General features: G+C 37.4%; 1 protein-coding gene across 3 annotated transcripts; it reads right to left on the bottom strand.

The window, feature by feature from the left end:
* Positions 1-23,000: 23,000 nt before the first annotated feature.
* On the bottom strand, positions 23,001-52,722 carry LOC148871617 (uncharacterized). 3 transcript variants are annotated; one of them, XM_088968043.1, is made up of 5 exons: positions 52,590-52,722; positions 49,611-50,084; positions 47,438-49,472; positions 47,086-47,292; positions 23,001-23,579 (listed from the first exon to the last, which is right to left on the bottom strand). In XM_088968043.1, the coding sequence occupies exons 2-5, from the start codon at positions 49,973-49,975 to the stop codon at positions 23,262-23,264; spliced, it is 2,925 nt and encodes a 974-aa protein (XP_088824169.1). In that variant the 5' UTR covers positions 49,976-50,084; positions 52,590-52,722; the 3' UTR covers positions 23,001-23,261. The 3 variants fall into 3 exon arrangements, with proteins under 3 accessions (XP_088824169.1, XP_088824171.1, XP_088824170.1); XM_088968045.1 differs by having other exon boundaries at positions 47,438-49,466; positions 52,590-52,696; XM_088968044.1 differs by lacking the exon at positions 52,590-52,722 and adding an exon at positions 51,868-52,021.
* Between the last annotated feature and the right edge of the window lie 19,367 nt (positions 52,723-72,089).

The following is a 72,089-nucleotide window of genomic DNA, read 5'->3' as shown; positions in this document are numbered from 1 at the left end:
AGTGTATGATCATTATGGGCTGAGAGGTTAAGTGTAAGACCATTGAGGGTAATATCTAATGGGCTAATCTTGCATCTGCCCACAGTCCCTGGGTGTTACAAGGTGGCTTGGCCCAGGGACCACTTAGTGTAAGTGTTGGGCCCATAGAGTCCATGTGATAGGCTCAGGGGGTTCACTAGGCTTACTAGTGAATTCGGCTAGGCCTTGTAACAAAGGCTGGGCTGACCTGTTGTGGCTGATGTGTAGATCAATGCTTGGGTCCCACACCATACAAGGAAGCCCAACCGGGCAGCAATTTGAAAGGCTGAGTGAGCACATACTCTTATTGGGCCTTAAGCCCATTTCGAACTGGGCTGATTTGATCAGTTAAAGAGGGGGAGATTCTGAGATTAGATTAGTAGATAGGATAGGGTCTTACCCTATCCACTCAGAGAGTCCAAATCTGAATATAGATTTAGATCTAGAAACCTCCTAATCAGATTAGGAGATGGCTGATCTAATCTGCAGATAAGATAAGGGTCTATCTTTATCACTTAAAAGGAATTTAAATCCAAATATGATTTGGATCAGCCACTCCTAATGGGATTAGGAGCTGATCCCTTTAAGGTTATAAAAGGAGAAGGGGGCGTCAGCTTTAGAAGATCATCACATTCAAATCAGAGAGAGATCAAAGCACCCAGTGAGACTAAGCTATTTTCTCCTTGTCGTATCCTTCCTGCCGCTGCCATTATTGCCCGTTTGATCTCCTCTTTCAAGCAGGAACAATCAAGATTGGATCTTGATATCAACCTTTGGGGAATGGCTGATCTGAAGTTGTGCTCATAGTCTTCAGCGAATTCTTGTGAAGGATTTGGTTCGTTGGACGAACATTGCTGACTCTGCTCCATCCTACACTGTGCCATTTTCAGTGGGAGCAGATTTTGTTTCCTTCCATTGGGAGATATTGTTTCTCCGTATCAGGTATATCCCTCTCCTACTTCTTGTTTCAGATTTGGTTTGGTTTATGGTTCAAGGTTGATCCTTGAAAATGTAGATTTTCTAAAACAGGGAATGTGATTCCTAGATGAGGGGAGGGGAATTTTGAAAATTTTCCCAACCTACCTGCAGGGTTCAGCCATCCATATGATGGCTCTCTAATCCCTTCAACTACATGGTGTACAGGGTAAAGGTAGGATAGGATCAGTTTGACACTTTTTGAAGTGAAAAACAAATTGAGGTGATTCACATTCCATACCCCCTCTAGCTCAATAAGGTCAATGACTTTCAGCTTTAAGGATCGTGTAGCGAAGGGACCCATGGATCATCTACGGCCTTTATCCCTTCACTAGTGCCTACTTTCCAGCAAACATGGTTTTGGAGCTTTCCCTTCAATTTTATCGTGTTCCTCCACATTAAAGCTTAGAGACAAGAAAAAGATAGAATTCTGAAAAGAATGGGTCAAAAATTCTCTCATTGATTCAAGTGTACAAAGGTGTTATATACAACACAATGACAAATATATTTGGAAGATAAGTACAAAGATAGAAACATGTAAACAAGGCAATAGCCCAGCTGAGTAATTTCTGAAGGAGGAAGTTTCCTCTTTAATCTACCTGGTCTCTCTATAGTAACTACTTTATCCATAGTAGGAGTTCTCTCTATAGTAACCATTCTAACTTTAGTAGGAGAGTTGGAGTTGGTCAATTCCTCAATACGCCTCCTCAATTGAAAATGGGCTAAAAGCACATGAAGCTTGGACCGAAGCCACTCATACCGTTGAGAAGAGAGAGGTTTTATGAAAACATCAAAAAATTGATCTTGAGTGGGAAGAAACCGAACCACCAAAGATTTTTTTTTTTAAGATGAGATCCCACAGAAAATGAAAATCAACTTCAATGTGTTTGGTACGGGCATAAAAGATGGGATGAGCTACAAGATATGTAGCTCCAATATTATCGCAATAGATCAAAGGAGGAGACGGGGGAACAATACCTAGATCGAAGAGAAGTGGCTGAAGCCACATTAGCTCTATAGTAGAATTAGCCAAGGCCCAAAACTCAGCCTCCATACTAGAACATGCAATAATAGGATGCTTCTTAACACTCCATGAGACCAAGTGAGAACCAAGAAAAATGCCATAACCCCCAATAGAATAGTGATCATCTGGATAGACGGCCCAATTAACATCAAAGAAGGCAACCAATGACCCCAAGGATTGTATAGAGATGTACAGTCCATAATTAACAATTCCTATGAGACACCTCAAAATTATTTTAACAATCGCCTAATGTTCCTCAGTTGGAGCATGTGAAAATTTGCAGGCTTTGTTGATATCAAAAGCCACATCTGGACGTGTGAGAGTGACATATTGAAGTGCCCCCACAAAACTGCGATACTGAGTGGGGTCAGATAGAGGCACACCTTGAAATTTAGAAGGCCGAGAGGTGGTGGCCATGGGACAAGAAAAAAATGGTGCATCTCCTTAAAGAGTCTAGATCCAAATAAACATTTGGATCAATGAACTCCTAATTTGATTAGGAATAAGCTGATCTTGAACTGCATATAAGATAAGGGATTATCCTTATCACTTAAGGAGCTTAGATCCCAATAAAGATTTGGATTAAGAGACTCCTAATTAGATTAGGAGGTTGTCACTTTAAGGTTATAAATAGAGAGATGAAAAAGACATAGACATTACAGAAGACAACTCAATTTGAATGACTTTTGCCTTTAGTTCTTTTTCTCCCTGCTCTTGCCGCCCTACCCTATTTGATCTCCAATTCTTGGATCTGGTCAAGATTTGATCTTGATATTCTTTCTTGCTAAAAGAAACAATTTTGAAGTTGTGCTCACAACCCATTTGATTCTTGCTGAAAAATCACAAATTCTTGGTGAAGAACTACCTGTTGATCCTACCTTATCCTAAGTTGTGTCATCTTCAGTGGAGGGAGGATTTAGTACACTCTTTGGGCATGAACACCTGCATTGGGACGATCTTTTGTGTGGATTCTGTATCAGGTATATCCCTCCTTAATCTTGGTTTCAGATTTGGTCCGATTTGATTACAATAACGAACCTTGAAAATGCAATTTTCTAAATTGGGAATACGATTCCCGGATGGGAGTAAAGAAATTTTTGAAATTTCACCCACCCTTCCTGCAGGGTTCATCCATCCATATGATGGATCTCCCATCACTTCAGTGGTATCAGAGCTAGTTCAACTTGAACCAAATTAGATCAGATCTGGATCTGTGCAAATGGGCAAAAGGCGTTCTACCCGATTTGCGTAGTTAGCATTTTTTTTCTAGTAATTGGTTCCTAGATCATGGGCAGATGATCTAGAAAATAAATCTTTATTATTCTGCTATATTTATAGAATTGTTCTGTGAATGTTTCTTGAATATTTGGGCTGCACATATGATGGAGATCGAATCTTTTTGGTGCCAAGATTGGCCAACCCTACTATTTCTTTTCTGTTCAATCTGGTCCGTAAATAATTTTTTTATTTTTAGACAAATTGTATAGGAATTCGATGTGATGTAATAATAGAAAAATTAGGTTTTTCTATTTTAGTTCCATCTGGAGATTGTTGGAGTGTGCAACAAAGGAGAAGAAGATTCCATAGAAAGAATTTTTGCGATATGCGATTTGCATATATCGATTCTGCAATCTGTGATTAATTGTTCTTTGTAGGTTTGCAGGATGTCCAAAAAAATCATAGTGCAACCCTCTGATTTCATTTTCTTGATAATTTTATTATCTAGATTTAATTTATTTTTCAAATCATTATTCTTGAATTAAATCTTAAACTAGACACTAAAACTTGGACCGATTTGTACCAAATTTGGTCTAAACTGGTTGGACTGAATTCTTGATTCGATAGAATTGGTTTTTCTGACCCAAATTCAATTTAGGCCAAAGGGTTGATGACCCACTTCATGTTTTAATTTGGCCCACCTCTGTAAAAACCCGATTTTAATATGATAAAACTGAATCAGCCCTAATTTAGCTGCATGGCTGAACTGCTTTTGTAGTACAGCCCATGTACCTAGATAATGTTATATGATAACATTATAGGCTCTGTTGGGCTGATACTGATTTAATCTAATTAATTAAGGGTTTTACAAATATTTTAATTGATTGGATCAATTTGTTTCATGCATGTGATGTATGGATGTGTGATGTGCTATGTACATGGGCCATAAGTACTTGGCCCATGTTAATTCGATAGTGGCTCTTTCGCACACCATGGCTAAATGCACATCATCGCCATGGTGTCCATAAGATCACTGGATGATCTCCCCATTTGATGGGACCCACATCAGCTTCCTCCCCAAGAGGAACCGTGTGGAACCCTAACCGTTTAGGGCCCACTTAAATCTGGCTTTGAGAAAGCCAGTGGGAGCCACTTTGGTTTAACCTAAATAAATCTAGGGCATAATATTTCATTCCCTCCATTAAAATATGAGAGTGCATGTGATAGTGAGATTCATATGATGAACTCTCTAAAGGCCTTCCATCATTAGCATGAAGATGGGTCCTTCAATAATAAGGAGATGCACCATAAAATTGGGCTATCTATTTGCTACTGGATCTATTGGATTGTTTCATAAGATGATAGGGCATCGTAAACCGATGTAGGAGGGGCCTATCCTAAAATGGAAGACTCTCTTACGGTACCTTAGCATTCACGAATATGATGGGTAAGCACTTACTGGACAGAAATGTTTAACCTAAAATGGCAATGAACCTTGTCTGACAAAGGCTAAAGGGAAAGCTCTTAAGATGAGTGGATATGATCCTTCATAGAAGGTGGTGGGATTATGCAATTGAAACAATTGGCTCCATGCATTGTATGTAGTTTCCCACAATTCTAGAGACATATTTCATAGTCTCCATCACTGAGATAGGAGGAAAATCTCAGAGATGAACAAATGGAAATGGAACATAGATTAAAAGTCATATCTATGTAAATAACATGAATCAAATCATGTTGTGGACTAATATTTTCTTTGCATTTTATCAAAAATGGAAAAGAAATAATTCACCAAACTGTTAGACGATAATAAGCTTAAGGTCCCAAATTATGCTGACTGGTTTCGTAACCTTGTATTGGTTCAGATGTCAGAGAAATTAGAATGGGAAGCGAAAAACTCCGGATTGTTCAGGTGATAAGGCTTTTGAGGCCCACAGGAAGGAATATCAAGAATGGGAAGCGAAAAACTCTCTTGCCTGGTGCTACATCATAGCCACCTTAGAGAATCAAATACAACGATAGTTCGATCGGATCGAAGTGTCCAAGGATATCTTGGATAGTCGAAGGACAATATATAAAGAGCATAATCGCTCTACTCATCAGAAGGTCCTAAAGCAGTTTATGACCACACAAATGTCCAAGAACCTGCTAGTTCATGGCCATTGTCTTAAAATGATGGGATATATCAATGAACTGGTGGCTCTTGGATCAGGGCTAGATGATATCACCAAAACATATGTCATCCTGAACTCTTTGACTCCTTCGTCCAATCAGTTCATAATGAATTACAATATGAACAAGCTAAATGTTAGCCTTCGAGAACTCAGCAATATGTTGCAGGGGGCTGAAGATCTGATAAAGAAGCATGAGCCCATAGCCATGCTTGTTGAAGGTGGCAAATCGGGCAAGAAGAGGAAGACAAAGAAGAAGCCTTAGAAGAAAACTAGCAATCCTAAAAGGTAGAAGAAGGACAAGGCATCAGATGCCTATCAGTTCAGCAAATAGACCAGCCATTGGATGAGGAACTGTCCTCAGTACCTGGAGACCAAGAAAAAAGGTAATTTCGAATCATTTGTCATAGAGACCAATATGTTGGTCACTTCTGCTTCCTGGTGTATTGACTCCAGGGCTTCTACTCATGCATACAATACATTACAGAGGTTCAGGACAAGCAGAAAACTGAGTGATGGAAAAGTGATTCTTTACTTGGGGACTTCTGTAAGTGTTGCAGCTACAGCCATAGGAACTGTAGAATTGTATTTCATAAATGGAATAATTACATTAAAAGATTGTCTTTATGTACCCAATTTGAGAAAAAAATTGATTTCTATTTCAGAACTGTGTGTGGATGGTTATTCTGTTCTTTTTAGTAATGTGATTACTATCAAAAGGAATAACAAATTCCTCGCATATGGAGAACTTGAGAATGGTCTCTATGTTCTCCATCCTTTTCTAGAAACGAATATAACCAAAACTACATCAGAAAATAACCCCAAGAAAAGAACCTGTGATACAGTTAATCCCACGTGCCTGTGGCATTACCGACTTGGCCACATTAACATAGATCATATCACAAGGTTGGTAAAGGATGGTCCTTTGGATTTTCAAACTGTAGAAGATCTTCCAACCTATGAACCTTGCCTTTAGGGTAAGATAACGAAACCGCCATTTAACGGTAAGCATGAAAGATTAACAAACATGCTTGACCTTATACATACTGATGTATGTGATCCCATGAAGGTTAGGACACGTAACTAGCATATTTATTTCATAACATTTACCAATGGTCATTCTCAATATGGTTATGTGTATCTAATGAGACACAAGTCTGAATCATTTAAAAAGTTCAAAGAGTTCAAGCAAGAGGTTGAGAAATAGTTGGGGAGACACATTAAGGCCTTTCGATCAGATCGAGGAGGCGAATATCTCTCTGAAGAATTCAAGGACTACTTAAAGGAAAATGGGAAAGTATCACAACTAGCTCCTCCTTCTACACCACTATTAAACGGTGTACCAAAGAGGAGGAAATGGACTTTATTGGATATGGTCTGATCACTTCTCGTACACTCGGAATTACCTACATCCTTTAGGGGTTATGCATTAGAGACTGTGATATACATGTTAAACTGGGTTCCAACCAAATCGGTTCCAAAGACTCCCTATGAGCTTTTGACCGGTAAGAAACCAAGTGTAAGACACTTGATAATTTGGGGTTGTCTAGCACATGTTAAAAGAACAAGTGCTAACAAATTGGAATCCTAGACCAATCATTGTCTATTTGTAGGTTACCCAAAAGGCTTTATAGGGTATTTATTCTATGACCTAGGAGAGCAGAAGGTGTTTTGTAGTCGAAATGCCCATTTCTTGGAGGAAGATTACATCCTGAACGATCATCATCAGGAAGTTATTCTTGATGAGGAGAACTCAGGGGTAGTGGGAGATGTCCCACAAACTCTAGATAATAACCAACCTAGGCGATCTGCCCGGGTATCCAGGTCTCTAATTCATCACAACTATGACCAAGAAAGTTACTTGGTGGAAGTCACAACAAGTGAGGAGGATCCCATGACTTATATGGAAGCTATGTAGGACATAGATTCCTTGAAGTGGGTAGATTCCATGAGATCTGAGATGGACTCAATGGAGGCCAATGGAGTCTGGAGTCTAGTAGATCCGCCTCCTGGAGTAAAAGCAATTGGTTGCAAATGGTTGCAAATGGATCTATAAGAGGAAGAAGGGCCTCAATGGTAAGGTTAAGTACAAGACTCATCTTGTGGCGAAAGGGTACACTCGGAAAGAGGGAATGGACTATGAGAAAACATTTTCATCTGTGGTCATACTTAAATCCATTAAGATCCCGCTTGCTGTAACAGTGTACCATGACTACGAGATTTGACAAATGGAAGTCAAAACTGCGTTCCTGAATGAAGATCTTACTAAAAATATCTATATGCAACAAACGCAAGGTTTCATAGCTACAGGTCAGGAACACATGGTATGTAAACTGGACCGATCCATATATAGACTTAAGCAAGCTTCTAGGAGCAGGAACATCCGATTTGACTCTACTATCAAATAGTTCGACTTTGAAAAGAATCCATATAAGCCCTATGTTTATAGGAATACCAATAGGGATAAGGTTACATTCTTGGTTCTGTATGTAGACAGCATTCTATACATTGGGAATGATGTAGGAATGTTAACTACGCTGAAAGTATGGCTTTCACAGCAATTTTCCATTAAAGATCTTAGAGAAGTCTCTTATATCTTGGGACTTCGACTCTATAGAGATAGATCGAAGAGGATAATTGGATTATCCCAATCTACTTACATTGACAAAATAGTCAAGAGATATAGTATAGAGAACTTGAAGAAAGGAAATGTTCCTTTCAGGCATGGAGTCACTCTCTCCAAGGGTATGTCTCCCAAGACACCTGGGGAGATTTAGGGCATGAAAGAAGTTCCCTATGCTTCTACTGTAGGGAGCATCATGAATGTTATGTTGTGCACTCGACTAGACATTCCTCGGGTATACCGATGCTGATTTCTAGACAGACCCAGATGATAGAAAGTCTATATCTAGATACATAATTACGATGGAGTCTTACGTAGTTAGCTGAAAAAGCAGCAAACAAGGGTCTACTACAGATTCCACACAACCGAAGCCAAGTACATTGCCGCAAGTGAAGCTGCCAAGGAAGTCATATGGATGAAGAAGTACATTCAAAAATTATGAGTAGTTTCGTCCAGCACATCACCCATTCCACTACTGTGTGACAACACTAGAGCCATTGCTCAGGCTAAGGAGCCACGAATCCATTCAAAGTCAGAGCACATCAAGAGGAAGTACCATATACTACGGGAGATAGTTGGAAGAAGGGATGTCCTAATTCAGAAGGTAGCATCAGCGGAAAATGTAGCAGACCCATTGACTAAGCCACTAACACAGAAAGTGTTTGAGAAACAAGTGGAAAGTATGGGACTCCAGCTTGTAACCAATTGGACCTAAGTGCAAGTGGGAGTTGTTAAACAATGTATGCCCTTAGCTCCAATCAACATGATGTACATTATGACATTTATTGTAAATGAATAAAGTACATATTTGATTCATTTTATTGTGGTGTGTTTCTGTGTAATACCCTTAAACTAGACACATATGAGACTCATGTTAGTTTAGAGTCTTCACAGTCATTGGATAGATTTTGGGAGATTTATCCTACCAAGGCTGACACTGATGTACCGCTAAGTTGGTTGGGGTGGCTTGTCTTAACTGCTAGGGTGAGACATGAGGTACATGCAATGTGGGTATTCTTGAAGCCCTAAATCGGACCAAAATTCCAATACTGCCCTGGGCCTTGGAGATAGATGGGCAAAACTGAAATGTTACACCTAACCCTTAAACTCGATTATGATACTGCACTAGGTGTCGGATTTGGTTGTCTTTGATGTGTCAATCAGTGAGATCCTTAGAGGGGGTCAAAACCTGGGTATGTTGGGACAGTCCAAGAATTTATCTGAGTGGGTGACCATAATGACAGGATCAGCCCCTTTATCGGACAAAGTGAATGATCGAGAAAATGCACTCTCTCTGATGGAAACCTAAACTGCCGATAGTGGATTTTAAATGTCTTTGAAATTCGGTTTTGCAATATATATTTATATAGAGATATATTATATATTATGGTTTTATAAATTGTTTGTAAAAGGTTTTAATTCCCGGAATCCATGTGAGTAGAGTGTGTAGCATTGTACCTTGCAATCCAGGGAAAAGTCATCTCTTGTCGGGCAATGTTTGATCATTAAGGGCTGAGAGTTTAAGTGTGAAACCATTGAGGGTTATACCTGATGGGCTAATCTTGCATCTACCCATAGTCTTGGTCCTTCATAAGATGGCTAGACCCAAGGACCATTTGGTGTAAATGTTGGGCCCATTAAGATGTTAGACAGTTTTGTATGCCCTTAGCTTCAATCAAGATGATGTACTTTATGAGTTTATAAAAGTGCATATTAGATTCATGTTCCCATGGTAAGTTTCTGTGTAATACCCTTAAACTGGACACTTAATGAGATTCATGTTACTTTAGAATGTTCACAGCCAATGGGTCAGTCTGGGGGACCTATCCTGACAAGGTTGACACTGTGGTGCCACCAATTCGGTTAGGGTGGCCTGTCTCAGCTGCTAGGGTGAGACTCTAGGCACATATAGTGTAGGATTAATTGAATCTATGAACTGGACCAGATTTCCAGAATTGCCCTAGACCTTGGAGATTGATGGGCAAAACTGAAAAGTTACACTCGACCCGTAGACTCGATTATGATACTGCACTAGGTGTCGGATTGGGCTGTCTTTGATATATCAATCAGTGAGATCCTTAGCGGGTGTCAAAACCTAGGTATGTTGGGACAGTCTGAGTATTCATCTGAGTGGGTTTAGTGATCGGGGATGCACTCTCACTGATGGAAACCTAGACTGCCAACAACCAATTTCAATCGTTGAGATTTGTTTTGCAAAATATATTTTATATGAGATATAAAAGTGTATATATATATATATTATGGTTTTGAAATGATTTGCAAAAGGTTTTAATTCCCGAGATCCATATAAGCAGAGAGTGCAACACTGTTCCTTGCAGCCGAGGGAGAGGTCCTCTCTTGTCAGGCAGTGTATGATCATTATGGGCTGAGAGGTTAAGTGTAATACCATTTAGGATAATACCTGATGGGCTAATCTTCCATCTACCCACAGTCCCTGGGTGTTACAAGGTGGCTTGGCCCAGGGACCACTTAGGGTAAGTGTTGGGCCCATAGAGCCCATGAGATGGCTTTCAGGGGGTGCACTATTCATAACAGTGTATTCAGCCAGGCCTTGTAACAAAGGCTGGGTCGAACCCATGTGGATGATGTGTAGATCAATGTTTGGGTCTCACACCATACAAGGAAGCCCAACTGGGCAGCAGTTTAGAAGGCTAAGTGAATACATAACCTTAAATGGGCCTTAAGCCCATTTCGAACTGGGCTGGTTTGACCAGTCAATTAAAGGGGCGAATTTTGATATGGATCAGCCGATAGGATTGGGCCCAGACCCTATCCACTTACAGAATCCAAGATCTAAATAAGATTTAGATCTGGAAGCCTCCTAATTAGATTAGGAGATGGCTGATTTGACCTGCAGATAAGATAAGGATTATCCCTTATCACTTAAAGGGACTTCTAATCCAAATATGATTTGGATCAGTAACTCCTAATGGGATTAGGAGCTGATCCCTTTAATTCTATAAAAGGAGGAGGGGGCGGCAGCCTTTAGACATGCAATACACAACTCCTGTCTTTAGCGCTGAAATCACAAGAAGAGAGAATTCTGCTCCCTGCGAATACTCTCTTGCTGCCTCCTTCCTACAGCCGCTGCCTCCAGCAGTTTAATCTCCTACTCTCTATAGGAGTAATCAAGATTTGATCTTGATACCAATCTTTTGGGGAAAAGATTGATTGGAATTGTATTCACAAGCCATCCTGTTGATTCTTGTGAAGGGTCAAGTTCTTTTGGAAGAACACTGTTGATTCTGCTCCATCCTACAATGCACCATCTTCAGTGGGAGAGGATTTTGGATCCTTCCGTGGGCGTGAACACCTTCATTGGGAGATATTGTTTCTCTGTATCAGGTACATCCTCCCTCTTACTCTTTTTGGTTTAGATCTGGTTTGGTTAATGGTTCAAGATTGATCCTTGAAAAATATGTTTTTCTAAAATAGGGAATTTGATTCCCTGCAAAGATGGGAGAAATTTTTGAAATTTGCTCCTTATTCTGCATTCTTTGGGCGTCCATGTGATGGATATGTATCCCTTCAGTAGTATCAAAGCCATGGTTCAAATCTTGAACCAATTTGTTTCAGATCTGAACCTACGCAAATAGGCAGAATGCGTTCTACCCGATTTGCGCAGATATGGATTTTGGGAAACTTGTTCCCAAAATTGATGGGCAAATAATCTGAAATTAATTTTATATAAATCTGATTATTGTTTAGAATAGTTCTTTATGATTTTCTTGATTTATGGGCTGTTCGTAAAAGAGGAGATCATTTTCTTGGTTTGCGCAGGGAACCTGCAAGATTTGCAGTTTCTTGATTTATCATTACATTTGGTCTGTAAATAATTTTTTATTATTATTATTTTTAGACTGAATGTATATGTATTCGATCTGATGTAATCATTAATAGAAATAGGATTTATATTTATTTTATTTTTGGATCGAAGATGGCGGCGCAGAAAGGAAGATTTCGCAGATGGGCGAAATACAATCTGCGATTTGCAATTTATGAAACTGCAAACTGTGATCTAACCTCTGTTTTGCACGGTGGATTGTGCAAACAGCCCTATTTGAATGTTTCTTGATTTTCTTTTATCAGTATTTAATTTCAGATTATTTTCTTGAATTAAAGATTTAATTAAAGATCAAACCCTAGACCCATTCGAACCAAGATTGGTTCAAACTGTTTGGACTAAATCTTGGGTTTAATCAAGGCTGAAAGTCAGCCCTAATTTTTCCCACTAATGGGCCTGATGATTGATATTTAATTAAATAGTTTATTCAGCCCAACCCGTAAAGGCCCAATTTTAAATAGTTAAAGTTGCCAAAAGCCCACTTCAAAGGTTAAAGTTATATGGGCCGACTGGGTAACCCTAATTCAGCCCATATACCTAGATAATATTAATGGTTAATATTGTGGATTTAAAACGGGTTTCCAATGGGCCTTCTAGATGATTAATTGATTGGATCAATTTATCCCTACATGAGATGTTTGGATGTGTGATGTGCTACGTACATGGGCCATAAGTGCTTGGCCCATGTTCAATCGACAGTGGCTCATGCGCACACCATGGCTAAATGCACATCATTGCCATGGTGTCCCTTTTGGTCATTGGATGACCTCCTCCAGTGGTGGGCCCCACACCTTATCAAGAGGTTACGTGCGGAACCCTAGCCGATTAAAGCCCACCGAAATCAGACTTTATGAAAGTTAGTGGGAGCCACTTTGGTTTGACCTAAATCAAACTAGGGCGTAATAATTGTTCCATCCAGCTAATATGAGTGCAAGTGATAGGGAGATTCATACGATGAACTCTCTAAGGGCCTTCCATCATTCGCATGAGGATGGGTTCTTCAGTAATGAGGAAACGCACCATAAAATGGGCTATCCATTTGCTGTTGGGCTTGTTTGAGTGTTTCAAGAGATGATAGAGGCGTCATAAACCAATGTGGGAGGGGTTTCACCAGAAAATGGGAAATCTCTCATGGTACCTTGGCGTTCACAAATATGATGGGTAAGCACACACTGGACAGAAAGGTTTACCTGAAAACGGCTCTAAACCTTGTCTGACAGAGGCCAAAGGGAAAACTCATATGATGAGTGGATATGATCCTTCACAGAAAGGTGGTGGGGTTATGCAGCTAAAACAGTTGGCTCCATGCACCCTATGTGATTTCCCACATTTCCAGAGACAACTCGTAGTCTCCGTCACTGAGAAAGGAGGGAAATCTCAGAGATGAATAAATGGAAATGGAACGTAGATTAAAATCCATATGTATGTAATGAACATGAATCAAATTAGGTTGTGGACTAACGTTTGCTCTTTTATCAGAAAATGGCAAACGAATCTGTTGTAAAGCTTCTTGATGACAACAACTTAAGGGCCCAAACTATGCCAACTGGTATAGGAACCTTATGCTGGTCCTAGATTCTAAAAAGCTAGACGAAGTGGCAAAGAATCCTGCCCTGGAGCGTCCGAGTGACAGGGATTCTAAGGCCCGAAGGAGAGACTATCCACTTACAGAATCCAAGATCTAAATAAGATTTAGATCCGGAAGCCTCCTAATTAGATTAAGAGATGGCTGATTTGATCTGCAGATAAGATAAGGGTTATCCCTTATCACTTAAAGGGACTTCTAATCCAAATATGATTTGGATCAGTAACTCCTAATGGGATTAGGAGCTGATCCCTTTAAATCTATAAAAGGAGGAGGGGACGGAAGCTTTTAGACATGCAATACACAACTCCTGTCTTCAAAGTTGAAATCACAAAAAGAGAGAATTCTGCTCCTGCGAATACTCTCTTGTCGACTCCTTCCTGCAGCCACTGCCTCCAGCAATTCGATCTCCTACTCTCTACAGGAGTAATCAAGATTTGATCTTGATACCAATCTTTTGGGGAAAAGATTGGTTGGAGTTGTATTCACAAGCCATCCTGTTGATTCTTGCAAAGGGTCAAGTTCTTTTGGAAGAACACTACTGATTCTGCTCCATCCTGCACTGCACCATCTTCAGTGGGAGCGAATTTTGGATCCTTCCTTTGGCATGAACACCTTCATTGGGAGATACTGTTTCTCTGTATCTGGTACATCCTCCCTCTTACTCTTTTTGGTTCAGATCTGGTTTGGTTAATGGTTCAATATTGATCCTTGAAAAATATGTTTTTCTAAAATTGGGAATTCGATTCCCTGCAAAGATGGGAGAAATTTTTGAAATTCGCCCCTTATTCCGCATTCTTTGGGCGTCCATGTGATGGATATCATATCCCTTCATAAGACCCCATAGTGATGGACTCATGGGTTCATTGTATTCAGTAGTGAATTCGGCCAGGCCTTGTAATAGAGGCTAGGCCGAACCCATGTGGTTGATGTGTCGATCAATGTTAGGGTCCAACGCCATACAAAGGGAGCCAAGCTAGACTGCATTAAAAGGAGGTGAGCCTAATAGCTTAGTAGGCCTAAAGCCCATTTTGAACTAGGTTAATTGGGTTAATTAAATAGGGGAGGATCTGGGTTTGGATCAACAGATAAGGATAAGAGGATAACTCTTATCCACCTAAAGAGTCTAGATCCAAATAAAGATTTGGATCAAGTAACTCCTAATTTGATTAGGAATAAGCTGATCTTAAACTGCATATAAGATAAGGGATTATCCTTATCACTTAAAGAGTTCAGATCCCAATAAAGATTTGGGTCAAGAGACTCCTAATTAGATTGGGAGGTTGTCACTTTAAGGCTATAAATAGAGAGCAAGGCAGATCTATAAAAGACACATAGACATTACAAAAGACAACTCAATTTGACTAACTTTTGCCTTTAGTTCTTTTTCTCCCTTCTCTTGCCACCCTACCCTGTTCGATCTCCAATTCTGGATCTAATCAATATTTGGTCCTGATATTGTTTCTTGCTAGAAGAAACAATTTTTAAGTTATGCTCACTACCCCATTCGATTCTTGTTGAATAATCACAAGTTCTTGGTGAAGAACTACTTGTTGATCCTGCCTCATCCTAAGCTGTGTCATCTTCAGTGGAGGGAGGATTTGGTACACTCCTTGGGTGTGAACACCTATGTTGGGAGAAGCTTTTTGCATGGATTCTGTATCAGGTATATCCCTCCCTAATCTTGGTTTCAAATTTGGTCTAGTTTGGTTACAAGAACGAACCTTGAAAATGTAGTTTCCTAAATTAGGAATACGATTCCCAAATGGGAGTAAAGAAATTTTTTAAATTTCGCCCACCTTTTGCTACAGGGTTCAGCCATACATTTGATGGATCTCCCATCACTTCAGTTTCTATAATAAACCCATTTAGAAAGGCATTGTGAACATCTAATTGCTGAATATCCCAACCATAAGTGACCATAGGATTAGTGGTATCTGTGAAGTCAACTCTCAAAACATAAGTGAAGCCTTGAGCTACAAGACGAGTTCTGTAACGATTAATCAAGCCATCCAGTTTGTGTTTGATCTTGAAAACCCACTTAGAACCAACAACATTCATAGGCGAGTCATATGGAACCATCTCCCAAGTATTGTCATGTACTAAGGAATGAAATTCAGCTGCCATAGCTGAATGCCAATGAGCAAACTTAGAGGCCTGAGCATAGGAGGATGGATCAACTTCATGATTAATAGCATCATGAAGCAACATAAACGGTAGAGGATGGTGATTGGCTATTAAGGCATGAGCTGAATAAGATGCCATCAACCTCGTTTCCATGGAATGGGTGCACGCCGGAGGAAGATGAACAATTGAAGTGGTGTCCAACAGCTTCTGAAGAGCCCTAGTGTGCCGAACTGGTAAAGCGTCAGAGCTTGTAGGAACTTCCTGTTCTAAGTCAGGAGAAGAAGAAGCAAATTCCTCATTAGTAACCTCAACAAAAAGTAAATGAGAGGGGGTACCTCATGAACAACAAGAGCTAGACAAGAAGTTGAATTAATGATGCCTGCCTAGAGGAGGCAGAACCACACCAATGAAGTTATAAGGGACAGAAGGTGGTGATGATTGTAAGACACTTGGGTAGGAGTGCTCATTAAAAATAACATGTTGAGCAATAATTTCTCTGCCCGTAATAGGATTGTAGCAATGATACCCTTTGTGACAAGTACTATAACCAATGAATATGCTAGGAGAGAGATTACCAAGGAGAGAGATTAAATAATTTGAGGGTTTCTTAAATAATTTTCATAAGGAGAGAGATCACCAAGGCCTGGAGTAGGCACTTGATTGATGAGAAAAATCACAATCTCAAATGTGTCTGCCCAGAAGGACTGAGGGAGATATAAGGACGCCAGTAGAGATAATGTGAACTCAATAACATGCTGATGCTTTCATTCAACACTATCGTTCTATTCATGTGTGTGATGACAACTATGGTGATGAGTAATACCTTTAACATCTAGATAGCAAGAAAGACTATGAAATTCACCACCCCAATCACTCAAGAACATCTTGATTTTGGTAGAAAATAAAGTCTCCACATAACATTTAAATTTAAGAAAAGTATTAAACACATCTGATTTCTTTTCAAGAGGATAAATCCATGAATAGAACATAAAATCAATATCCTTTATTACACAAAACTAGTGAAGGTCCTATACATCAAAAAAAAAAAAACCAAGTCAAATGGAGATGAAATTTTAGTATCAAACAAAGGTAACAACGATGGGATTTAGCCATTTGACACGCCCTACACACAAAAAAGTGACTAATAGATCCTGAATATGGTAATCCGAATTTAGAAATAATATTTTTGTCAACTTTTAGAGAAGCATGACCAAGTCGGTGATGCCATTCTTCCAAGGAAGCTTTCTCGCCCACAAGAGCTTTCGAGATATCTGTTTTGTGTCGAACTGTCCCTGGAAACTGATATAGTCCATCTCTACTAGGTCTTTGGAGTAAAATTCTCCCCATATGATCCTTCAAGAAAAAGAAATCTAGGTGAAACTCAAAAGCCAAATCATTATCCTTGGTAAATTTACTTATAGAAAGCAAATTCTTTGTAAGAGCATGAACATTAAAGACATTCTTCAAAGCAAATTCATTGTTATTACAAACAGGAGAGATCAATCCAATATTATCTATTATCAGACCTATTTCATTACCAATTTTTACTTGATCTGAGCCTTGATAGTCTTATTTAATTTGCAAGTTATCAGCATCTGGTGTCATGTAATGGGCAGCTCTATTATCCGGATAGTAGATTGGATTGAACCCAGATATAGAACCGTTATGTGATATTCCACTATGAAAGGCTACAGGATCTAGTGGATTTGAATTGTTTTTCCCTGATAAGAGAGATCATAATGCTTGTAACATTTTAGTGATCCATGACCCAACTTGTTATAGAGTTGGCAGACAATGGTGTTTCCTCTTCCATGTCCTTGTCCATGACCAAGGAGCCGATTGCCATGCTCCCTACCTCTGCCACAATTATAACCTCCTCTATTCTGATTATAAGAAAACTAAGAGAACTGAAAATTATTAGTCGCATTAGGATTTTCACCAGAAAAAATATGTTGCAGAAGCTAAGCTTCATAATTAAGGAGAAGTCCAAGAACATTAATACTAAGTTGGTTTGCATCAATTTGATTTGTTATAGCTATAATGGGAGATTCATATACTCACTACCTAAGTTAGATAGAACATACAGAACCATATCTTCTTTTGCTACAGGTTCTGATATTGCAGAAGGATTATCTGCAATTGTTTTGATTTTCTGAACATAATCACCAATTGACATATTTTCTTTCTTGAGATTCTGAAGTTGACGCCTGAGTTGTAGCACTCTAGATCGAGAGTGTGAAGAAAAAGGTTTTTCCAAAGCACTCTAGACTCCAGTAATCGTAGAGAGTCCAACAACTTGTGTTAGAACTCCCTCAGTTAGAGATGCTACGAGCCAACTTAGTACAAGTTGATCCAATTGTACCCAAGTAGAGAAAGTTAGGTTAGGAATTTTCTTTTTGTTATCAATAGGATCCTAGATCTCTTCCAGAGGAGGCTTGGCCGACCCATCAATTAATCCCATTAACTTGTGAGCTCGAAGTACTGGTAACAATTGAGCTTTCCATTGAAGAAAATTTTCTCTATTGAGCTTGATTTTCAGATAATGAGAGATGTTGGGAATGGAGTTGACATTCATTGAAGTTGAAAAAGTTTGTGATGAAATCGAACTCGAGCTCATTGCCTCAGATACATCAGTAATGTTGAATGCCATAGCTAGTTTCAATGACTTGGCTCTGATACCAAGTTAAAGCTTAGAGACGAGAAAGACAGAATTCTAAAAAGAATAGGTCAAAAAATATCTCATTTATTCAAGTGTACAAAGGTATTATATACAAAACAATGACAAATAAATTTGGAAGATAAATATAAAGATAGAAATATGTAAACAAGGTAATACCCAACTAAGTAACTTCCTAAGGAAGATATTTCCTCTTTAACCTAGCTGGTCTCTCTATAGTAACTACTCTATCTTTAATAGGACTTCTCTCTATAATAACCACTCTATCTTTAATAGAAGCTCTCTCTATAGTAACCACTCTATCTTTAGTAGGAGAGCTGGAGCTAATCGATTCCTCAATACAGGAGGAGTGATAGCTTGAGCTTTTTTACTTAAATAAACTTCACTCCCTTGTGTAATCCTTTTTCATTATCATGTCCTAGAGGGAGTCTTGTTCTCATAGTAATCTCCAGAATTGCTTGGCCAAGAGAGCAAGACTGAGAGAAAGATTCAACTCTCTTAATCATCTTAGGCTTAGCCCCCCTTGTTTCTTTGGTTTGCAAATCTCGTCCCACGAGATGTTTGGGTGATATTTATCTTTGTTTTTCCACCAGAAGTTCCTTTCTAATTTTTCTAGCTTATTATACTTTTAATCAAAGTTGTCCTCCCTACATTGGATAATACTTTAGCTTGCCAACCTTCCATTCTTCTCTCCATTTTCTATAGGAGTTATTTGTAAGTGAGTGAATTTTTCCTTTCTATATTCAGTTTGGTCCAAGGTTTTCAAAACTGACTCAGAGAACAAACCGGTTAGGGGTCCGGTTCCCGGGTCGAACTGTCAGCCTGTTCTGACAAAAAAAAAATAAAAACTAAAAAAGTTAAAAAACGGTCAAAACCATTCGAACGGTTAACCAGCCTGGAGAACAAACCGGTCAGGGGTCCGGTTCTTGGGTCAAACGGTCGGCCCGTTTTGACAAAAAAATAAAAAATTATAAAACGGTCAAAACCGTTCAAACGATTCGAATGATTAACTGCCCGGGTCAGTGGTTTGCTGACCAAAATCAACGATTTTTGAAGAAAATCTGATTTTAGGGGAAAATGGAGCAGGTCAGCAGACCGGTTCCCTTTTCCGGTCTGGTTTTGAAAATCATGGTTTGGCCCCAAGGTATTATTGCACCCAAGTCCATGGGCTTTATGTTGATGGCTTTGGGTAGCAGTCTTGGAAACTTGGAATGTTACTGCTAAAGAGGATCCCGAGAGGTCCTCAAAGATTGCTACTACCGCCATTAGGTTTTGAAGAGAGTTGATATCAGTGTTGTATACTTGTGGAGAAGCAACCCAAGTTACCTTTACCTATTCACATGTCCTTCCCTGTCTTGGAGTCTAAGCCTGTTGAGTCTACTCTGTGTCTACTCCCGTTGCCATGAGGACCAACACATATCTTAAAATGTGGAACAACCTAAAGCTATGCAACCCTTGCCAATGGATTCCCATGATCGAGGCATACTTGAAGGGTAACATGTCCATCTTGAAATAACTTACCTCCTTTTGTCGTGTTTACATGAAAACCATATCTGGTGTTTCCCTTATTATAAGAATGTTGCAGAGTCCTTGGAACTACCTGTGCTGAAAAATGCAGTGATGGAGGAAATTGGTGCCTTTTAGAAAACTGCACATAGGAACAGTTGAGGCATCTGATTTTTGTTTTCTTCAATTTAGATTTGTTACAGAATGGAGCAAATATTTGGAAGAGGAGGCCAAAATCATGAAGGATGTAACTGACTGGAAAGTTGGTGAATGTGTCTACCATTCTGTGAGATGGATGCCCCTAGCAACTACTAATGGAAGAGGCCTACAGAAATATGCTAAAATAGGTTAATGATGGATGTTTTAGAAATCTATCAATCTTTCATTGTTTTTAGGTGATTTAACTATTTATGATATTTTTGTTAATTAATTTTTGTTTATAGGATGGGTTGGGCCCACATTAGCATTGAAATATTAGGCCCACCTTGGCCCTTAAATTTGTGGGCTTGATGAGGCCTGGCCTGGGCTGGATTAAAATGATCACCCCTAAGCTTAAATTGGTTTTGGTTTATTATATTAATGAGGAGAAGAGAGAATAAAATAAAAATAAAAAATGGGGGAAAAAAAAAAGCAACTTAATGGAGTATTTTAGAGGAAAGAGAGAATTAGTGGAATGAGTTACTGGAGGAGAGAGAGTTAATGTAATTATTGAGGAGAGATAATTAAAGGAGTAAATGAGAAAGAGAAAAGAGAGATAATGCGGGCCCAAAATAGATAAATGGTAGGGGAGATGAAAGTCTTAAACACTTAACATTGATTGACTACTTGAATAATTTTGTTAAATTTTAAAAATAAAAATTCAAAAAAAAACACAAAATAGATAAATGGTAGGGGAGAAAAGAGTCATGCTGACATGGAACGTCTTGTTTTATTATATATAGATACATTTTGTACATATAAGTTAAAAAATAATTAATTGTTTTCTTTACTTTAATGACAATAGAGTAGAATCATATTAATCCGAATGAGCTCAAATCAACCCCCCACAATGTCTCATAGCACATCCCCGCTGTGTATTGGGAACATCTCCCGATGATAATATCATAAATGATGATGTCATCATCAGGAGATGTTCCCAATACACGTCGGGGATGTACTGTGGGACGTTGTGAGGGGCTGATTTTATCTCAATCCAAATCCAACCCAAGCCCAATATTTTAGACTTTGGATCACATTTGAATTTCAAATTTCAATAATTGGATATAACTGGACCTGATCCAAATAGTGAGAACCAAATCTCATTTGGTTCACTTCCCAAAGCCCATGTACCAAGACAAGAAATGGTTGGGATGGTGTCTGGTTGCACCCAACTTTTATCAACATAAAAAGCCTAATACGGGGCATATCATATTCGTAGGTGAAAAACAATACGACATGCTGATGGTCATAGAGCTATGATGGCAATCACAAGACTCACAACCACTATTATAACCTTTAGAAGTGGTCGTGACCACTGACATAGCTCCATGACCACTGATGGTTAAATGATTTATATTGCAAGAAGGAACTATAAATAGATTTATCAATGATGTTTTAAGCTCATTGATATAACAATAATTTGTAAAAAATATTTTTTCTTAAATCTTTAGAAATATTTTGAAAATTATAAAACTAAACAATTTTCATGGTAAGGAAGAACTATAAGATAGATCTATCAAACTCAATGATCCAACAATAATTTAATGTGCCTTATAATGAGCATTTAGTAAAATGGAAGCTCAAACATTATTTGATATATTATTAGTAAAATTATTGTTTGCTATGCATATGTTTTAAACTCCTGGCATTGTTCATTGTAACAAATCTTTTCATACAAGTTCAAACATTTCTTGTGTTTATGAATTTTTCATATTCAAACTTAGATTTATTATTATTCAAGTATTGTGGGATTTGTAAAAGTTTTCCTAATGTAAGTGTACTCCTTTCTTTCCACTATATTATCCAAAGCATACCATGATATGTATCCATATCCAAACTTACCAATAAGATCAACCATATTGGTGATACTTTGAAAATTGATATGTATCCATATCCATATCCATGTTGCCCGCTTAGGCAACAAGGTGCCTTTTGAGGCTTGTCTCACCTAATCACCAAGAAGTTTTTTACTTCCTATTATAAAATATTTTTTTGTTCATTCTTTTTTGAGATTATAATTATAAAATAAACATTATTAAACTAAAATAATCATTTTGTGTATTTATATACTAGTTCCTTTTTATTGTCTTCCTATTTATTAGGGTTTAATCAACACTAACATTGCTAAATGCTGTATTTTAGCATTTATCAATGCATATATTCTTCTTCCATGAGGAAGAACTTAAAATTTTATCTAGTCAGCACATTTTATTCTTTCATATATTCTTCTTCTTCTTCTTCTACCATTACTTTTTCTTTTCTTCTTTTCCTATAACAAAAATAAGGGTTCATCCCTTATATTTTTTGAATTTTATTTTCTTTCTTTTTCTTCTCATGAATATGTTTGATTTTTTATACTTTAATATGAACTTTATACTTTTCATATGAAAAGTATGAATAATTATTAAGGAAATATGGTTATGGTACCTAGGAAACTACCCTAGGATCTATGTTTTCAACATTAAAAAAATAAAATCTATCACCTAGGCGACTAGGCAACAAGGCACCCCCCCCCATCACCTAGCCTCACCTTGGCACCTTGAAAACTATGGAAAGTAGACAGGACTATTTATTGCCCAAATACATTATGCCCAAAAGTCATTCTGCACCTGGGCAAAAGGCAAATGATTGATCTTAAGGTTCAATTTGGAAAGATTACAAATACAAATATATACAGTGCAAATATATAGAAAATACAAGGTTTTGCGCTCTATATATTTGTATTTGTACTACTTCGAAACTGAGCCCAAAGTGAAATCATGGGTGACATACCATTGAGAGCCTACAGATTCCGCTCACGCCTCCTAAATGGAGAGAAGGGACTCAGGGAGTGCCATGCGACCATCTAATCTACTGGTCATCAGATAAAATATAGAATCTCTATTTTGCTGCTCCCTCAAGGAACTCAAAACAATTTAAATCAAAAACTGAAGGGAAAATGTTTAGAATAATTTTCATCTGAACAAACTTGTACACTTATGAACTATATAAATTGTAACTTTAGAGCAGTAGGTTTCAAGTCATAATAACAAACCATATATTTTATAAATTTTCCATTCCAACATTCATAAAATTCCAATTTACAATTAGTGAACCCTCAATTTAAAAGAAAACAAAAATCAAAAGTAATTAGGAATACTAAAACGCCTATGACAATTATGCGAAGGAAATTTACAACCAATTCAACTGCAGTATAGCTACTTAACTAATGAAAAAAAAAAAGGAAACCAAAACCGAAAAAACATAATGGTTCTTCATACAAAGAATAGAGACTTCAATCCAGTGTAAATTCTTGCATAGACTTGGGGTCATAAAGAATGTCATATGGTCTGTTGGCTAGGCTGTCTTTCAAGATTGTTATCTGACCTTCTTTGAGAAGAATGTCTTCTTCTAGGGCTTCAATCTTCTTCTTCAACAAGTTAACCTCAGCATCCAGTAACATGTTCATCTCCCTGAACTGCTTTACTTCCTCCAACATCGAATCTCTCTCCTCAGAAATTTTCGGCAGTATCCCTCTTGTGATCTTTACCTCCTTTGTACATTCATGCAGATCACATTTAAGCTGGTTTATGTTCTCATCCTTTTTCAATATCTGTCAAAAGTTAGATGATTAGTTATAAAAAAGCAATAAACAATGACAAGTCAATCATATTATCCTAGTTCAAGCAATAAATGACTTTTTTCTAATAAATCATATTAACGTAGGTAAAAGGAATTTATAACCATAAGTTCAGATTTATACTTGAAGAGCAAGAACCCTGACATGATGCGTATGCTAGGAGTTCGAAGATTAGGAAGTGTTTCTGAAATTAAACTAGTCATTTTTGAAAAAAAAAATCAATGTTGTGGAGACCATTCATTTTCTTTTACCTTTCTGTAGTAAATATCTAATCATGGTGTATAGAACACTGATGTGGACCCCATTGTGTCCGTACAGTTAGTAGTTATGTTAGTTATTTCAGTTTGTTAGTTAGTAGTGATTTCAGACTTGTATTATTGATTTGTTTTATTCTTTTTTGCCATGTGAGCAATAAGGGCAATTCAGCCCTTTTGCATTTATTTGGATGTGAATATAAATACAAGTAGAGGGGCGGGAATTGCTAGCTTTCTCACTTCTTTTCTGAACCCAATCTTCAAATCCTCCTTCTCCTCTCCTCTTCTCTTCTCTCCTTCTCTTCTATCTTTGTTTGACTTTTCTCATCAAATATTTAAAATATATTGTAGTCTTGTTCGACTACTTGGTATCAGAGCACTCGATCTAGGGTTTCTCATGTGGATTTAATTCAACCGACCACATGAGAATTATTTAGGGCTGGAAGTTCAGAAAGATCTTTCCTTTCGGCTGATTCTTGGACGTTACAAGAAAGCTTTAGCAGCTGTCTAAGGATTGGAGAGTGCTCCTTATAATCAGGAAGCATCAGACGGGAATTGAGTGATCAAGATTGGAGGTACCGATCATTTTTTTCTTGGTTCTTTGGACAAGATTCAAGGTGCCGACAGCAGTTGATTGATCAAGTTTGAAGACTGAAGGTAACATTCAGTTTTCTGGGCAACTTCATTCTTTTCTTGAGGCCAGCAGTAGTAAGAGACAAGTTGGAATTCTGCTCTTCATAAAAGCAATCAGTTTTCTGGGCAAGTTCCTTCTTTTCTTGAGGCCAGCAGCAGTAAGATAAATTGGCATTCTGTTCTTCATAAAGACAGTAGTTGGTACTTTCTTGCTCTTTGGAAGGTCCAGAAGAGCTGTTATTTGTTTCTGGGTAACTGCAGAACCTAAATCATTGTCCTAGGTCGGCTGTTATCAGTCTTGGGGTGCAGTTTTTCTTATTACAGTGATTTAAAGCCTTTTTCTTAATCAACTCCTAACCTGGAATGGAGTTCAAGAACCAAGGGGAAGGTGTTTTTGGGACTGGTGGTTCAGGTAATATGACTGAGAACACCTTTTAGATTGCAACTGTTAAGTTTGATGGATCAAACTACTTAGAATGGGCCTGATCAGCCATGATGGCCATTCGGGGTAGAGGAAAACTGAACTTCTTGCTGGGGATGTGAAGGAACCAAACAAGGAGGACCCTACTTATGCTAAGTGGGTTCAGGAGAATTATTTGGTGATGACATGGCTGTGCAACTCTATGCAGCCACACATCAGCTGAAACTACTTTTGGGCCAAAACAGCTAAGGAAATATGAAATGTTATAAAGGAAACCTACTCTCGGCCCCTTAGTGTTGCTGGGACTTATGAACTAAAATGTGAGGTTAAAAATCTCAGGCAAGGACAGAAACAGGTCTCCGTTTATTTTTCAACCTCGAAATCCCTTTGGCATGAAATTGACCATTTTGAAACAATTGAGTGAGAGAGTAAGAAAGATGCACAAACTTACAGAAAGCAGGTTAAAACTAATAGAGTGTTTGAGTTCATGGCTGATCTGAATTCTGAATATGATATTGTGATACAGTAGTTGTTGGCAAGAGACAATGTGACTTTATCACAAGCCTATTCCCTAGTGCACAGTGAAGAAACTAGGAGAAAGGTTATGTTGCAGCAACAGCCCTTCAAATCAGCCTTGGCAATAGTTAGACCTAAATCTGGGGGTGATAAGGAAAAGGATGTGAAGAAGGAAGATAAGAAGGACCTAGTATGTGAACATTGCAAGAAACCTAAACATACTAAGGACACATGTTGGAAACCACACCCTCATCTAGTTCTAGCAAAACTCAGAAATAAGAATGGGAATGCTAATATGACTGTCAACACTGATAGTACAACCTCATCAGGCACAAAAGGCACTCCTCTAGATATCCTAGTTGTAGTTTGAGATGCTCTGACTCAGCTAGAAAATGTAGTTAGTAATTCAGCTAACCAGCCACCATCAGCTCCATCAGTTCCTCCAACCTCAGCTTTTGCTCATCAGGTAATCGGGCCTCAGCATACCATGCTTCAGTTCCAAGTAATACAGAACATTATTTGGTAATAGATTCAGGAGCATCTAACCATATGACAGGCTTACCATCACTGTTTACTGCCTATCATATAGCTTCCAACAGAGACGGTGTCCATTGCCAATGGCTTTCTTGTTCCTATTTCTAGCAAGGGAGACATCAAGTTGTCTAATGCCATTTTCTTATCTTCGGTCTTGCATATTCCTAAACTTAGTACTAACTTACTTTCAATTAGTAACATTACAAAAAACCAAAATTGTTCAGTGACATTTTTCCCTGATCGATGTGTTTTTAAGGATTTGGAGATAAAGAAGGTGATTGGGACCGGCAATGAGACGAATGGAATCTATCTACTTGGAGGGAGCTCTCATTGGGAAGATAGTGAAGCTAGGAGGTCTTTTGTTTCTCAGGTTATTAGTCAAGTTATGCTTTGGCATAATCGTTTAGATCATTTATCTTTTCGGGCTTTGAAGAGTTTGTTTCCCAATTTGTTTATGTTCAAATGTCCAGTTTAAAATGTGAGAGTTGTGAGCTTGCAAAACATTGTAGAACAACCTATTCATTGAGTAATAAAAGAAGCAGTATTCCTTTTGAAATTGTGCATACCGATGTCTGGGGGCCTTATCATACCACTGTTATGAGGGGATACAAATATTTCTTGTTGTTTGTTGATGATTATACTTGTTTTTCTTGGGTTTACCTTGTGCATTCTCGAGATGAGGTTCCAGTATTGACCCGGATCTTTCATCAAATGATTTTAACCCAATTTGGGGTCAAAATCAAAATTTTTAGATCCGATAATGCAAAAGAATATTTTGCAAAACCTTTAGCCTCTTATCTTCTTGACCATGGAATTATCTATCGAAGTACTTGCCCTCATACACCATAGCATAATGGAGTTGCCGAGAGAAAGAATAGGCACATATTGGAGGTGGCTAGAAGCATTATGTTTAACTCCAATGTGCCTATATGTTTCTAGAGGATGTTATTCTTACAACAGTATATCTCATTAATCGAATTCCTTCACGGATTCTTGACATGAAATCTCCCTTTACCCTTTTATATCCGGATAAAGAGTTGTTTACCGTTCCCCTTAAAACCTTTGGTTGTACTTGTTTTGTTCAGATTCTTGGTTCCAAATTTGATCCTAAGGCCTCAAAATGTATTTTCCTTGGTTAGGCACAAACTCAAAAGGGATATTGCTGCTATGAACCTACTTCTAGGAGGAGATTTGTCTCTGTGGATGTCACTTTCTTTGAGGATGTACCCTATTATCCTAGGGTTTCTCCTCAGGGGGAGAATAGTGAGGTTGGGGTTGACTCATCAAAAGTTCCTTTACCTATCCCATTGAGTGAAGAATGATGTAATGGGGAGGGTTGTCAGAGGTGCTGGGATTTGAGAGTCTATCACAGACGGTGTAAGCAGGTTGATTTTGGTCATCAACAGTCCAGGCTAGTCCCAGTTCCTTCTGCAGATCCATATCCAGGTACCACGGTCCTTTTATCAGATCCAGATTCCACTGGTCCAGGCACCACAGTCCCTTTATCATATCCAAATTCCACTGAGATACCTTCCACTGTTGAGCCCTTATCTCCATTGGATAACCTTGACCTCCCCGTTGCACTCCGTAAAGGCAAACAGCATTGCACCATATCCACAGCTCATTGCATTTCCCAGTTCTTGTCCCATGATCACATGTCCCCTTCTTACAGGTCCTTTATTGCATCCATTGTTGAGGCTTCTATCCTAGAACAATGCAAGAAGCCTTGTCAGTTCCTGAGTGGAAAGAGGCAATGAAGGTTGAAATGGATTCTCTTCTAAGAAATAATAATTGGGAAGCTAGTTGACCAGCATAAAGGGAACAAACATAATGCTGATGGTTCCATTGAAAGGTATAAGGCCCGATTAGTTGCAAAGGGATTTACTCAGACTTATGGTATAGACTACTTGGAGACTTTTGCTCCAGTAGCAAAGATGACCACTATTAGAGTTTTATTATCCCTTACAGCTAGTTACTCTTGGCCTTTGTTCTAGATGGATGTTAAAAATGCCTTCCTCAATGGAGACATGCAGTTGCCTCCTGGATTTTATGATGCAGAAGCAGGAAAGAAGGTTTGCCGGTTAAATAAAGCCTTGTATGGACTGAAGCAATCCCCCGGAGCTTGGTTTGATAGATTTAGACAAGCCCTTGGAAAATTCGGTTATGTGCAGGCCCAATTAGATCATACATTGTTCATTAAGAGAGTGTATTCTTCCTTGACTTGCTTGTAGTATATTTGAATGATTTTTGTCAGTTCCTGAGTGGAAAGAGGCAATGAAGGTTGAAATGGATTCTCTTCTAAGAAATAATAATTGGGAAGCTAGTTGACCAGCATAAAGGGAACAAACATAATGTTGATGGTTCCATTGAAAGGTATAAGGCCCGATTAGTTGCAAAGGAATTTACTCAGACTTATGGTATAGACTACTTGGAGACTTTTGCTCCAGTAGCAAAGATGACCACTATTAGAGTTTTATTATCCCTTACAGCTAGTTACTCTTGGCCTTTGTTCCAGATGGATGTTAAAAATGCCTTCCTCAATGGAGACATGCAGTTGCCTCCTGGATTTTATGATGCAGAAGCAGGAAAGAAGGTTTGCCGGTTAAATAAAGCCTTGTATGGACTGAAGCAATCCCCCGGAGCTTGGTTTGATAGATTTAGACAAGCCCTTGGAAAATTCGGTTATGTGCAGGCCCAATCAGATTATACATTGTTCATTAAGAGAGCGTATTCTTCCTTGACTTGCTTGTAGTATATTTGAATGATTTTTGTCAGTTCCTGAGTGGAAAGAGGCAATGAAGGTTGAAATGGATTCTCTTCTAAGAAATAATAATTGGGAAGCTAGTTGACCAGCATAAAGGGAACAAACATAATGTTGATGGTTCCATTGAAAGGTATAAGGCCCGATTAGCTGCAAAGGGACTTACTCAGACTTATGGTATAGACTACTTGGAGACTTTTGCTCCAGTAGCAAAGAAGTAGCAAAGATGACCACTATTAGAGTTTTATTATCCCTTACAGCTAGTTACTCTTGGCCCTTGTTCCAGATGGATGTTAAAAATGCCTTCCTCAATGGAGACATGCAGTTGCCTCCTGGATTTTATGATGCAGAAGCAGGAAATAAGGTTTGTCGGTTGAATAAAGCCTTGTATGGACTGAAGCAATCCCCCGGAGCTTGGTTTGATAGATTTAGACAAGCCCTTGGAAAATTCGGTTATGTGCAGGCCCAATCAGATCATACATTGTTCATTAAGAGAGCGTATTCTTCCTTGACTTGCTTGTTGTATATTTGAATGATATTTTAGTGACAGAGAATGATAACAATGAGGTGAGTCTCTTAAACAATTCCTTTCATCAAGAATTTGAGGTAAAAGATATGGGAGAGCTACAGTACTTCTTGGGTATTGAAGTAGCTAGGTCTAAACATAGGATTTTTGTTTCTCAAAGAAGTATGTTGTTGACCTATTGGAAGAAACGGGAAAGTTAGGTGTTAAGCCTGCAGACATACCTATTGAACAAAATCACAAGATCAATGCAGAGGGTGAAGAGCCTCTTGAAGATAAAACTATGTTCCAACGTTTGGTTGGAAAACTCCTACTTTGTCTCACACGATCGGACATCTGTTATACAGTCAGTATATGCATTCTCCTAGAACCACTCACCTACTTGCAATTGAGAGGATAATTAACATATTTGAAGAGGTGCCCAGGTGGAGGTATACTATTCAAGAATAATGATCACATGAAGATAGAGATTTACACAGATGTTGGTTGGGCTGAGAGTGCTGATGATAGGTCTACCTCTGGATATTGTGTTTTTGTAGGAGGTAACCTTGTCTCTTGGAGGAGTAACAAACAAAATGTTGTTTCTTGTTCCAGTGCTAAAATAGAATATAGGTCCATGGCATATGGTGTGGCTGAAATCCTATAGTTGAAATCACTATTTGAGGAGTTGGGTGTTGCTTATGAGAAACCCTTAATGTTGTACTGTGATAATTAGGTTGCTATTAATATAGCCAATAATCCGGTACAACATAACAAAACTAAGCAATATTGAAGCAGACAGACATTTTGTTAGAGAAAGGATTTCATCTCAAGAAGTTTGTCTTTCGTATATCACCTCCAGCATACAACTCGCAAATCTTCTTACCAAAGTTGTTCCAATGAAGAAATTAGAAGCAGACCTATGCAAGTTGGGAATCACAAATATCTATTCCCAACTCGAGGGGAGTGTAGAGAACACTAATGTGGATCCCACTGTGTTCGTACAATTAATAGTTATGTTAGTTATTTCAGTTTGTTAGTTAGTAGTGATTTCAGACTTATATTATTGATTTGTTTTATTCTTTTTTGCCATGTAAAAAGTAAGGGTAATTCAGCCCTTTTGCATTTATTTGGATATGAATATAAATACAAGTAGCAGGGTGGCAATTGCTAGCTTTCTCACTTCTTTTCTGAACCCAATCTTCGAATCCTCCTTCTCCTCTCCTTCTCGTCTCTTCTTTCCTTCTTCTCTTCTATCTTTGTTTGACTTTTCTCATCAAATATTTAAAATATATTGTAGTCTTGTTCGACTACTCATGGATTCCAAATGACAATCCAATTAAAAGTGGTGTCAGGGTACAACAACCTAAATTGTAGTTCTCAGCTCTATAAAGGTAAAGAAAAAAAAAATCATAAATTGTAATTTATAGAAAAAAAATCATAAATTACACAACCTTAGGTGCAACTCCAAGTAAGGAACACCTATTAGGTCGTGAGTCCCTGAGATAAGCTGGTCAACCCAGTGTTTTTAAAAGTGCAAAGCACCAAAAAGAGTACAAGTAGCAATTTACGCATGAGGCACAAGGTGAGGTGCGTGCCTTTTTGAAGAAAGGCACAAAAATAGAAAAATGCCTAAAAATAAAAAAAAATACAAAAATGTAAAAAAAAATTAAACACGTTATCAAAAAAAAACATAAGCTTAAATTTTAAAATAAATGTTTTAAAAAACCTACTATCTAAAACTAAAATACATAAGCATAAAATATAAAGTGTATTCAAATGAAAATTTAAAAATAAAATCACATATAAAACATTTTCAAGCTTGTAAGACCCACAATCTCTTTTTTCCTCAATTGCATTACTTTAAATACCTAATGTGATGTAAAACATCTTGCGTTCAATTAATTGTCTTAATTTACTTATCTAGATTGATTATCTTTATTATTTAATTTACTTAATTACCTTTTATCAGTAATTTACTTAATCATCTTAATTAGTGTAATTTACTTAATTAACTTTATACCATCAAAGACCCTAAAGAAACTTACTTAGACTTTCCAAAATTTGGGTCAAAAGTAGCTTTTTCAAACTTGAGCAATGCCACTTAAGCATGTTTTTATTATTTTATCATTGTCTAATAGATCCGTCAACGACATCTCTAACATCGTCTGTTTTTGCCTTAAAGTGGCCTTTTCATCATAGTGAAGGGCAAAAATGGCCCTTTCAATTATTTAGGGTCTAAGTGGCTTTTTTGCAAAGTTCAAGGGTTGCCAGAGCCAAATATCTATATATCAAGGAAAAAACTATGCTGCTAGATAAACATGATACTGGAAGGCTGGAAGGGCTTTGACCAATCAACCTTCCCCTAGTGAATTTTGATAAACACCAACTGATTGATTACCATGTTTATGATACCAGTTCATTGGTTACAAGACTCTACAGTACCATAGTCAAACCTTATATCAAATCTAAAAGTATAAAACCTTAAACTGATAACAATTGTGTGGGGCAGCTTCAAATTTCCATCATTCAGAATGGGGAGTGATAAAAAAAATAAATTTTACAAATCCCATTATCAAAATGCAAGTAAAATGAAAACTAAATATATTGCTTTAATCCATATTTGGTTAGTTTGATAGGTGCTATGAGGATTATTTAATTGTTATTTTACAGTTGTTGTTAGTGTGTTGTCAGCTTAAGATGTTGTCAACCAGTTAGTTTCCTTCTTTCTTATTAGTTTGTTACTAGAGAGGAGTGCCACCAGGGGCATACTTGTAATCTCCCATTCCTTTTATATTGAGTTAATATAAATAACTAAATTGGCAGTAGACAGAATAGTTTTTGTTCGTCTCTCAATCATATCTTCCTCTTCTCCTATTTTCTCTCTTCTCCTCTCTTTCTCTCTCTCGCCTCTCTCTCCATGAATGATTACATGGTATCAAAGCAAGGTTCTGGGCTATAAAAACCTGTTTCTCCCATCTAAACCTGCTTCGTCCTCTTTTCTCTTTGATTTCTTAGACGTGGAAGACAAAGAAACCCTAGCAGGCCACTTGCGGCTCTTCCCCTTTGGGTTCTTCCTTGATCGTAACATCAAGGAGACCCTAGCAGAAGAAGGGTGATGTAGTAAAGAATCCCTCATTTGTTCGATGCTGTGAAATTAATTTCAGGATTGGCACCTTCGTACAGGTGCTGGACAGGGTATGTGTTCTTGTGTTGTTCTATGGCCAATGGTGTGAAGACCTTACTTTTTTGGTTTTCTACCTTCGTTTAGATGTTGGACTGCTAGATTGCATGTGTTGTAGTCGAACTACTAGTATACTATTCTAACGGCTGGTGCTAGACTGATTAATGGGCTATTTTAATGGCTGAACTATCACTGAGTTGATTTCAATCCACATTCTAGAAGTAAATTTCTTGAGGGTTGAACCATGTATACTTCATCCTCTAAGTCACCATTTAAAAAAGCATTCTTTATGTCCAATTGGTGTAATTCCCAGTTAAGGTTAGCAGCTAATGACAAGAGGAACCTAATTGAGTTCATCTTAGCTATTGGAGGAAAAGTCTCATCATAGTCAACCCCGTACACTTGAGTGTACCCTTTGGCTACTAGTCTTGCTTTGTACCTTTCAACTGTCTCGTTTGCCTTGTGTTTAACTATAAACACCCACTTACACCCCACTGGGTCTTTCCCCCTTGGAAGATCCACCAATTCCCAAGTTTGATTTTTATGAAGAGCATTAATCTCCTTCATAGCATCTGTCCATTTAGGGCATTTTAAAGCTTCCACAACATTTCTGGGAATAGGGATGCAAAGGCTCGGTATGAGGGGGAAATGTGATCATAGGAGACATATTGGGTAATGGGGCGTTTGGTAGTGCATGATCTGACTCTCTTTCTTTGAGCAATAAGAATGTCAAGGTCATCCACAGTAGGAGTAGGAGTATCAGTAGGTGCAATAGAGTTTGGACTTACCTCCTGGGAGTCTAACAGTGTCGGTTGAGCAAACAATGTAGAACAACTTTTCACTCGAATAATAAAAGATCAAGTGTTCCTTTTCATGTTGTGTATTATGATGTATGGGGGCCTACTACTATAATCTCTAAGGGCGGATATAAGTACTTTATCACATTGATCGATGACTTCTCTCGCTATACATGGGTATTCCCTATGCATAGTAGAGACGAAGTTCCAAAAATTGTGAAAGATTTCCAGAGGATGGTATTTACGCAATTCCATGTTGAAATACAGATCCTTTAGGTATTGCTAAAAGAAAAAACAAACACCTCCTTGAGGTGGCTCGTAGGATAATGTTACACATGAATGTTCCAAAAAGGTTTTGGATGGATGCTATACTTGCAACTACTTATGTCATCAATCGCATGCCCTCCAGAGTACTGAACTACATGGCCCCTCATCAGTTGTTGTTCCCTCAATCCCCTTTATTTTCCATTCCCATGAGAGTTTTTGGTTGTCGTGCCTTTGTCCATGATTTGTCTCCATCTCGAGGTAAGTTAGACCCTCAGTCCATTCCTTGTATCTTTTTGGGGTATCCCTCCTCTCAAAAAGGGTATTGGTGCTTTGATCCCGTTAGTCATAAGTTTTTTGTGTCTATAGATGTGTCCTTTGAATCTGAACCGTTCTTCCCTGCTTCTCCTCAGGGGGAGACTAGTAGTGTAGAAGAGGAGAAACAGGTTCAGGTCCACCAAGTCTCTCTCCCTTCTATTCCGGACCTTGCTCCCTTCTGTGTCTTCCAACATACATGTCGTAGAGATCAGCAATGTGATAGAGATGTGGAGCAACCAAACATTGAGCAACCGACACTATTAGACTCCCAAGAGGTAAGTCCAAACCCTATTGCACCTACTGATACTCCTACTCCTACTGTGGATGACCTTGACATTCCTATTGCTCAAAGAAAGGGAGTCAGGTCATGCACTACCAAACACCCCATTACCCAGTATGTCTCCTATGATCACATTTCCGCCTCATACCGAGCCTTTCTATCTGTAGTTGATTTGCATCCCTATTCCCAAAAATGTCGTAGAAGCCTTAAAATGCCCTGACTGGACATATGCTATGAAGGAAGAGATTAATGCCCTTCATAAAAATCAAACTTGGGAATTGTTGGATCTTCCAAGGGGGAAAGACCCAGTGGGGTGTAAGTGGGTGTTTACAATTAAACACAAGGCACACGAGACAGTTGAAAGGTACAAAGCAAGACTAGTAGCCAAAGGGTACACTCAAGTGTACAGGGTTGACTATGATGAGACTTTTGCTCCAATAGCTAAGATGAACTCAATTAGGGTCCTCCTGTCATTAGCTGCAAACCTTGACTGGGAATTGCATCAACTAGACATAAAGAATTCTTTTTTAAATGGTGACCTAGAGGAGGAAGTATGCATAGTTCAACCCCTTGGATTTTGTGCCAAGGGAAGTGAAAATAAGGTGTGCAAGCTTAGAAAGTCTCTTTATGGTTTAAAACAATCTCCCAGAGCTTGGTTCAGTAAGTTTCACATGGCAAATCAGCAGGTAGGCTTCAAACAATGTCAGTCTGATCACACACTCTTTGTGAAGAGATATCAAGAACAAGTTGTTGTATTGGTAGTGTATGTAGATGATATCATCATTATAGGAAATTGGAGTTCAGAAATACAAAAATTGAAACAATTTCTTGCATCTAAATTTGAAGTGAAAGGTTTAGGTCCCCTGAAATATTTCCTTGGAATTAAAGTCGCCCGCTCAGAAAGAGGTATCTTCATTTCTCAAAGGAAATACACCATTGATCTCTATTACAAGACACAGGCAAATTAGGCGCAAGGCCAGCAAATACTCCCATGGATGTTGATCACAAGTTGGGTGACTGTGATGGTGAACCTCTGAAAGATGTGAAACAGTTCCAAAGGTTAGTGGGAAAGTTGATTTATTTGTCCATGACTCGTCCAGACATTGCCTATTCAGTTGGGGTTCTAAGCCAATTCATACACTCTCCTAAGAAACCATGCATGGAGGCAGCAGAGAGAGTTCTTAGATACTTAAAAAGTATCCCGAAACAGGTCTACTATTCAGTAAACATAATCACCTAAAGGTCTTTACAGATGTTGATTGGGCAGGTGTCGTAGATGATAGAAAGTCCACAAGTGGGTATTGCACATTTGTGGGAGGAAACCTAGTGACTTGGAAAAGCAAGAAACAAAGTGTAGCAGCAAGGTCAAGTGTTGAAGCTGAATATAGAGTTATGGCACATGGGGTGGCTGAAGCCCTTTCGCTAAAAAATCTTCTAGGGGAGCTTGGAGTTGTTGTTCATAATCCCATGTCTCTTTACTGTGACAACAAGGCGGCCATAAACATCGCCAGCAACCTTGTCCTACATGAGAGGACCAAGCACATCGAGGTAGACAAACAGTTCATTAAGGAAAATTTGGAAAAAAGGGAAATTTGCATCCCTTATGTCAACTCCAAGGAACAACTCGCTGATGTCCTCACAAAAGGACTTCCATACTCGCGGCACAATGAGTTATGTGACAAGCTGGGCATGATAGGCATATCCAGCCCAACTTGAGGGGGAGTATTGTGAGGATTATTTAATTGTTATTTTACAATTGTTGTTAGTGTGTTGTCAGCTTAAGATGTTGCCAGCCAATTACTTTCTTTCTTTCTTATTAGTTTGTTACTAGGGAGTGCCACCAGGGGCATACTTGTAATCTCTCATTCCTTTTATATTAAGTTAATATAAATAACTAAATTGGCGGCAGCCAGAATAGTTTTTGTTTGTGTCTCTCAATCATATCTTCCTCTTCTCTTTTCTCTCTTCTCTTCTCCTCTTCTCTTTCTCTCTCTCTCGTCTCTCTCTCTCTCCATGAATGATTACAATAGGAATAGCTCTATAATGTATCAATGAAGAGTCTAGCCCATAAAAAACATTCAACTTTCGACTAATACCTAAAGTATAGAGTAATGATATTGTTGATATGGTTTAAAATAGAACTTTTATGGGAGAATCATCATCTAAGCCTTGTCCCAACTATATAATCCTGTTTGACCATATCATTTTGTATCCATTGTTAAATTATGTGCCCTTAAATCATTTCTTACTTGTAAAACTAGGCAACCACCTAAGCATTTCCTAAGTGAGGAAAGTGCTCCATGAAGTAAATGGGGGGAACTCAAATGGCTTTCATGGAGGGAAGATAAATTCTGGATGTGGTGATGGTGGCAAGTGAGTGCATAGATTCAAGATTGAGAAGACAGAGAAAGCTTATGATCATGTAAAGTGGGGATTCTTGGAAGAAATTCAAAAGGTTGATGGGGTTTGGAGAAAAATGGAGGAGCTGAATGTATGGGTGTATCTCATTTTTTTCCCTTTCAGGGATCCTCAATGGGGTTTCCTCGAAGTTCTTTCAAGTCTCTAGGGGGCTGAGACAAGAAGATCCTCTGTCCCCTTTATTATTTGTATTGGTAATGGAAGCTCTAAATCTGTTGCTAAAGAAGGGAGTACAGCAGGGTTGGTTAGAAGGACTAGTATAGGGCCAGAAGGGCCATGCATTTCCCATTTACAATTTGCACATGATACCCTCATCTCCCTAAATGAAGAGGAGGATCAAGTGCTGAATTTAAGAGCAGTATTAGCCAATTTTGAGCTGCTAACAGGTATGAAGGTGAAATCTTGAGAAGTATCCTGATTGCAGTCAAAAAGATCAGCTAGGAAGAGATTTCAATGTTTGCAGCAGTCTTAGAATGCCGGATAGGGGAGCTTCGCTTTTCCTATTTACGCCTCCCAGTGGGGGCCAAATATGGTTCAGAAAGCATGTGGAGGCCCCTCATAGAGAGAGTGGAAATGAGGTTGGAAAATGGAAAGCAAGATATCTCTCTCTTGAGGGCAGAATTACTGTCATAAAAAGTGTGTTGTCGAGTCTTCCTACTTACTACCTTTCACTGTTGAAAATACCAACTACTGTGGCCAACAAGATAGAAAAAATCCAAAGGGATTTCCTTTCCCTTGGGAAGGAGCAAAGGGACCAAGGAAGTTTCACTAGTAAAGTGGGAGAAGGTAAGACCAAAAGCTCTAGGCGGTTGGGGCTTAGAAGAATAAATATTTTCAATAAAGCTCTTATGGGTAAATGGTTATGAAGGTTTGGGCTAGGAAAGGAGAGGGAGTCATTATGGAGAAGAGTGGTGGTGGGGATGTATGGGCTGGTGAGGTTTGGGCTAGCAATAATTAGCCATTCCTATGAGGCGAGTGTTTGGAAGGGCATAATGAATTTTAATCAGGATTTCAGAGGCTTGATAAGTGTTAAAGTGGGTGCTGGTTCCAGAGTGAGGTTTTGGGAGGATGGTTGGAGTGGGGTTGGGAAGTTGTGTGATATTTGCCCAAGACTGTATAGGCTGGCTGATTATCAGGTTTCAGTAGCCCACTGCTATGAAATAAGAAGTGATCATGTGGTTTGGAGCCCTAGGTCAGAACCCCTACTTGAGAGGTGGAGGAAGAATGCATTATTTTGCTGGACAATCTAGAATAAACCAGAATCTATACAACCATCAAAGATGGATTGTGGTGGAAGGAGTGCAGAAATGGAAAGTTCACAGTGAAGTCATTCTACACGGCTCTCATTAGGGAGATCCAGTTCCCCCGAGAATTGAAGCTTTTGCTCGGCTGGTTGCATTGGACAGTGTTCTCACAACAGATCACTTGAAAAGTAGAGGCTTCGGCATAGCTAATTATTGCTATTTGTGTAAGTCCGAAGAGGATACTGCTTTTCACCTGTTCTTGTCATTTAGCAAACTTAATTTGGAGATTCTACTTCTTCCTATTCGGAATTCCCATTTTCCACCCATCCTCAACAGCAGAGATCTTCTCTGTTTGGCCAAAGTTCAGAGGAAGCAAGACTAAAATCATTTGGAGCTGCATACCTTTTGCAGTGTGCAGTCTCTGTGGTGGGAAAGGAACGGAAGGCTACTTGGAGGAAAAGAAAGAAATATTGAAGTGATTGTGGCTTCGGTCGGCCAACTTATCACAATTTTCTGAGACATTCATGATATTCAAGCTTATAATGTGAATCATTTCAGTCTTGACTGATGTTTTGATGTACTGTTGTAGTGGGGTGACATCTTGACACCTGAACAGATTGTACCTGCTTTAATTTTTTTAGTATTTTTTTTCTTCATTACCCTTCAAAAAAAATTCCTGAGCAACCAAATAGGCAAGCAGTATAGGTATAGATATCTTTTTGAGAACATGTAACCCATTTTCAGTTGATAGGTGTATGTAGAGCCAAACCATAGCACTCACTCTTAGTCATTGTATGTATATCTTCCTTTTGTGAGGATGTCATTCAAAACTATTGTCATTACTTTTGACAATCAAATTAAATAGTCAGTCCATAATAATTTGCTGGTTTAATTTGTGGTCAGTTTATACCTAAACATGAAATTCCAAAATACTTATGGTTACATACACCAATCACTATTCTAACCTCATATCACTCTCCGACCCTTTATACTAAATATTCTTCATGTGTCTCTTACAAGTCACAAGTGAAATACCATCTTCATCCTTGTTTATGACCACCATTTCATCTTTAACCTTTTGCCTATTTCCCTTCTTAAAACGACAACACAACAGTTAACTCCTCACCCTCAATTACTATTCTAACCTCATATCTCTCATCCACAAATAACACCTCATACTCTCACCCAGACCAATATCATTGCCTATCAAGTAACACTCCAAAATACATATTTCTGTCCACAGAAATAAACTTGCCAACAGCATCTCCCATTGATTTTAACATCTGAAAGCACCAAGCATGAAGGGAAATTCCTACAACGAAAATCCAGGCCAACAGTATCTCCCGCCATCTAATCAATGATCAAATTTGAAACTCCAAGCATCAAAACTGCGATAACTCCCATATGAGAAGATCATTGACACCTTCATTTCTCTGCAAACAAAACAAAAATAATCTACCTCTCATAGCTCTGACCTCAATTGTGTAGCCTAACCTCCACTCCCGTGAGGCCCAGCAAGAAACAGCATCTTCATCTGGTGATTCTCCTAAGAACCTTCCAACTAGACATTGACCCAGTAGGTCTAATCTTTTACTAAGGTTAACATCCTTTACATGTATTACCCAAATGCCTGCAGAAGCTACATCAGAATTGTTCTCCACCCAAATGCCTTCAGACACAACAAGCTAGGGGCATCTTTTCAGCCTCCTAGAAGGTCCATTAGAATGATGGACCCTATATTCATTTTCATAGGTCTTTCAAGTTTCTGGATTTGCTCTCAACTTTATGGTTCTTTTATAAGCAACATAAATTTCATTCATTAATGATAAGAGATTGAGTACAAAGACCAGAAAAGTCTAGTCACCCATCAAGAAATTCAAGATAACTACAAATTAGTCCAAACCAATTGCTCCTTGTGAACCCCTTGTGTTGCCAAGCAATCTGCTATCCCATTTTCTGTTCTCCTAATCCAACTGAAAGTAGCTCCCATTTCCTTGGCTAAAGGATGGATTTCCCTTACAGCATGCCTATAAGCCCAATCTCCTGGAATATTTTTAGTTAGCCAAGATATGACCCACCTTTCAGTCCCCCCTCCACCTCCAAATGTTCAAGGCCCAGCTTCTTAGCTATCCTCAAGCCTTGTAACAGTACCATTAATTACGCTTTGATACAATCACCAACTCCAAGAGGTCCTGAATATATAAGGCTTTGGATACTCTTGCTGCATCTCTAAAGACACCTCCAATTTCTGCCAGACCTGGGTTTTCCAATGAACTGCCATCAAAGTTTAGATTCAAACCTTGAATTGTTAGTGGTTTCCATTCCATCACATCACAACCATGCCTTTTATCTTGTAAGAAGTAGCCACTTCTCCCCCAGCATTGTTGTCACATGAAAATCTCTGAAATCTTCCAATGATTTTACCTAATTAGCAACCTTTATTTTAACATTGTCCACTATCTTACAGTCTTGCTTTTTTCTTTCAATATTCTGCCATTTCTCTCTTCCCATATTATCCGCAGGACTGCTGCCCACCACAATATTCTTTCCCATTTTTGGGTTGTCTCAGGAAATTTGGAGAAAATAAATAAACCAGCCACATCTTGGGGAGCCTCCCACCTGCACCAAAAGAGAGAGCACAATTCCAACCAAACGCAATTCACAAAGGTACAGAAAAGGCCTCCTTTTCTGTAGCATATCACAGGTATTGATCTTTCGCAGAACCACTTCCCAATAGAAGACTTGAATCGTAAAGAGGAATAAGTCTACTCCAAATATCTTTCACCGGGAAGTTCACCCCCAGACTATTAGAGTACACCAAAGAGATGAACAAAGAGGCACAGGAAAACAAGCCAATGGGAGAAGCTGAGCAGATCCTGTTGTCACTAGCCTGGTTGTCCAAGAAAATAGAGTTAAGCTGGGCCAAGAGTAGAATTAGAGAGTTGCATTCATTCTCCCTAAGCCCTCTTCTATACCCAAACTCCCAATCCAAGCCAGATGAGGCTGTAGACCAAAATCTTGAGATGGGTTCCATCTTATAAGTTGATAACAAATATAACAATGGAAATTGTTCTTGAAGAGTGGAGTTTCCCACCCAAGATCTTCCCACAACCAAACATTGAGCCCATTACCCACATCATACCTGATAAATCGTAGGAAGAAACTATCACACAGATAATATTTCCAAGGAGATCTTGTTGAAGAAGGAGCCACCTTAGCATTATAGCCATTGTCTGAAGCACCACAAACACTCATAATAACCTTGTGCCAAATCCCATTCCTCTCTAATGGTAGTCACCACAACCATTTCCCAAGCAAATCAGTGTTCCTATGAATCAAATTTCCTATTCCCAACCCACCTTGTTCTTTAGCCCCACTTCCTTCATCCCCCAATTCGCAGCTGTTATTCTTTTTAGCCACTTTGCCTGGGATTCAAAAGATGGAAATAATAAGTGAGTAGGTTGGGCATTGTGGACTTAATTAAAGTTATCCTTCCACCCAACAAGATGTAATTTCATTTCCACGAAACCAACTTCTTTGTGAACCTTTCCAGCACTGGCTTCCAAAACCAATACTTGATCTCACACCCCAACAAATTTGCACAATGTTCTAGCTCCTCAGCTTGCAAGTTGGTTCCTGCTACTCCACTTTTCCAAGGTACTCCATCGGCCCAAGGTACTCCTTGGTTCCTGCTTGTGTGCCTAAGTGCCTTAGGCACACCTTTTAAATCACTGCTCTGGCTCCATAGAGACAATTACTAGTAATGACAAGTCAGCATTAGCAGTTGCCCAAGGTAGGTGGTAATAATAGAGGTATTGCTCATGGTAACAAAGGAGGTGGCAGAGTTGTCCTAGGTAATCAATCAGGAACGTCTTGAGAGATGTAGAGGTGGTTGTGAACAAGGTGGACATGGGTTATGGAAATGCACTTATTGTGCAATGGATGGCACATGATTAACTTTTGTTATGATCTTCACCCACCTACTAGTTGGGCAAATAATGCAGTAGCTAGTGATGATCACGAAGAGAGTTCTACCCAGCAGCTTGATCCATCCCTATCAGCATCCCCACATTACTAGAAAGGAAATAATTAGTATCTCATGTGATGAATATGAGAAATTCCTTTGATCCTCGTCCTCCAACCAGAGCCATAGTGATTCCTACCACCACTTCTGGTATGGCATGCTTTCCTTCCTAACCATGTCATTCATCAACCTGGGTCATTGATATTTCTTTTGATGAATAATAGAAACTGGGTTATTATAATAATAAAGAAAGTATACAAAGGGGATAAGGGGAGAGATAAACTCTCTTAGCCAATGTTTTAAAAACCAACCCAGAGGCCGAACCGTTTTTGCCTCCGGGTCATGGGTCACTAGTTTGACCAAACGGGTCAAATGGTTTGGATCGTGCCATGTCAGCACATATATGTATTTATATACATATGTATGTATATATGTGTATTAATATATATTTTAGAAATAAATAAAGTATAAATATGTTTTAGGCATGTTATATGTATTATTTTATATTTAATTTATTTTTTAATTCAGCTTTTAATTTTTTATTTATAAAAAATATTAAAATTTGTAATTTGAGGCCAAAAAAAGGGTTTTTTTCACGAAAATAGCGGGGCAAGGCGCCTACGGCCCCTTGGGATGCATAGATCTCAAAAAGTTACCCAAAATCAAAAAGAAAACAAATCACCTCCAATCGGACATCAAAGTGCAAAGTTATGGCCTCTGAAAGTTTTGCATGCATTGAGTGTGCAACCCGCGACTCAAACACCAGGTCGAATGGGTCAATAGTCGAACTATCCGGGTCAAACGATTATTGACCAAGTCAACAGTTTTTTGACCATCTGGCGGGTCTAGAATGAACAGGACCCAAAATCCTAGCCAGGTAATGGTTCGAACAGTTCGACCGACCAGGTCGGCGGTGGTTGAAAACATTGCTCTTAACTCTTATAAATACAAACAACAAGATTACAATACAGCTCAAAATAAATGATCCCTTCCCACCCCCTACTTTGCTAATGTATCAGAGAATAAACTAGCATTCCTTTTCACCCATTGCACATTGATTTCCATTCGCCAAGACAGCCAAGTACTCCTTTTCTAGTTAATATAGCACCACCATCCACTACTCTTCCTTCTTGAACTACTCAATAACTAACTTCGAATCCCCCTCAATTACTAGCTTCTTAATGTTCAGCTCTCTAGCCCTTTGAAGACCTTCCAGCACAACCATTATTTCAGCCCTCAAAGAATATCCAACACCAATTGATCCTAAGTGACAGCAATGACTCTTCCTCATTTCTAAAGACACCCCTATGCCTGAGCCTTGAGGGATCCAGATTTCCTTCACTACTCCCATCAAAATTCAGCTTAATAAAGCCACACGGAGGAGGGGACCAAGTTGGTCTTAACACAGCCTTACTAGGAGCTGAGTTAGCAATAGCTTTCCAAATCATCTGCAAGGGTTCCTTCAAAAATACCAAGAGACTTCACCCAATGGATCACCCTAATTGCAATGATTTCAATTAGGGCATCTCTACTTTTCTCCTTATCAAGAAAGATCCCCTGGTTTCGTTCTTCCCATGCTATCCAACACAAAACCGCCCTTTTACATAAATATCTTCCCATTTGGCCAACTAAAAAAGGTCGAGGCAAACAAACTCCGCACATTTGGCGGGGGTTCCACTTGCACCCAAGCAAAGAGAGAAAACATTCCCATATCTCTCAGGCGACAATTGGTACTTTGTAAATTAAAAACCATCAACCTTACAATGAGAGCACCAATTTGGACTTTTTCTTTGGAGCAAATCAAAAGTGTTAATTCTCTCCAGATAGGCTTCCCAACAAAAAGCACCCACACAAGGTGGGATAGGCTTACTCCAAACCTACCTAACAAGAAAAGGTATCCCCAAACTATCCCCTGATTGAACTAAGGTTGAAAAGAAAGAGGTACAAGAGAAGAACCCAAAGGAACTAAGAGTCCAAATTCGAATATTCCTTTTACTAGGATCCAAAAATATCAACCCTTGGAGAATAGGCACAACACTCATTTCCAACTTACGAAGCCCTCTCATGAATCCTAGGTCCCAGTCAAACCAAAATGGGGAGGCACAATGAAAGAAGGAATAGGCTCATCTGTACAACTGTAAATGGCATAGAGAGAGGGAAATTGCTCCTTCAAAGGAGAATTATCTAACCATACACGATCCCAAAATTTGACACAATTTCTAGAATGGGGATTATACTTGACATTTTGACAAATGGCAAGAAGGATGGTAAAATTGCATGGATGGACTTCTAGGGAAAAGCTCTAGAGGCTCTGGCCAAAATCCGGGAATCCCAACCATTAGCCACAAGCCTATGAATACTAATAATAAATTTTGACCATAGCCTGTCTTTATCCTCAGGTATCTCCACAGCCATATCCCTAACAAAGCAACATTCCTCTACTCGATGTTCCCTAACCCTATTCCACCAAACTTCTTACTTCTGCTAACCACTTCCCACCTTACTCTATGGTCCTCCTCACATAGCTTCCAAAGAAAGTCTCTCATCAATTTTTCAATTTTTTTGCTAACCCCTTAGGGAATCCTAAACACTTAAATACACCGACAAGCTAGCAAGAGTAAACCTAATAACTGTAATTCTTCCCCCCATAAATAGTAACTCCTCATCCAAGATGCCAACTTCTTTGTAAGCCTTTCAACCATAGGATTCCAAAAATTACTTTTCCTCGGATTATCCCTCAATGGTAACTCCAAATAGGTCAAAGCCATTGAGTCACTTCACAACCCAAAACTCGAGCACTCTCATTCAAATTTATACTCACAAGACAGCATTTATCAAAATTAACTTTCCGGTTAGACATATGCTCAAAAACTTTGATCAAATCCCTACCCAGTCAAGATTACCACCTTCACAAAACAAAATAGTATCACCAACAAACTACGAGTAAGAGGCACCTCATCCCTACCTACCGTCCAACCCCTCACCAAGTTCCTATTATAAGCTCTACTAACAAGTCTTCCAAACACATCAGCAATCAATATGAATAAAATGGGTGACAAGGGATCCCCTTGTCTAAGACCTCTTAACACTAGAAAGTGGTCCACCATAGATCCATTCTACAAAATTGAATAATGACAAGTCTTTATGCACCCTAAGATCAATTTGCACCATCTATCACCAAACCCAAAATTCACCATTACCCCATGTGTATGTGAGGGAGGACCACTCTAATTCTTTAGGAGAGAACCTTAGCAATGATCTTATATAATCTATTTACCAAGCTAATCGGTTTGAAATCTTTTGGGTGCACAACATCATCTTTTTTTGGAAGTTTAGCCCTGGATTAATCATTGCTCTATCAAAGAACTCTCCGAACACCTTCCATAAATCATCTTTCAACACTTCCCAACAATCTTGATAGAAAGCCATAGTGAAATAATCCGGTCCATAAGCTTTAGATATATCATCCATAGAGAACACAACTTCCTTGATTTGATTCAACCGAAACCTTCTCTCAATCCACACCCTAGAATCCTCCTCTAATCTTGACCACTCCAGACCCTTATTCCAAATTTTTCCATTCAGAGGTCTCCTAAAAATAGATTTGAAGTGACCCATAGAAATAAAGTTTTTTCCTTCTTTTCCCATTAGCCAAAGCTGGAAAAATTCAGTATTCCTATTTCCCTCCTTCAACCAAACCCAAGATTTTTTCCTCCAACCAACCTCCTCCTTAGTTAAGATATCCTCCAAATGTTTCCTCAACCAGGACCATTGATTTTGGAACCTCTAATCATATGATCAGGTCTTCAAGTGTGTTTTCTTCCTTTTCAAGATCATCTCCATCTCAAGCAATTATTATAGTTAATGGTACTTCCTCTTCTTTTCATGGTTGTAGTGATTTTTCCCTCCATCTTTATCCTTAACTTGTGTGCTCTTCCTAAATTTTCATTTAACCTTAATGCTTGAATTAACCAAGTCTTTGAATTGTTCCATGACATTCATCCCTTCTTTTTCTCTTTATTTTTTTAGTCTAATTGTTACATGCAACTTATGGAGGGCAGTTTTGTAATTTCTGACACTTGTTGGAAGCTTAATAAGCAAAGGGTCGACAAGAGAGAAAAACAGTTCGAATCTTTCTCTTGAAGACCCCTTTTCTTCTACTTTCTTCTTCCTTTTTCTCTCGTCTTGCTTTCTATCTTGACTGAATCACTTCCCTTCTTTATTTAAGATCTTTCTAATATTCTTTTGGAGTTTTCCACAATATGTGATGGGAAAGACAAATAATTACAACAATACCCAATAATAATTGTGAAAAGTACCTTTCATTCTAAATACCACTTCTAATTAAGAAAAAAAAATCTATTCGATTTTAATTCAATCCCAACAATAAATTAAACTAAAAATACAAGAACATTATATATTGTTAACAATTATTAGTTGGGTATTTAAAAATAACTTCTTTGACGCAAACCAATTGCAATTTGATATTGTACATGATGAACATTATACAACATCCCAAATCAACTTTACAAACAGATACATATCAATTTGGGAAAATTGAACTGTGTGACAAAACCAAGTGATGTATCACATAAACCCAATATCTAGACAAACGTAATGGTCCCTTAAGCTTAGTCAGTTATTTTCATGGTGTACCAAGGGTTCAACTAATCTGGTTCATGAGATACTCAACCTAGAGACTTGGGCCTATGAGTGAACTAATCAGTCCATTCACCTCCACTCTCCACCTTTACCATTGCCCCCACCACCAGTTCTTTATTTTCATTTGTCACCTTTACCCATCACAAGCAGATACTCTCCTCTACTACCATCATCATGACTACCAACCCCTCACATCTCTCTCTTGGTTTTTGCTTTCAAAACAGAAAAATGGTGTGGCCAATTTTGTAATTTTTCACAGTATAGGGGTCTAAGTATAATTTGCAGCTCCCTGCCTGATTAAATATGAGAGATAAGCATATAAAAACTGCTTGATCTCCACTTTTTTCCAATCAAGACATAAATCATATTAAATCCCTATGACTCCCTCAGCAAAATATTCCAATTGGTTAAGGATGACACTAGAGGAGGTAACTTTATAGAGATTTATACTTCTGTTTTTATTGTCCTTTCTTCTATTGTTTCAGCATACCTGTAACCCATTAAAAAGAAAAATCACATGTAAACATTATGCAGAATGTACTACCCATAAATCATCATACATGTATGAAGTATGAACATTTGAAGAGCCCCAGTCTATTAAGATTATAGCCAGAAAAAAATTAAATGATTAACTTAATGCTCAACTGGTAAAAAATCACATGCTCACCTGAAGTTCAAGATCCTTCATCTTGTATCCCATAGAGGATAGAGCATCAAGTGCATTCTGAACTTGACAGCCAAGAATGTCATGATTCCTTACTGCTGTTGCTACTTCAGCTTGCAGCTGTTCGATTTCCATCTCTTTGGAACACAACTTTTCTCTCAATACCCTTGTTATTAGGTTTTGTTCCTTGAACATGAACTCAATATCGTCCTTTGTGTGCAAAGCCAAAGTTAAGAAAATATTGTGAGTACAATTTACCAACAAGATCAATGACATGTTCCAAATGAATTACTAATTAGGAAAACTAAGCTCAATTTTCTTTGAGGTAAACAAGGTAACTTGGGCAGCAACATACCTCCAAATCCTGACCACTCAATTCCCCCAGCCCACCATCATCGATGCATTGTGACTGAGATTCTGATGCTGTTAATTTGGACTTCTCATGTAATACCTCAGCTATTGTCTGCAAACTTCTTCTCAAATTTTCAGTTCCCCTCTTCAAACTTTGGACTTTCATATCAGATTCCACAACAAAATAATCATCTAAACCACTTTTATCTGCTTGACCCTTCTCAATGCCTTCAAGAATTTGTCCTCTTTTCCCTTTAACAAAGTCCATGAACTTTACACACAGTTGATTGCTCTCATTGAGCAACAACAGGGCTTTACTTTGTAAGCAATCAATCCTGGCAAACAGCTCCTGATCTAACTTGAAAGATGAAGATGTACCCACATTTCCACTGCTTCTCAGGCGGTCCAACAGATTAATATTCTCGTGTTGAAGGGACTCAACTTCAAACCTATAAGACTCCACTTCTTTTCTCAAAAATTGCTCCACCCCTGTCAACCTCACTTGTTCCATTTGCAACTTCAACACATGATTATCAAATGCCTCAGAAAATTGTTTCCGTTTTATTTCTTCTTCAAGTCCTTGTCGCAAGCCAACAATCGTCTTCTCTTGTTCAGCGCAGGTCCTCTGTAATCTTGTAATAGCTTTCTGCAACTCCTTGTTTTCATTCTCCTTCTCTTTGTAGTTCCTTTGGATACATTTCTTATCTGCATCAACCACTCTAAGCTTCTCTTGCAAATCTGACAGGGTTTTCCGAAGAGCCTGGTTTTCTTCATTTACTTGTTCCACTCTTTCCATCAGATCCTTTAACTGTTGTTCTGAATACAGAATTCTATTTCTGTTCTCCATTTCCTTACCACTAAGGGAAGAAACTTCTCTTTGGAGGGAGACATTCTGCTCTGCCAGCTCCCTTACCCGTTCCCGTAACCTCTGCTCTTCTAACTGGTACTTCTCAAGCCTACAGGACCAGTCATTGGACCTTCGGTCTAATTCCTTCTCTAGTCCAGCCTGCAATTCATTCTTTTCCTTCTCTAGTCGCCTTGTCTGTGAGTCTAAATCAACCTTTGCAACTCTAAGTGCTTCCTTAGCAGAGGCTCTATCAGTAATTCGACACCGTAATTGGGTAGAGAGCTCAACAGCCAAATTTTTACAGTCAGTGGAGAGATTTCTGATCATCCGAAACAAAACAGATGCACTGGGCCCACTATCTTGGAGAAGGTGCTCTTGCTCGAGCTCTCCAGAAGAAAGCAAAAACCTTTCCTCTATTTCTATTGCTTTCCTATGTAATTCAACATCTTCATCTTCCATCTGTACCGAGTAAGGACCATCTGAAACATCCCCAAGAAGATGGCATTGTTTCTCAAAGCCTGGCATTTCCTCCCCATTGATGATTTTGTAACAGCCAGTGGACGGGTAACTTTTCTGGACAACCCCATCTGAACTTGAAGTAGGATGTGGGTCCAAATAGTCCTCAAGTACATCTTCCACAGTGGTAGGGATGCCAGGGATGAAATCCCTAGCATTTACCTCTTGTTTCTGTGGAAATACCAAGGACAATCTTTCGACCACATTCTTTGCCAATTCCTGTGGAGATTCAGACCCAAATTTTCCGTTTGTCCAATTTCTAGTTGGAAAGACATCATGTATGTCTCTCATTTCTCCAAATGAATAAGACCTTGATCTCTCTTTACTTCTACAAGTTGGTGAAGCCGGTGCTGTAGACTGAACTCGGGGGGGTCGCCAACCACAACCATTTCCCGTACCTGGAGGGTTCCTTTGAAAAGAACTGTTCCTTGGCTTTAAGATCCTTTCATTATGCAACTCTCCATCAATGTAGAGGTCAAGCACTTTGGTTAAGGGTTCAGTTAAGTGATTGGACCCACATCTAAGTGGGATTGCTTTGGAGACATAAGAAGAGTTCTCATGGTAATCTCTGGATAAACAAGGAGAATCAACATTCTCTTGCCCATGTGTCTTTTGGGTAGCTGCCCCTCCACCTCTAGTTGCTTTGGACTGCTTCTCTGGATTGAAGGACCTGCAACTGATACAAACCAAAAGTTAAAGAATGTAAATTTCTGTCTTTTTTTATGTATGAGGAGATCCATTTACATGAAAAGAAATGCAGATTTTAATGATATAAACAAAATGTGCTGGACTTCAGCTAACTTAAAGACCTTACCTATCAGAATAATCAGAGGGAAGAGGCATGATGTTGCTACTAGTTAAAGGAGATCTACTGGGACTTATACAAGTCAAATTTCTTTCTCCCGAACTGCCGCTGTAAGAAGTAGCTGATGAATATGACCTGCTTCTTCTAAGACTTGATAGTCCTGGACTAGTTTCAGAGTTTGGGCTTCCAGAGAACTGTTTTTGAGGTTTAACCTTGGGGTTCTTTGTTCTTCTCACAACCTTATCATTGACTTCATTGTTAATTCCATTTTCCAAAGTCTCCCAATAAACTTTCTCATCAGTTGGTTCTGGAGGAACAGAATTTTTGTTCCCATTGATGGATGTAGAAGATCTGAAAAAGAACAACTTCTTCATCTATAAATCCTCGGTTGGAATTTATAGATATAAAACAAATATTCTTGGAAGATGCAAAATCTCTCTTACAATCTTCACCGTACTACCAAGCTCTAAACAGGATATTCTCCTGAAAAATAAAAAGCATAGCATTAACAAGATTAATAGAAACAACGAGAAAGAGAGAATAAGAGTGAAAATTGTGCTCCCAAAACTACAATACATCATGCTCTAATCAGAAACTTTGAAATCCTCAATTAATTATGTGTTTAAATTATGACAGAAACAGGAAAAAGAAGGTACATACTAAATAATAGATCCATGGTGTGGGTACAACAATAACTAGGAAGCTGAGGAAGAAATGGGTATAGCCAACAACAAGAAGCCCAAAAATCAAAAGAATAAGAACTAATGATGATGATGATGGCTGCCAGAGAGGGGAAGGAGAGAACCCTTGCAAGAAGGCCATCGTTCAAGTTGGTGTAGAAGGTGATAGCCCTTGTGAGTTCTGCCAGGACACAATTTTTTTAGTGCCACGGGAATGCTTCATTTCTGCCTTGGGCCCATTCCTCATTCTCATTGAAATAGACCCAGAGAATTTTTTTTAATTTTTCATCCATCAAAAATTCTAAAAAAAATCCACTAAATTGAAATAAGGTCTTACAGGTATATGAAATTAGCAGCCAGAATTGGTATTAATCCGGATAGAGTGGGGAATAAACCTATCCATCTGATAATGGAAGAATGGTAGGCGGACAAGCTTCAACACAGAAAGGGTTGAGAAACAATCACTAGTGGCCAAGTTTATTGTGCCGCTAAGACTAATTAAGGATGAAAGGAATAATACGCTACATAATGACAGGCATAGTCACTTGGAAGTTATTCAAAAAGTAAATTCTTTCATCTGGGAGAACTCTGAGCCTAACAATCCTGTTGTTTATCAATTAAACAGCTCTGATGTGCTCACCAAATCTGCAACTAGCATAATCAATAATCTTGATGCTTACATTCACGTGGATGGATCATATGACCCTGTTACAAGAAGATCTGCAACTGGGTGCATAAACTCCAGAAAGAAATAACAATGTTATTTGTTACATAAGGAAAACATGCAAGGCTGCAGAAGTACTGACTTAGAATGGTTTGCAGTTATCAGGGGTCTTCAACAAGCAGCCAACAGGAACTTTAGAAGGTTACAAGTCTTTCCTGATGCTGCTAACATAGAAAATAACCTAAAGGACAACCACAGTTCCTGCACATGGATTGAACTACCTCTTCGTGATGCTGTGTCTAATCCTTTAACACATTTCGATAAGTATTAATGTAAATAGATCTCCGACCTTGTTAGCTCTTCTTTTGGCCTATGGTGCATGCAAAAGGGGATCTGATGTAAATATATGTATCCCACATATGGGAACTGATGTACAAAGTTTATAACCAGAAATGAAATGAAGTTTTGTTAAAAAAAATGTTGACCATAAATAAGAGAAACCCATAACGGAAAAGCAATAACAACTCCAAAAGAAACTAAAAAGAAACCCAAAAAGCTCTACTCGGGATTACAGACCCTTGATGCAATACAAGATTTAAAAAGAAAAAAAAAAACAATTATAAATAATGGAACCCGTATTCCTTCTCAGAGTATTCTCGATATCTAAACAGAGAAATGGCAAACAAAAGAAAGTAAACTCTTTAGATATGTCAAGGATAAAAATGAAATTACATTGATAAACAGAATTAGAAAGAACTTCCATGAGAGAAAGAAAAGAGAAGCTGAACTCAAGCAACTTTTAGATTTAGAGGTAACGTACAAGCGTTTCAGAGAAGCAACTCTATAAACGTAAGAAACTGAGAAATCATAAAAGAAAATAAAGAAAGAGAACTTGGTGAAAACAGTAGCTGAGAAAACGTACTCTGACAAAATCTAATAAAACAGAATAGAGACAGCAACCCTTGATTTCATCGAAGGGAATCCGGAAGAAGGTCCCCATGAAACTTGAGCTTAACAAGTAGAATATCATCAAAACACGCTCCTCCTTTTTCTACATCTCCTTTCTCCTTAAACCCTCAATACCTCCCTCCCCACCATTAGTCATTGCCCGTTTCAAGAAACGCTAAGAAATATCACGAAAAGTGAATTCACTAAACTAAAACATTGAAAATTGCCCGAAATCAAAATAAAACAAAATCCTAGTAGATAGAATTATGCAAAACCTCACAAACATCTGACTATTTTAAATTTTGATTCTTTTTTCTTTTTTTGGTAAGACATTTCACTTCCAGAGAGTTTATTTCCCTTCTCGGGGGATAAAAATTCAACCTCCAAGAGACGAATAAACCCAAAAAATAATACCAAAGCTAAACAAGCAATGCAAGATAGAAGTGAAAGAACTCCTTACAAAATTTTTCAATTCTTCTCTGTCTCAGAAAACCCAGAAGTCAATTCTAATCCTTAAAAGAAAAGATTAATTTACACCGAATAGCGCAAGCACCAAAAAAATTCCTTCTAGGAAAAAGTACCGTTGAAGAGCCGGCGAATTTATCGGGATTTTCGAAATTTGAAAGGAACTAGAGACCCGAAATTTCAGGTAAACTGAAGAAAAAAAATGGTAGCAGAAGTATCGCCAATTCTTACCATCAACGAACAATCTACCGTGCTCCTTGTTCGAACAATGAAAATTGGGAGTGATGATGAAGACTTAAGTCGTGAACCGGATCTTTTAAACTGGATTTCAGTGCGACAAAAACAAAATTTAAAAATGAAAGAGAAAGCTAAAATGGCGGACTAATATTTTATTAGGGCAGCGGGCAGCGCTAGCGTCCGAACCCTTGCAGAATTGGTAAATTACTTAAACATACCCATTATTTTTTGACAATTACTTTTAAGTAATCATATAACAACTACTCTACTTAGCACTATTTTGAACAGTTTTGTTTTCTCCACAAATAAGTGTTAGACGTATTTTGAAATAAGCAATCATGGGCCATGCATCTAATCATTTTGGTGATCATGTTACTGTTTTAATAGGCAATACAAATATTTCTTAATAAAAGATCGATTAAATAAATAAATTATACATTATAGGGGTGTTTTAATAAAATAAAAACTATAAGACAAATTTAAGTAAATCAACGAAATTATAAGAATATTCTAATAAATTACCCTATTTTATTTATTTAGATAAATGGCCAAAATCTCCCTTGGTTATTACTAAACATTTTTTGAAGTTTGGTATTTGCAATTAGGCGTGACAATTTTCCAACCCACCCATTAATTAGCGGGTTGGGTTGTAATCACATATTCCCGGGCCAATTGTGGGTTGGGTAACCCAACAAAGGAACATTTATTGGGTTGGGTCATGGTTATCCAACGGATAACCCATCAACTATTAATATTTCGAGTTTTCCTCACTTTATCTCTCATTCTCCTGATGGTTGATCGCTTCAAACCAAGCAACGATGGCCCTGTTTATTCACCTCCCCCCAACCTTAATCTGATGTTGAGTATTTTTATCAAAAAGAGAAGAGGTTGAATATTGTAGCTTCAGAATTCTGCCTTCTTTGTTTATTAGTTTTTGTAATTTTATAGAATTCAATATTTTCGCTCAATTTGCACTTGGAAACGATACAAAAAAAGTGTAAATCTTGGTTCATGGTAAATTTGCACTCTGATTTACTTTTGCCTGGGTTTGGCAACATTACATTTATGTATTGACAAATGATAGGCCAATGCATATTTACATTGATAATAAGATGTAAGGCTTAGTTTGGAAATAGTATAAATGCAAATATGTAGAGTTCATATCTTATATTTTATATTAATTTACATGTATTTAAACTGTACATATTTGCACTTGTACTCCTTCCAAACTGACTCCTACATAATAGTGCATGTTGGGAGTTAACCCTAATTCAATACCCCACTCACATGGGATTGGTTTGCAAAGTGGGTTGACGTGGTAGTCCTAATCCTTGGCTATAAATAGCTTGTTTATAGAGAAAGAGCCTTATTTTTTAGCACTTACATTGCAAAAAGCTCTCACACATCAATACTTGAGCATTATAAGCAATCACAAGCTCTTACAAACTCCAACAACTTTAAGATCAAGATAGAAGAAATAAAGGAAAAGCTTCTTAGTTCTCTACACCACACTTGGATTCAAACTCTCCAAAAAAGATCAAGCCACTATAAAATAGCCCTTCTTAGAAAAGCATCATTCACAACGATCAAGTGTGAAGCCTGGAGTGAAGAAATATAGATCAATTCTTTACAAACACCAAATTCAATGAAATCTACATCACCACTTCAAGAAGTACAAGAAACACACCAATGGCCCTTGTCTTCACCGAATTCAACCATTAACTAGAGGTTGCTCACGTCATAGAGCATAAATCAAAGAGAGTTCAAATCCTTTGTATTTTTCTGTATTACAAAATTGTTTTTGTAATTTGTCTCAATATTTTGTGTTAATCAAATACACGAAATTTGTGTTGAAAATGAAGTCATTCAAATTGATGATATATTATTCCCATGAATGCAAAAATATTGTTTTTTGGCTGCTATGGTATCCATGTACACTTAGAATGGGGTCGCACAACAAGCAATGAGTTTTGATTTAGGAGAATTTGAGGGTGGATTCAAAGGTAAAGCACCAAGTGGGAAACTATCATAACATGAGTGTCCTTCTAGCACATGCTCATTCATCTGTTCAGGATTGGGTAACTATCATTACTGAGTTTGTTTGATCTTTGCGATTTTTATTAATTTCCATATTTTTATATCTTCTAGTAATTTATACTATTTTCAGAATTTTTGTATTTTTCTAACTTTATTGTTTTTTTGTAGTTTCTATTTTTTCAATGCTTTTCTATATTTTTCTTCATTTTCTATAATTTTTGTTATATTATTATTATTATATAATTTAAAGTTTCCTATAATTTATGTTTATTTTTTTGCATTTTCCATTGTTTTATCATTTTTATAATTTTGCAACTTAATGTTATATTTTTCTACAATTGTACTTTCCAAGTTTTCTCTTCATACCTATTATTACACAATCTCTTTTCTAAAATTGATTTATTTTTCAAATTTGCCCTTCATATCAATAACTCAAAGGTAAAGTTGAAACTTTAAATTCATTTTATTTTTGTTGTTCATAAAGTTTGTATTGTTTTCTTTTGTAGAAACCAGCCTCAATAATAACTGCATAGGTATTTTGAACATTTTCATTTCTTTTATTTTAAGAAGATTCACCCACAAGGGTCTACTTGCAACTGTATCAAAAACCTTAGAGGAAGTGATTGCAATTACTAAACTTCAGGAGAAGTTTCAGCAACAGTCAGAAGCTTCAAAGAGGTTTTGGCAACTTACCTTTTTTAGGGATTAATACTTATGAACCTCCCTTAAGATTTTTGACAAATACTAAAACCTCCCCTCATTTTTCTAAAATGACTAAGACTTCCCCTATTAATTAAATCACCTCATTGACTTATTGTTATGAGTAACAAAAAGGTCAAAAGGGCCAATTTGCCCTTACATGAAAACCCACCCTCTACTCCTCGCTCATAATGCTCACTACCAGCCCCCTAGACCCAAAAAAGATGAAAAAATAGAGGTTAATTGCAAGGTGTGAGAAGTTACTTCTTGCTCATGCTCCTCCCATAACCAACTATGAGGTGATCGAGAGGCAACGGTCTATGTGATTTCTAAAAGTTGTAGATTGTGATAAGATTAAAATTAAGAGGTGAAAGGTGACTCTTGATCTAACAATAAGGGAATTAGGGTTTCTTGTTATATTAAGAGATGAGTAAGGGGCTAAGGCTACGTTTGATTGAGGTGTCAATGTGAATTGATTTAAATTTCAACCGTCGGTTCGCATTTACACCTATTTGTTTCCAGTGTAAAAGCGAACTGATGTAAAACTGTACAACCAATTCACTTTTGTAACCATTTGTTCCCCATGTAAAAATTACATCAAAAATCGATGTAATCCTATTTTTTGGTTGACTTTTATATCGTTAATCGATGTAAATGATACATCAATAAAATTGATGTACTTTTACATCCATTCTCACTTTAAAAAATTCCCAATAGTCTAGACAATTTTAATCGATGGACTTTTACATAATAAAATTTTCCATCGACTAACTTTTACGTAATAGATTTTTCCACCGCATTCAAACGTAGCCGAAGGGGATGCAATTCCCCTTATAGCCCTTACAGTGAGAAAGAATTAGGGGTGCTCATGGTTCGGGTAACTAAACCGTGGGCTTTTTTTTGGACCGAACCGGTATTACCAGTTTTTGGAAAACTGGTAACCGGAACCGAATCGAAACCAATCGGTTAACTGGTTGACCGGTTCATTAATCAACGATTCGATTCGTTGGTTTTTTTGTTTTTTTGACTTTATAATATTTATTATAAAAATATATAATAATTTTTTTAATATATATAAAATATTATATTTTAAATAATAAATAATATATAATATATTATAAATACATATATAATGTGTATTTATTAATTTATAATATATAAAATACATATAATATATATAATATACATAAACATATAAAGAATATATACAAAAACATATATATCGCTCAGTTCGATTAACCGCCGGTTTTTAAATTGGTTAACCAAAACTGAACCGATCAATTCGATTAACCAATTTTTCGGTTTGGTTTTGATCGATTCTTTCAGTAGATTCAGTTTTTCGGTTTTTTTTTTCACCCCTAAAAAGAATAGCGATGGTAGGGGTAGCGGCGGTGAGGACTCTGGTACGTCTGAGAATTGTCAATTGTTCTAATTCACGTGGTTGTTTTGATTCCAATAGGTTATATACATCAGGGTCCAACTTCTCCTTTTCTCTGAAAACTTTTCGATTATAATCCCTTTTTAGTGTTGTTTCTCTTTATTTGCATGCTTTTAAGATGTCACGTACGAAAGAATCAAGGTGGTGATTAGTGGAGCATCTACCATCCGACAGGCATCTTGGTTAGTTATGTTAGGTTAGCAAAAGCTGTTACAAGGAGAGCACGTGAAAAACATGCATGGTACCAAACTGGGCGTTTGTTCCAATCTCATGGGTGCGAATTTAGCCACATGTTGCTGCCTGTAATGCTATATTTTGCAAACTAAGACATATGTAAAATGTCCAAAAATGGTGTTTTGCATTACTTCAATAGATAAGGACCTAAGTCTCAGTTTGGAAAGAGTATAAATACAAATATTGAGAGTGTAAAACCTCGTTTTGTATTATTTTGTGTGTATTTGTATTGTATATTTATATTTCTTTCAAACTAAGCCTAAATGTTTTTCAATGGTGTTGTTGTGTATGCGTATTCTCTTAAGCTGGTTGTGTAAAGACTGAAAGATGATCTCTAGTGACCATTATGTGCAAATCTAACAAAAGAAATGGTAAATTTCAAAAATTATTTCTAATTTAGTAGAGAGTTTCTCTCCTAAATTATCTTTAATTCCTATTTATCCTCTCCCCCACTTTTTATTTATATCTATCTAAAGAAAGTTTGGATTAAAAAATTAATAATTATTTAAATATTCTCACAAAATTATATATAACTTTAAAATATTTATTAAAAACATAAAAAGTAGTTTTATATTTTTTACAAAATATATCACGAAATTATGTACTAACAATTTAAATTCTGTTTCACCAGGTTATCAATTTAAATGTTATTCAAATAATAACAAATTAACATTAAAAAAATAAAATTATATTTAAATATTTCAATAAATAAATATCTTAAATAACAAAATATTATAAATATATCAATAATTATTAAAAAATATTTAATAATATGTAATATCTTTAAAAAAATAAAATTTAAATAACAAAAAAATTTTAAATAGTTTACATATTATTTAAATTTTTAACATAACTATAATTTAAATAGTTAAAATAACGAAAATATGTAACTTAAAAAATCTTAAAAGTATAAAAATAATTATAACATAATATTGAAAATAATAATAATTTAAAACCTTACAAAATTAATAATGAAATTATGTATTAATAGTATAAATTATAATTTTATGGATTATTAAATTCAATAAAGAATAAAACTTTTAAATCTTTTACATATTATTTAAATATTTAAATAACTAGATTTTAAATAGTTAAAATAATGAAATTATGTAATAATAGTATAAATTATAATTTTATGGATTATTAAATTCAATAATTAATTAATATTTTAAATTTTAAATATTTACATATTATTTAAGTATTTAAATAACAACATATTTAACATAACTAGATTTTAAATTAGTTAAAATAAAGAAATAATATAAAAAATTTTAAAAATAATCTCAAAAGTAGAAAAATAATTATAACATAGTATTTAATTTAATAATAATTTAATATTTTACAAAATTAATAATGAAATAACTTTAATAATAATAATTTAATATTTTTACATAATATTGTAAATAACTAATTTCTCTTATATCAATTAATAGTTTGAGAGGATAACTTTCATAAAAATAATATTTATTAATAAAAATTTTAAACTCTTAATATTAATCATATAATTATATATACTAATATTAATATTTATTGTATTTCAGTAATTATTTATTATTTTTTGTGATAGATGTGTTTTCAATAATTATGTATAAATTTATTTTTGTTTTGTTATTTAACAGAAAACTTTCAATAATTATTGGAGATTAAACTACTATTATTGAAAGTTTTAAATTTTGTTTATTGTACTTATTGTATTTGTTGTAATTTTGTTTTAACTTATTGATTAATATTTATTAGAGATTAAACTATTATTTGAGATTATACTATTTATTGACTAATTTAATATATTTTTAGTACTTATTGTATTTTTTCATTATCAATATATTTTTAATAATTGTGTATTTTTGCTATAAATTTTTATTAATTATTGGATATTAAACTATTATTAGTTATCAAAGATGAGACTATTAATTTAGTTGAAATTATGAGTGTTCATGAGTTGGTTCAGTTTGGTCGTAGGTTATTTGGCCAACCAAATTGACCTAGTCAGGTTGGGGAGTTGGTCAATACAAGCCAACTAACCATTTGTGAAAACTGACCCACTCAAGTTGGTGGCCAATAGGTCATTTGATTTTGTTCAGTTTACAAACGGCCAAAGTGAAATTGATTCAACTTGATCGAGTTGAGAAATTTTTGAACCAAAGCCAACCTAAAATACTAGAAAACTGACCAACTCGTGTCGAGTTGATCGAGTTGGTCAATTTCATCAATTTGATGAATAAAACTAACTTAAAATTAATTATTGTTATTTTTTTATTGTAAAGAATTCATTAAAGGTAGTATATAAAATATGAATAATTATTAATTATTTAAAAAGTTGAAAATATAAAACAATTGCATAGTTTCTATTAGGGTCATTTATTAGAACATACCTTATAGTTTTACATATTTACTTAAATCTACCTTATAGTTTTCATTCTACTAAAATATCCCATATGTTTTACAACTTATTTACTTAATCAACCTTTCATTAAGGAGTGTTTGTTTTGTCATTGGGCCTATGATTTTCTATTTTAAAAATACTTTAACACTTTTTTGTACAGAAAACAAAATTGACCAAATATAGCCAATAGAGTGTTTGTTCATGTCTTATTAGAGGCAAAATTGGTATTTTTATTTTTAATTTCTTTTGATTATATTTATTTAAATGAACATTAGGGTCAACACTATTATTTTTTACTGTCATCTATTAGAAGATTGATTAAATCCATTGCAAATTATAAATGGTATTTTAGTAAAATACAAAATATAGGATAGATTTTAGTAAATCTATAAAACTATAGGGAATATTTTAGTAAATGACCATTTTTATTATTTAGTTTTCACTTAACAAATCCTGTACATCGGATCTCTGTTAGTTTTAAATTTTAAAAAAAATATTGATGAGAGAAAAACATTACTTTGAATCATAAAAACTAATTTACGATCAGAACAGCACAATTGGACAGAAGAATATGTGAATTATTTAAATGAATTAGAATCTTTTTTTTTTTTCGCTTCATGGGGCTATACAACAGGGGGTAGCCCATCCCCCTTTCCCTCAACCCCCCAACCCCTGGTGCAAGTGGGATTCGATCCCAGGTCTCTACTCCCACGAGTCAGAGAACCTACCAACTGAGCCACCACCAGTTGGCAATGTAAGGGCTTTTAAATCAGGGGCATTTTGGTCTCAATAAAATATTTACTTTTATACAAAAAGCACCATACCACCGTCGAAAAATCATTGAAGGAGCGTCATTTTATTTTATTTTTAACTTATTATTGGGAGCGTCTTCTTATAACGGTCCTGGAGCCTCTTCTATGCATTATGTCATGGATCCCGTCTTTTTTTTTATATTTTTATTTTTTAAGGCGTCATGAGTCCCATCTTTTGTTTCTTTTTGGTTGCAACCAATAAATTCAACACATCATTTGAATTGTCCTTTACGCTGCGTTTGGGAATGGTGTATGCTGGTTCGGTGTAAATATATACTTTGATGAGATCATATCTCCGCCGCACAACGCCCTACAACACATCTTTATCGTATATTGGGAATATCTCCCGATAATGACATCATCAAAATTGATATTATCATTGAAAGATGTTCGGCGGATATGAGCTGTGAGGCATTATGGGGCAGAGATGTGAACTCCTACTTTGATTCAGTTTTGTTAGTAGGACTAGTCATCTTTGGCCCCGCTCAGCCCTCAAATTTTTGAGGTTGGGTCCAGATTTTTGTGTACAGCCCAGCCCGGGCCCAGGCCAGCATCAAGCCCTAAAAATATAGGGCTAATCTTGGGCCTAACACTTCAAGCCTGGCCTAGGACTGATTCACAATATATATTATTTTATATTAAAAATAAAAATTTTATATATTTTATTTTAATATATAAAGAAATATTTATGAATTGAAATGTATCAATACATATGTCAACAATTGAATCAATTCAAGTATGAAAATTTTCCTCCTAAACAAAGCCTTATACATGCGAAGACCAAAACTTCATTGTCATTCCCTAAGCAATGTGGGACTTGGAAAATTACTCAATGGCTGCACTAATTATTTAGTGTTGTTTTAAGTCCCACAATACTCAAAAAATGAGAATGAAGGCCTTGCCTTCCTCTTTATTTTATTTGTTTTAGTGACTTTGGGGTCGTGTTTCCCCTCGTCTTGTGTAGCACATATTGTTTACATAAAAAAAGGTAACTCAAGCCAATTCAAGTTTAACAATTAAATGAGGCTCATGCCTTGTTTTTCTGCCCTAGCCCTAAAGCCTAGCCAAGCCCAATTTAACTTTTTCTTGTGTAATTTTTGTGTGTATTACATTTCATATTATTTAATTTAAAATTTTAAATAAATTAAATTTTATTGTTTAATTTTATGGGCTTAAAGTCATTACACGTTAGGCCCAAAAAGCCCATAAGCCTGGTCCAAGCCCGTATAGGGTTGGGTTAGGCCCAATCCTAGCTTAAAGCCCTTATCATTGGTGCTAAGCCCAGCTTGTCCCGACCCATGATCATCCCTATATGTTAGTGTTTAGCATGAATGCATTTATGGATTGACAATGACATAAAAATACAATTTCTAAAGCATATTTACATTGAAAATGAGAGGTAATTTTACATAAAGAAATAGAAGTAAATTTGCGTTCAAAGTGGGTTTTTATTAAAAAAAGGTATATTACTTTATTGGGATTCGTGTTTGCATCCATTACCACTAAAAGTTGTTTGGTAAGAAGGTAATTTGATAAACTGAACTTTGCATTTGCATGGACCAAAATGCATTATGTATCATGGTTTTCAAAACCGAACTGGACCCGATAGTCGGACCAGAAAAACAGGGTCCGTTTTCCCCCAAAACCAGTTTTTCTCAAAAAAATCGTTGATTTTGGTTAGCAATCCGCTGACCCGACCTGTTAATCATTCGAACCGTTTTGACCATTTTTTATTTTTTTAAAATTGTTTTAAAATTTTTTATTTTTTGTCAGAATGGACCAACCGTTCGATTTGAATAGTCAGACTGTTTGACCCAGTAACCTAACTGGTTCGGTCTCCGGGTCGATTTTAAAAACCATGTTATATATATTTGCATTTACACTCTATTTTCTATCATTTTCAAGTATAACCTTAGACTCAATTTGGAAGGAGTATAAATACAAATACATAGAGTGCAAATCCTTGTGTTTTGTATTATTTTATATGTATTTGTATTGTACATATTTGTATATTTGCATTTACACTCTATTTGCATTGTTTCCAATTACAACCGTAGGCTTAGTTTGGAAAGAGAAAAATACAAATATGTATAATATAAATAGATATAAAATAATACAAAATGCAAGGCTTTAGACTCAATGTATTTGTATATGCTCTTTCCAAATTGAACCTTAGGCTTTGTTTGGGAAGAGTGCAATTTTATTTGTTTGTTTGTTTATTTTTTGTGCAATTTTATTTGCACTAGTACAGATGTGTAGGAATGCAAATGAAAAGAATTTAAATTCTAGTTTAATTTTGTTTTGGGTTTTACTTTATTCTGCTTAAAGTCTTATTTTACTTCATTTGTACTTCAACCAAACAAAATTTGTTGAAAATTGAAATAAAAATATACCAGAGTTTGAACCCAAATTATTTTTAATTATAGTTTTGCATTGGTGTAAGTAAATTTGCATTGAAACCAAACACAACCTTAAGCCGTGTTTGGTCGCAGCGCAATCTTATTTGCACTAGTACAAATGCATGACAACATGAGAGTGCAAATGAAAAGAATGCAAATTGTAGTTTAATTTTGTTTTGAATTTTACTTCATTATGTTTCAAGTCTTATTTTGCTTCATTTGTACTGTAATCAAATAAAATAAGGTAAAATTTGAAACAAAAATAAATCAGAATTTGCACACAAATCGTTTGCACTATCGGCTCAATTTGGCAAGAGTACAAATACAAATTTGTAGAGTGTAAAATCTTGTATTTTGTATTATTTTGTCTGTATTCGTATCATACATATTTATATTTGTACTCCTTTCAAATTGAGCCATCATAGTTTTCTATCAGTACATATTTATTTGCACTACAACCAAAGTTCAGAAAGAGTACAAATACAAATATATACAATACAAATACATACAAAATACAAGGTTTGCATTGTACATATTTGTATTTGTACTCCTTCCAAATGGAGTCTTAAGCTTAGTTTGGAAAGAGCACAAATACAAAAATGTACAATGCAAATACATACAAAATAATATAAAATACAAGGTTTTGCACTCTACATATTTGCAATTGTACTCCTTCAAAACTGAGCCTTATGCTGTGTTTGGTTGCAATGCAAATAAAGTTGCATTGATGCAATACCATGGCAATGCAAATGACTCGAATGTAAATTCTGACCTATTTCTGTTTCAAAATTTAGCTTATTTTGTTTGATTGCAGTACAAATAAAATAAATTAAGACATGAAGCAGAATAAAGTAAAACCTAGAACAAAATTAAATAAGAATGTACATTTTTTTCATTTGCATTCCTATGCATTTGTATTAATGCAAATAAAATTGCACTGCAACCAAACACAGCCTTAGGCTCAAATTGGGAAGAGTGCAAATGTAAATCTGTATGGTACAAATATAAGGTTTAGAAATACTGTATACTGAACATATTTGTATTTACACTCTTCCCAAACTGTGTGAATTTACATTGTAAGAGTTGTCATGTTTCAATGGGGGCTTGCAATAGAGATTTTTATTTTGAAGCTTGAAAAGGAAACTTTTATTCCAAAAACGCTTAAATTACATATCAAGTTATTTTTGTAAAAGAATAGTGTGATTTACTAAAACATCCTTTGTAGTTTCATGTATGTACTGAAACCTATCCTATAGTTTGCATTTTATTAAAATACCTTCTGTAGTTTGCAATCAATTTACTTGGTAGGTGTTTGGTACTGTGGCCATTTTCAGTGAGGTATTTCCTGCTGAAAACGGTCGTGCAACACCTCACTGAAAATGACCACGAAATGGCTTTTGTTTTTTTTTTTTTTTGGTTTGGCAACATTTCTACCATGTAGGATGAATTGCAATGGTTTCATCTACATTTTGTTTAGTTGAAACCGTTTTCTCAAGAGTTTCCTTGATTCAGTGCAAGTATTGTATATTGTACTAGCATGATCCTAATGAAAGTTACCACCTAGCATGCAATTACTATTTGTCCGTTTGATACTTGGCCACTTATTATAAGGAGAAAAACTATTGGGTTCGAATATGGTAGGGAAAAGACCGACCAAGCTTAAAATTTGAATCATAATGTCCTATTTTCATGTCTCACCATAAAAATCTTTGCTTTTAATGGGAAACAAAAAAAGAAAAAAAAATGAAGAAGGAAGATGGAAGAAGAAGGTGGGAGATGCATACTTGAAACTGAGAGCGGCGACAACCTCTGGTTTCGAAATCTTCGCTAGGTTTTGTTTTCTTTTACTCGGTTCCATAGGAAAGCCCATAGGATGGAACAATGCATCATGATGCACTGGATAGTGTTTTCCCACTGTACGCGTAAGTGCCATGTCACTCTCCTATTCAAGAAACACCAGCCTCCAACTCGAATCGTCTTTTTTTGCGTTGCGGGCGGTTATGGGTTGCATAAGTTTCGACGCATTCCCATTTGTTTTCGTTTTTCTCTAAAAATGGTGCAGCCAAATGGGTTTTTCAACCGTTAGACCCAAAAATCCCATGTGGCGCCTACGTGGACTCAAAACGGTCGCACAATGCCTCAATACCAAACAATGCCTTAATCAATCATTCATTAGATGGAAGTGGAAAATGTCAATTTTGATTTTAACATCCATTCAAATAAATTTAGGTGCCATTTGACAAGTCTTTCTAAAAAGATATTTCGACAGCCTAGATGGCCAAAAGATGTGATGAGCTTTTGGGGGTCATGTCTTTAAATGAAAGATTTTAGTTGTTGAAAGACAGGAATGCAGATGCTTCTAGATTTTTTGCTATTTTGAGTTTTCATGAGTTTTTTTGGGCATAGGTCTTTTTGTCTTATTGTCTTTCATTGCCAAAAAAAGAAAGACAACATTTTGGTCTTCTAAGGTTTGAAAAGCTTGAAAGACTACATGAAAAACTTGCCAAATGCCTTTTAATTTATAGTAAACAAAAATGAAAATATTATTCTTATCCCTAGTAAAACATGAGCAACAACTCTACTTAGTAAAATTTATTAATTGTTTGAAGAAGACATGCCATTGCTAATGAAGAATTCTAGATGCCATTGATGTCATTAGATGGGCAACAAAATAACCAATGGTGGATTTTTTGATATTTGATAAGGGATGGACAACAAAATATTACTGAGACACAAGACAAAACAACTGATTAATTTATTCTATTTAGCTATTGTCTAGACATTGTTTACTCTAAATTTTTAATTTATTCTATTTATGCTATTTTGGATTGTAAAAGGTTATAACTTGTAAGTGGTATTAATTATTTATTTCTTAACCATATCCGGTAACTCTTATCTCTCCTTTAGAAAGGCTCAAAGTCAAAAATTTAGTGAACTTCCACGTTTCTTTGACCCTACCCTCCCTATATCTAGGACCACTTATAATGAACCTAAAAGTTTTCCTTGTTCAGTAGCTCCAACATCTGACATATCATTTGCCGTAGGTATTTATAAACATTGTTGGCTATCCTTAGGTGTATTAGTCACCTCACTATTCAAGGAAAACTATATATATATATATATATATATATATATATATATATATATATATATATATATATAACTCTTACATTTTTATCAAATATTGGTGATTTGGTCCGACCTAGTAATAGGGGACACATGGATATGACTTGACTAATAGATGATAGCTCAGCCCGATATACCAAGTTTGCAACAGATCGAGCTCGGATAATCAAACCACATCGGCACGGGTCACCTTGGTACAAGGTCGCATTAGGACCACCTCCGTCCTAAGGCACTTCGGCATTCACTCCAGTTCGGAACTAAAGAGCATTAGTTCGGGGATATTGACTCAGACCACTTCATGGCGATCCCGAAAATCTTTCAATCTGATTCCAAGCATCACGGGATCACACCTTGTAATGGTAAGCCTTATGTTCCCCCCGCCCGGTTCGGGTGGAATTGATAAGCCTTATCAATTGGCAACGTTATCCCTCAATTAACGTGGAAACGTATCTCATCGTGACAAGGATCCCGGAACTGCTCTGCAAAACCCGCGAGGACTCAACTATATAAAGGCTCCAACCCCGAGGCACGAGGTACGTGTGATTTCACTGCTCTCTAGCTCTCACTATTCTTAGCAATTTCAGCTCGCAACAAGTTTGCTAACTTAAGCATCGGAGCAACCTCGCCGGGTAGCCACCCCGAGTTCTCTGATCCTCCTTTTGCAGATCAACCTAGTCCGCCGTCTGATTGGAAGCCAGATCACCTCCAGCAAGGAGCAGCTAGATTGTGCTACATCATTTGACGCCATCTGTGGGAATCGCTACAGAAAGCCTTTTCTACCATTAGTAACAAACTCAAATCCATGGCATCTTCCAGCAATGCCGGATAAAACATTGAAATGAATGCCTCTGGGGGGCAGCCTCAGTTCCCATATGTCTACATCGGTCAGTTCACCATACCGCTTACTACGGCTGGGGTCCCGACGCTGACCATGTCCCAAGCGACTACACAAGTAAACATGCCACTACCTCCTACAGTTGGCGTGACCTTCGCTGAACCGTCTGTGGTTTCCCCTGGAGTCGGGCAATCACAGTTCGACGACCTGGTACACTGCGTGCGGGCCATTCAGGTCCAAATGCAACAGGTCTAACAGTTCCAACATTATCAGCAACAAGTTCTCCATCAGTTCTACTAGCAATAGTATCAACAACAATTTCCTTAACTGTAGCAAAATTAGCAGCTGGTTCCACCCCGACACCCCACAGTACAGCAGAATCTACCTCGTTTGCAGGACACTCACTCTCCCCACTGAGGTGAGACTTCGTAGGTTCCACTTCCTCTTGGGAGCCAGGTCTCACCCCGCGATAGGAGGGATAGACAGGTCACTCCGCCCCCTTCACAAGGCAACGTTGGAAGCAAATTAGGAGATACTCAGCTCGCCAGGGCTATCTTACCTCGGTCTTTGCATTGAAAAGGTTCACTCACAGGTAACTAGTTTGGGGTTTTGGCTGCGAACTGAAGGCGAGGCCTTTCCATCCATGGTAGCCAGCCTTAGCATCCAGAGCCACTCCGTGCCTGAACAGTACCCGACCACACAGAGGTCAGCAACACTAATGCAGAGCCGATCAAGAAGTAGCAGTGAAGGTGTCGCAAGGCACGCCGAACCACAGCTCAGAATAGCCAGCTCGCCAGGCCCAGCTAGCCAGAGAAAGTAAAGGGTAAAAAGGAGGTGAGCTTAGCAGCCACAAAGACCGCTCCTCTCCTCTCTGGGTCATCCCCTCTGTCCTCCGAGCTCTTGGCGACCCCGATGCCGAAGGACTTCAAAATGCCTCATCTTGACAAGCATGATGGATCTTTTGATCCAAATGACCATGTAGATTCCTTCTAGTTCCAGATGCACCTAGCTGGGGCTGACGAGTCCTGCATGTGCGTGGCTTTCTCCACCACATTCAAAGGAGTAGCTCGCACATGGTACCAGAACCTTACGCTAGGAACAATAAGAAATTGGGCACAGTTTGTAGAGTTATTCACCTCGCACTTCATCACCAGCAAGAAGTGTCCGAGGTCCCAAGAAAGCCTCCTCAACGTAGTCCAAAGAGAAGGGGAGTCTATCAGAAGCTATATCAAACGCTTCAATGACACCTGCCTATAGATCCCTGACCTAGATCCAATAGTGAGGCTTACGACAACGAAGAAAGGTATAGCCCATAGGGAGTTCAAGTGGCATGTAATGGCCAACAAGCCTAAAGACATCACCGAATTCCTCAAGCTCGCCGATCAGTTCATCGGGACTGAGGAGGAGATGAATCAAAAGACTGAAAATCTGGCAGAAAAAAGAAAAAAGAAAAAGAGAACGTGACAACACAAGTAATGGTGGCAACAAACGAAGAAAGAGCAAGTCCTCGACCAGGGGAGGAAACAAGTCCGTGAGCTGATCTCCTTCATGATCTCATAAGTTAGGTCAGCATTCTAGAACTCTGCCGGTTGAAAGGACAAACCACACACCCCTTGTTAGACAGTGTATGGCCTTAGCTCCAATCAGAATGATGTACCTTATGACATTTATTGTAAATGAATAAAGTACATATTTGATTCATGTTATTATGGTGTGTTTCTGTGTAATACCCTTAAATTGGACACATATGAGACTTGTGTTAGTTTAGAATGTTCACATCCGTTGGATAAGTCTAGGAAGATTTATCCTACTAAGGCTAACACTGATGTGCCGCCAAGTTGGTTGGGGTAGCCTATCTCAGCTACCAGGGTGAGACCTGAGGTGCATGTAGTGTAGGTTTTCTTGAAACCCTGAACTGTAGCAGAATTCCAGTATTGCCCTAGACTTTGGTGATTAATGGACAAAACTGGAATGTTACACTTGACCCCTAGACTCGATTATGATGCTGCACTAGGTGTCGGATTGGGCTGTCTTTGATATGCCAATTAGTGAGATCCTTAGAGGGGGTCAAAACCTGGGTATGTTGGGACAATTCGAGAATTCATCTGAGTGGGTGATCATAGTGACAGGATCAACCTCTTTGCCGGACAAAGTGAATGATCGGGGATGCACTCTCTCTGATGGAAACCTAAACTGCCGATAGTTGATTTCAACCGTTGAAATTTGTTTTGCAAAATATATTTATATAAAGATATACATATATATTATGGTTTCAAAAATGTTTGCAAAAGGTTTTAATTCCCGGGATCCATGTGAGCAGAGAGTGCAACACTGTTCCTTGCAGCCGAGGGAAAGGTCCTCTCTTGTCGGGTAGTGTTTGATCATTATGGACTGAGAGGTTAAGTGTAAGACCATTGAAAGTAATACCTGATGGGATAATCTTGCATCTGCCCACAGTCCCTGGGTTTCTATAAGGTGGCTTGGCCTAGGGACCACTTAGTGTAAGTGTTGGGCCCATTAGGAGCCTATGTGATGGGCTTTAGGGGGTTCACTATCTTTTCAGTGAATTCGGCCAGGCCTTGTAATAGAGGTTGGGCTGAACCCATGTGGCTGATGTGTAGATCAATGTTTGGGTCCCATGCCATACAAGGAAGCCCAGCTAGGTAGTAGTTTGGAAGGCCGCTAAGCACATAAGACTTATTGGGCCTAAAGCCCATTTCAAATTGGTTTAGTTGGACTAATTAAAGAGGGGCGGATCTGGGATTTGGATCAGTAGATAGGATAGGGTCTTACCTTATCCACTCAGAGAGCTAATCTAATCTGCATATTAGATAAGGATTTATCCGTATCACTTAAAGAGAGTCTCTTATCACTCAAAGAGAGTCTAGATTCAAATAAGGATTTGAATAAGGAAACTCCTAATGGGATTAGGAGCTGATATCTTTAAGTCTATAAAAGGAGGAGGGGGAAGAAAAATTCAGTTCATCCCAACACGCATCAGATTTTAAATCACACAGAGAGAAGACAACAACAGTGTGACTGCACCGCCTTCTCCATGTGTTCTCCTCCATTTGCCACCTACTGCCAGTTCAATCTCCAATTTTGTAGGAGCAATCAAGAATAGTTGTTGATATTAGTCTTTGGAGAAAAGCTGGTCTGAAGTCGTGCTCACAGCCTCCATCGAATTCGTGTTGAAGGATTCGGTTCTTGGGAATAACATTGTTGATTCCGCTCCACCCTACACTGTGTCATCTTCAGTGGAGCAGCCTTTGGAGATTTCTTTGGGCGTGAACACCTTCATTGGAGGATATTGTTTCTTCATATCAGGTATATCCCTCTTCTACTATTTTGGTTCAGATATGGTTTGGTACTTGGTTCAAGATTGATCATTGAAAAATGCGGTTTTTCTAAAACAGGGAATTTGATTCCTGATGAGAGAACTTATCATATTTTTATCCCCAATTATTATGTCTTTTATACCAAATTAGCATCTAATTGGACTCATATTTCTGTTCAGGGCATGAAAGAAGGCATTAGAAGCAAAGAAAGACAAATTGGATGATTTTTCACAATTTTGACATTGTTCAGTAATCTATGCCTAACTCGCGTATCTGAACTCTGAATGGGCTGATTCAAGATCCACTGGAAAGATAAGAGAAAAATCCATAACTTTCATGTTTTGAGATTTTGCAGATTCGGCCTACATCAAAGTCAAATCCGGGCCCAAATTCGGGGCAAATTCGTAGAAAGGCCCAATCCGTAGCTGAAGCCCAACTTACAGAAAAGCCTGGCTGAAGCCCAATTCGCAGAGGAGGTCTAATACGAATCCAAGAACAAGAAGCTGAGAAGAGTCCTTCCATATCTAAATTCTTGATGTAATCTTAGAAAGATAAAGTGATTGAGTTTATTAGATAAAATGATAATATTAGAATTAGGATATGACTTTCTATTCTTGTAAAGATCAACTTCAAGAGGAAGTACGAGACCACCCCCTCCCCTTTAAGCTATATAAAGGAGGGGGCAGACCAGCTTTAGGAACAGACAATCACTCAATCTTGGGGATTGAATCAAGAAGAAAGGAGCAATCAGTCAAGAAAGGCACAAGAATTCAAAAAGAAGGTGGCGGCAAGAGGAGGAGATCTCAGCATCATGGGCGATTCCAAGAGTTCTTTCTTTCCCTTTATTTGCTTTAATTCTTCTATCATGAAATGATTTGTTTCTTGCTAGGGCTAAGGAAAGCCTAATCATGTTAATGAATATATTTTCATTTTTATGATTTATCCAAGATTGTGATTTTCATATAGTCTATGAATTATTGTGCTTAATACAATCAAGAGCTTGGCCACCTCCTGATTGATTTGAGTTATGTGAATGAATCGAGAGAGGAATTCACATAATCGACTGAATAATTCATAGTGTGAATTGAATAGTATACAGAGATATATATACATGATTCATATGAATTTCATGGTCTTCTTAGACTTAATGCATTCCCATCTTGAGAGTTCTACTCGAGAGATCGAAGGACTACCTGATGGGCGTAGGTTTAATATACCTCGAGAGAGAATATTAAATAAAAATTGGAAAGACCTCAGCTTATGAGAATGACAAATAATTTTGGTTAATCGATCCCATCAATATTCATTGCATTGGTTAGGTGGACCAAAAGCCCTAGCGATTCCATCAATTGCAGATTCGATTAGTGATCACCTTTGCTTTTATTATCAATAGTTCTTGCTCAATTCTAAATTTTGGTTGTCCAGATAATTAGGGAAGATTGTGGTTCTAATACTTATTTTGTTAAATCCCCGGGGGAATGATATTTTATACTACTTGATAACTAGTACACTTGCTAGAGTTATATATTCATAGCTATCAATTCCCATATGAGAGAGAGAGAAAATTTTGAAATTTCGCCCAACCTACCTGTAGGGTTTGGCCATCCATATGATGGATCTCTCATCCCTTCACCCATCAACGCGAAGTGAGGAAAAATCCTTATGGCAATCAAGGACTCCTCCTATGTCAAGTGGCCACCTTGGTTCAGGGGGGACCCCACCACCAGAAACAAGAATGTGTATTGTGATTTTCACAAAGACCACGATCACAGTACTGAAAATTCTAGAAATCTCCGTGATGAGATCGAGGAGTTTATCCGTCGCGGATATCTAAAAAACTTTATACAAAAAGAAGACAGGAACCAAGCAGATCGCCAAACAGATCGGCAAAGGGATCAAAGAAGAAATGCTCCCGAGTCTAGTAGTAGACAAAGTGAGCAGCCATCAAGGCAGTTACCAGAGGAAAGGCTGATCCGCGGGGTAATCAACATGATTTCTAGCGTGTCCATCATCGCAGGCTGCACTTTGGCAGTAGATCGAGCTTCAGTTCATGAGCTAGAGAACGAGGAGCAGAATCCGTCGAAATGACCCAGACTCGAAGACCCCATCTATTTCATAGAAGATGATGCGTGATAGCTATAATTATATAGCCCTAGCAAGTGCACTAGTTATCAAGTAGTATAAAGATGTCAT

The sequence above is a fragment of the Nelumbo lutea genome, chromosome 2 (assembly GCF_056320005.1).
Source record: "Nelumbo lutea isolate HS-2025 chromosome 2, American lotus-T2T, whole genome shotgun sequence".
NCBI lineage: Eukaryota > Viridiplantae > Streptophyta > Magnoliopsida > Proteales > Nelumbonaceae > Nelumbo > Nelumbo lutea.
Note: the sequence above shows the minus strand (reverse complement) of the source record. Positions and strands in the feature narration are given on the sequence as shown.

Excerpts from the sequence above, each read along its gene's own strand:
- LOC148871617 (XM_088968043.1), bottom strand. The coding sequence starts at position 49,975 with ATGAAGAAGTTGTTCTTTTTCAGATCTTCTACATCCATCAATGGGAAC. Across the intron at positions 49,473-49,610 it reads CCCTCTGATTATTCTGATAG|TTGCAGGTCCTTCAATCCAG; the intron begins GTAAGGTCTTTA and ends GGTTTGTATCAG. Across the intron at positions 23,580-47,085 it reads TGAAGGATCTTGAACTTCAG|ATATTGAAAAAGGATGAGAA; the intron begins GTGAGCATGTGA and ends AACTTTTGACAG.